Source organism: Culicoides brevitarsis, chromosome 1, assembly GCF_036172545.1.
Source record: "Culicoides brevitarsis isolate CSIRO-B50_1 chromosome 1, AGI_CSIRO_Cbre_v1, whole genome shotgun sequence".
Taxonomy (NCBI): domain Eukaryota; kingdom Metazoa; phylum Arthropoda; class Insecta; order Diptera; family Ceratopogonidae; genus Culicoides; species Culicoides brevitarsis.
The window spans coordinates 32,697,330-32,769,418 of record NC_087085.1 but is presented as its reverse complement, the minus strand read 5'-3'; the positions used below and the strand labels follow the sequence as shown (position 1 = coordinate 32,769,418).

At 28.2% G+C, this 72,089-nt stretch overlaps 3 protein-coding genes across 3 annotated transcripts in view; 1 reads left to right on the top strand and 2 right to left on the bottom strand.

The window, feature by feature from the left end:
- LOC134827013 (dipeptidase 1) overlaps positions 1–3,952 on the top strand; it is a 9,581-nt gene extending 5,629 nt beyond the window's left edge. The window contains exons 7-9 of the mRNA XM_063839537.1: positions 3,371–3,446; positions 3,643–3,781; positions 3,845–3,952. Coding sequence (XP_063695607.1) covers positions 3,371–3,446; positions 3,643–3,781; positions 3,845–3,952 — 323 coding nt within the window. The remainder of the gene's footprint in view (positions 1–3,370; positions 3,447–3,642; positions 3,782–3,844) is intronic.
- A 40,381-nt stretch (positions 3,953–44,333) lies between these two features.
- Positions 44,334–45,675, bottom strand: LOC134837659 (odorant receptor 22c-like). The gene is made up of 6 exons (XM_063853042.1): positions 45,486–45,675; positions 45,334–45,434; positions 45,199–45,281; positions 44,955–45,142; positions 44,440–44,894; positions 44,334–44,384 (listed from the first exon to the last, which is right to left on the bottom strand). The coding sequence occupies exons 1-6, from the start codon at positions 45,673–45,675 to the stop codon at positions 44,334–44,336; spliced, it is 1,068 nt and encodes a 355-aa protein (XP_063709112.1).
- A 320-nt stretch (positions 45,676–45,995) lies between these two features.
- LOC134837658 (odorant receptor 22c-like) lies at positions 45,996–47,437 on the bottom strand. The gene is made up of 5 exons (XM_063853041.1): positions 47,078–47,437; positions 46,862–46,938; positions 46,617–46,804; positions 46,105–46,562; positions 45,996–46,049 (listed from the first exon to the last, which is right to left on the bottom strand). Exons 1-5 carry the CDS (start codon positions 47,435–47,437, stop codon positions 45,996–45,998), a joined length of 1,137 nt encoding a protein of 378 aa, XP_063709111.1.
- Between the last annotated feature and the right edge of the window lie 24,652 nt (positions 47,438–72,089).

Here is a 72,089-nt window from a genome sequence, read left to right as displayed (position 1 = left end):
TTTATCTTCCCTTTGACATATTGTTAAGTTGTTCTAAAGCTTTCTCTCCGTATTTTCTTTGTATCTTTGCCCGACAAAGACGACAAAGTCGCACACAAAAATATGTAGAATAGACGAATGGATGGATGAAAAATCCTCTTGTTCACTTTTTTCCGTCTTTTTCGTGATGCATGAAAATTTATGTGTGTCGAAGGGATTTTCCGCCATGGAACGTTGAACGTTGTCTACCTCAATGACAACAATGATGATGATGAAAAAAAATGCCGATGAAAAGAATAGATAAATGCAAATCTCAAAAATCCTTCCAAATGATTACTTTTCGAGACTTTCAAATGACTTTTACAAACATTTTACTTTTTGTGGATGCCAAAGAGCATCAAATATTTGAATAGTTGTGCGGAAAATATTTGTGGTTTTTGACATTATTTTGCATTCAATGCATCTTGTTGTTGTTGTTGTTGTCATAAACTGAAATTTTCTGAACGATCCAGATTTGTGTCATATTTGCGGTTTCTCTTGAATTTTATTAATATTCCTTCTTTAAGAGCCTGCTTTATATAAAATTTTAGTATGTGAAATAAAATTCATTTTCTACTAAGAAGGAACAAAACTTACGCAAGCATAAAATTTGATTACATCATTTTATTTCGCATTTTGGCGTTCATTTAGTCGAAAAATTGCCCGAATTATTGATTAGCACTCAATCGCACTTCAACTCCTCTTCTCTCTCTTTCTCTTTTTCCCGTAAAGAAAGTCACGCATGTTGTTTTCTCATTAATAATTCACAAAATTTATCTTTATCTCGATTCTGAACTCAAGGCATGCTTTTCTCGCAAAACAGAGACGAGGGGTTTTCATTGACGAATTGCTTTGGGATCGATTCCATTCGATAAAAAAAAAGTACTAAAAGGAAACAACCAATAAAATAAAAAAGGGAAGAGGATTTGAGTGAAATTTTAATGTTATTACTTGTTAAATGAGGTTAACTCGAATCTGTTTTCATTTTGTATTTTTTTTTTCTTAAAATTTCAATTGAAATTGTGTCACGAGGAATCTCTCGTGTCATAAAAGCAAACGATCGACCCATACAGCCCATCAAGTGATTGTTTTTTGAGCCATTCAACCTTTTTGCCGAGCTTCAATAACAGAATTGCGAAGAAGAAAAAAATCCTCTTTTTTCATTTTCCATCGTAAAGGGGATCAAAATCGAACAACAATGGCAATCCGCTTAAAGATTTTATTTTACATTTCACCTGAAATTTGTCTCCGCATGCACTTGTTCTGTTCGTAAAAAATTGCTTTATCGGAAAATGTCACACGATCATTGAGTGACAAGTTTCGTCATAAAATCCTGATCCTATTTGAAAATTTGTTCCAACAAACGTGTAGAAGCTCAATGATTTTATCCAATTTGAGCTGAAAATAGCAAAAAACAAGAAATTTAGATTTAAAAAAAAATGTAAAGAAGCAATCGTCTACAAAACGACATACTATACCGTATTTCGATGTTGAAACATTTTTGTACTCCTCACTTTACAATTTAAGTACTCCTCATTTCACAATTTCGTACTCCTCATTTCAATTTTTCAAATTCCTCATAATCTGAAGACTTTTCCTATTCAAATGCAGATATTTCACAATTTTGTACTCCTCACTTCACATTTTCGTACTCCTCATGACCTTTTCACAATTTCATACACCTCAGAACCGAAAGGAGTACCCTCAGATCTTCAGGGTCCACAAAAAAACTAAGAATTTTGGAACACAACGTTACTGACACTCGACAAGTCGAGTTTAAAACCGCATTTTTTCTTCGAAATTGAAATGAGGAGTACGAAATTGTAAAGTGAGGAGACGATTGCTTCTTTACATTTTTTTAAATCTAAATTTGTTGTTTTTTCTTCGAAATGCAGTAAAAAAAATCAAGATTCTGCTGTTTAAATTAAAGTGCAGTTGAAAGCTGGTGAGAAAACGGATTTCTTGTATTCGACAAAAAAAAAATAAATGTAAAAATAAAAAAGTCGAATTCTTGAAAGATTTATTACTATTTCATATTTTTTTACCTTAATTTTTTTTATATGCTTTTTTATTGAAATTCCAATGGTGTCTGTCTGTAATTCTGTCATCGTGTCACGCTTTTAGTTCTCTACTGCCCTCAAGATGGCGCTGTTACTTTACAGTGCATTTAAGTAGCGTGCCCGTTGGTAATTCTGAGAGACCCAGAATGTGCATTGGGACAAGGTTTTAGAATGTGCATTGGGGCAAGGTTTTAGAATGTGCATTGGGGCAAGGTTTAAGAATGTGCATTGGGGCGAGGTTTTAGAATGTGCATTGGGGCGAGGTTTTAAAATGTGCATTGGGGCAAGGTTTTAGAATGTGCATTGGGACAAGGTTTTAGAATGTGCATTGGGGCCATAAGGTATTTAGAAGTAGCGGAAATTGGGGCGAGCTCTGTGTATTCAAGATTGCTTGCATTGGGACAATTTTTTTTAGAATGTGCAACTACATAAAAAGTTTTTATTCCTACTTTATATTGAAGTTTTAAAGCTTCATCGAATTTCGAGAAACAAAAATTTACTTTGAGAATGTTCTCAAAACTTCAAAATTGTTCTCGAAACTTCATTGTTCCAGAAACGACAGGTGATCTCGAAAAAAATGTTCTCGAAACTTCATAGAATGTTTCAAAACTTCAAAAACTGCGAGAAACTGTTTGTAGAAACCTTTTGTTCGAGAAACTTCATAGAATGTTCGAGAAACTTCATAGAACTTCGAGAAACTTCATAGAATATTCGAGAAACTTCATAGAAGCTTCAAGAAACTTTTTCAAGAAACTTAGAATTTTCGAGAAACTTCATGAATGTTCGACAAGTCATAGAAGCTTCGAAAACGCATAGCATTTTTCTTCGAAATGCAGTAAAAAAATCAAGATTCTGCTGTTTAAATTAAAGTGCAGTTGAAACATGGTGAGAAAACGGATTTCTTGTATTTTTCATGTTAACGTCTGTTTCTTGCACAAAAAAAAATAAATGTAAAAATAAAAAGAAAATTACGCGAATTCCAGCAACAACACACAATTCTTGAAAGATTTATTACTATTTCATATTTTTTTTACCTTAATTTTTTTTTATTCTTGCGTTCCGTCGTTCGCTGGTTCCGCACTTAGTCATCCTTTACCTACCTTTTTTTATGTATATATTTTATTTTTGATATATGGGTTGTTTATCGATATTTATGTTCGGTGTGCCCTTTAACATAACGCAAAGAATAAAAAAATAGCAAAGAAATCATGCGAAACCCTGCATTCATCATAATAATAATCACATCAAAAAAAATTGTTCTCTCTTTTATTACATCACCAACAACTTCGCAGTTCATATCAATCACATTCGTGATGTTGCCGGAATAGACCATGTGGGTATCGGAGCGGGGTATGACGGAGTAAATAGGTAAGTACGTGTGCACGCCTGGTTAATTTTTACGACAATAACAATAAAAATTTGTTTGATTTTTATCGTCGTCGTCCGGGAACGTCATAAAAATTTTCACTCTTTATTTTTATTTTCAAAAAAAACGGGTGAAAATTGACAGGCGATAAAAAATATTTTTTTTTACAATCGAATTTTTTGTCTTTTTTTGTGACAGAGTGCCACAAGGGCTGGAAGACGTCTCAAAATATCCATATCTATTTGCCGAGCTACTCGAATCCGATCGATGGAGTGAAGAAGATATTGCCAAATTAGCGGGTAAAAATTTAATCAGGGTATTTAAACAAGTAGAACAGGTAAGAATTTTTGATTTTTAGACAAAAAATATTTTAAAAAATTAAAAAAAATTAAAATTTCAGGTCAGAGACAAATTCGAGGCACAAGGAATGCTTCCACTCGACGAATCAATACCGCCGGAAGACATTCTCGGACGATCTTACTGTCGATATTCTGGACCAAAAACATAGTATTCACAAGCATTTCCATCATAATCATAGAAAAAATATCAATTATACGAAAAAAATGCAAAAAAAAACTGAAATCGACTGAAATATCAAGCAATCTTCCCACACAACAACAACAACAAAAATTGATGAAAATGACAAACTTTGTGCTCCGAGATGCGTGAAAAGGTGTCAATATGACAAAATTTTTGTGCTGCCATAATTTTTTTTTGTGAACAGATTCAATATTGACATCACAATGGGCGTGCGTTTAATTGAAAAAAAAAATAAATAAATCTCGAAATACGATTTAAAAAACTGGTTGAAAAAAATATTCAACCAGTATAAAAAAAATTATTCAAACAATAAAAGTAAGTTTAAAACCGATAATAATAAAAATATTCAATAATTCCGTATTTTTTGTATATCAAATATTTGTACAAAAATAATGTAAAATCGTAAAAAAAATATGTGTTTGTGTCATTCATATCGCCAATCCCCCACAAATAAAAAATTAAAGAAATCTCCCGAAAAAAAAATCTTTTTTATACTGAAAAATTAAATCAAAATAATAATAATAAAAAAATGAGAAGAGGAAGAGTGACGACGACGAGACGTTCATTGTCACTCAGTAGTTAAAAAATAAATAAAATTAAATTGTAAATAAGAAGTAGATTGAAAAGAAAAACGAATTTCCAAGAAAAGAAGAAGTAAATTTATAAGAAAATGAACAAACAAGAAAAAAGTAAATTAAATTAAAAATGACGAATTATAAAGACAAACAAATTTAACAAAAAGAAGTAAATTGATTGTATGTAAATAAGAAAATGTAGGTAATTGATAAAAATACAATGTAAAGAAAAAAAAATAAATAACTTTAAATGAAGAAAAGAGAGAGTTAGTTAAATTATTAAAAATAAAATACAAAAAAAAAAAATAAAAGAGAATAATTTTTTTCTTATTTTCATAAAAATGGTATCAAATGCAGTTGAAAGAAAATTCAAAGGAAGGTAAGTTCTTGATTTAAGTTTTTTTGTGATTAAATTTCGTTGCTCGAAACACAATTGTTGAAATTTAGCAAAGAAAAATGACTCAAAAATTTTTTGCTGTTCAATTGCAGCTTTAAAATTTTAGGCAAAAGGCAAGTATTTTACAGAGTTTAAATTTAGCGTTTACAAAAAAAAAATATAATTTTCAATAAAAATGTCTTATCTTTGTTCAAATTTTAATTTAATTTAAATTTGTTTAATTTAAACAATTAGTAATTTTTTATCGTTTTTTTTTATTTTTTTTTATTTAATTATAAAAAAATTAAATTAAAATTAAATTTTTAAACTATTTTTTAACTTTTAAAAAAAATATTTTTAAAAATATTTTAATTAATTAAAAAAAAATAAAATTTTTTTTATTTTTTAAAAAATTAAATTAATTTTTATTTTAAATTTTATTTTATTTAAAATAATTAATTTATTGTTAATTATTTAACAAAATTAAACTTTAATAAATTTCTAATTAAATCCTCTATTTTTCCGCTAGAAAAATTTCAATAGAGAAAAACTTGCTTTAAATCGTTTCTCGCAAACTTACAAACCTTTGATGCATTTGATTCAATTTTCTCATTTGTTAGCAAATATAATGAAGAAAAATGTTCCGACAATTTGTATTTGTAAGCTTTTTTTCCTCGACACAAAGATTGCACAAACGAGACGACATTTATTTCCAATCGCACACAGCACTACACGAGACATATTACGAAATTGATTACGCCTAGACTAAGTGTATCCTAAAGATCAATTTTTCATTGCATGACTACTCGCCTTGCAGCTTTCCTGAGTTTGTTGCAGTCCGTCCTGTGTGCATTCATCTGATAAATAAACAGAAAAAATATTCTTTCATTTGATTTTTTTTTCGTTCTACGGGGTGAAGAGAAAAAAGGGAAAAATTATGTCCTGAACGATAAACGACGATAACGAACAAAAGAGATTACATCACGAAATGGAGACGCCTTTGAATTTATAATTTATGACACTGACAAGGATTTTTCGCTTTAAAATAAATTTCTAATCAAACGACACCGAGCGACGGAAATAAATGGCAAATTGAGCAGAGCGAGTAATTTTGTCATAAATAATGGAAAAACACCAAAAATCATCAAAATAATAATCAAAAAATTTTCGTCATAAATAGGTATTATTTATAGAAAAGAGGATGGAAAATGATGATAAAATAAAATTATGGTGTTGTTGAAATTTTTGGGAGATAGTTGAAGGAAGGATGGGATTGATTACAAGTTGTTGTTAGCTTTAAAAAATGTTATAAAAAATGGGTTTCATTAATTTTAAAACGACGAACGATAAATTTACGATTAATTTGAGGAAAATAAATATTGTTTTTTAAGCTAAATAAAAAAGATTGAGACAATAAAAATTTATGAAAAAAAAAATTAAATACAATAATTTTGAAAATTTTTTCAATTTTAAATTTTAGACTAACATTAATTAATTTTTAAAAATATCGTTTTAATAAAAAATTTTTAAATTATATTTTAATATTGAAAAAAATTAAATTTTAAAATTAAAAAAGTAAACTTCTCTTTTTTAACAAATTTCTAAGAATTTAGTTAGTTAAAATTTTCATTAGATTTCTAAGTTTTTCTAAGCTACTTACAATTAAAATTAGAGCAAATACAATTTACCTTGCATTACATCATCATCTAACAAATGCACTTTGATGATAAATGAAATTTCATTAAAGTTTAAAAGAAAAATAATTTCTCCCGTGTTCTTCTTCTCTTTGCACTGATTTCTGTTTCTCCGTTTTTGTTCCACATTTCGCTCCAACTTAAATCCCAACCTTCTTTCAGCAAATTTTATATTACAATTAATAACGCAGCCTGCTTGTAAGAATTTCGCCAAGCGAAACGAGAGAGAAAGAGAGAAGTTCCTCCACCGCAGCATGTCATTTGATTTACTGGAAATACTAGCAGAATAATAATTTATAAACTTTTGCAATTAAAAGTTTCTTTGGGATAGAACGTTTAATAATAATTATTATTATTTACTAGAATGCTCCATACCTCAAGTTTGCTCGCCTTTTCTATGCAATACAAACTTGTAATTGGCATATTGTACAACTCAATTAATAAATCGCTGTGCACTTTCTGTGTTAATGAACGTTTATCGACAACTTAAAACTTTTAATTCTTATTTTTTTTTATCACAGGTACAAAATAGTTGTCATTTATCATGATTTGGGTTTGCGTGACCTCCCACGAAGCGAACTGAAAACGATGAAAAATGAACTTTATGACCGTTAAAGGAAACAAATTATTAAAAAGAGGGAAATTATCATAATTATTAGCGACCATTTTCGTGCCAGATTGTTTATTTTTTCCAGCAGAGAGGCAACAAAAAAAACTGTTTACTCAATTTAACTCACACAAAAGAAAAACGAAGAAAAACTTCTTATAGGTCAGTCACGATTCGAAAGTAAAAAAAAAGTTAAATATCAAGATTTGTTTAGTCTTTAGTGCCAAAAAAAAAAGTATCTTCAAATAAAGAGCAAAAAAGGGAGAAAAAATTAATTAATTCAATTACACGTTCCAGGCAATCTTGCAGTAAGCTAAGACGGGCGATAATTGTGATAATAAAGCAAAAAGTCAATATCCGGCGAAAAAAGGAACACTAAACAAACAAACATTCAAAGTTCTGAAAAAAAACATGGAGGGGGACATAAATTTTCATTGAAATCCCTTTTTATTATTATTATTGCATTTTACTTTGTTTCAGCGTGCGACAAAAACCCGACAATATATCGACACTGTTGTGGCAACAACACTTTTTATATCCACACGAAAAAAAGTAAACCGAGGGTAAGGGAAAAATCATCTTAATTTAAACGATATTTTATGAGACATTTATAAGATTTATGCGATACTTGAACCTCTCGAAAGGTACTTCGATGACAATTTTTTTCTTGTTCTTGTTGCAAAAAAAAAGTTATCACTTTTCGAACAAATGTACAACAATAAATATTTTGTCTTAGGTTGGAATTTTTCAGTATGAGACCAACAGGGTTGGAATTAATAGTGATCTGTCGATCTGGAAAAAAACAAAATGGCGGATAGTGATCAAGATCTGATTAGTTAGATCAAGAAAATATTTAAGATCTAATATGATCAGAGTATTGATTAAAACGTAAATTGAACGTTTTTAAACAAATAATAGACTTTTATTTTAATCAAAAGATCAGAGATTTTTTGAAAAGCGATCACTTGATCAGTAATGATCATCTGATCAAATACTTGTAATATTTTAAAATTTACTGATCAAAGATTTTAAGACAAAAAAGACCTCAAAAATTCCATTTCAGTCGATCTTAAAATCTTCATAGATCATTTCTAGCCGATCTTAAGATCTTTGTAGATCAGTATAGATCGCTTGTTACAAAATAAGCATGACATGATCTTTCCTCGTCAAATCTCAAGATCTTTTCCCAACATTCCAACCCTGCTTTTTAGCAATCATAAAATAATGTAGTACTCCCAATAGTGCCACTTGAGTGTGCATATCTGCACTTTTATGTGCGAAAAACGTAATTTACATACCTTGCTTTCTCGTTTTGCGAGAAAATAAATCCTTTTACCGTTATTTTCAAGTTTTTTTTCTTCTTCTGTTTTATGTCACTCCCTCAGCATTTTACACTATTTTTTCCAAAGAACACGCGTCAAATGTGTAAGAAGATGCATGTTTGTAAGTCATAAAAATGAAAAAAGAAATGGTTTAAATTGAATATGACACACACTACACACATAAAAAACATCACATCTGTGCGATAATGATGATGACGAGAAAAAATTGCTCGCTTTTTTGTTACGTTAATGCACTTCATGCTCTCTACTGTTCTTTTTTTTCGTAGAACAACTAAGTGAGTGAGTAATGTGTGATTTCAGGTGTCTTGAAAGTGTTTTTTCAAAAATTTGTGTCATGTCTCTTGTGTTGTTTGCGCTTTTTTTGTCGGTTGCGACTAACGAGATGTAAATTTTCAAGCATTTAACGTGATGAGGATTTTTGATTATTTGAAGGATGTTGAATTTTTTGCGCGTAATTTTTTTTTCTTGCATATAAAAGGCCTTTGGCAAAAATTATTCAATTTAAAATGAAAATAAATTGAATTGAATATCCAAAAATAAATATATAATGACCTTTTAAAAAAATAAATAAGTGAATTACATGTTTTTTTATATTTATTCAATTGGTTGTTTTTATTTTTTTAACATGCATGAAATGCTACTTTGCAAAAAAAAAGTTTCATTTTTTTGTCGCGTAAATTTTTAAACAAAAAATTACATTATATTAAAAAAAAAAAAAATTTTTTAAATTAAATAATAATTAATTATTTAAAATTTATTTTATTTAATTTTATTTATTTTAATTAATTTATTTTTTTTTATTTGTTTTTTTATTTTTATTTATTTATTTTTTTTCTTTTGAATTAAGGGAAACTTATGAAAAAAATTTTTTTTTAAATATTAAAAAAAAATACGCTTTTGATTAATAAAAAATTATTACATACCTATAACGAAGTTAAAAAAAATCTCATAATGCGTACAGTAATCTGCTTCAATTACGTCCTGATAAACGATAATGACGACAACAGCAACAAAAAAAGTTTTAAAAATAAATATGAAATCAGAAATGCGACGATTGAATTCAATTGATAACGAGAAAAATGTATTCATTTAATTTTTTCATGGAAAAAAGGCAGAAAATGCATTTTTTTTTTGTACATCGACAATACCCAGATTATTATTTTTAATAAAAATAAATCCATTCAACCAAATGAGATTGGAAAAATTAAGATTGTCCAACAAAATTTTACTCAAAAAAAAAACAAATTCTGAGAGAAGCAAAATCTTCTCTAAATACACATTGCTGAACATTACTCTCAAAAAAACGTCATGACCCATGGGAAATTAAAAAAGTTCCTGCTAAAACCAGTTTGAGTTTCGACAACAACAGAAAAAAAAGTAGTTTGAAATTTTTTATTCATTCATTCCTTGAATGACGAGAGACGTTCGTCTACCTCACAAGTTATCTCTGTATGTTTGGCAAAAATTGAGTTAAATAAAGAATGTAATATGATTTTGGTTGAATAGATTTTTTTTTGCTCTTCTCAGAAAAAAAGACTAGACGACAGATTTTTTTTATGTCATGTCAACGAAACCCCATTTTGTGGAGACGTCTGGTTGTTTTTTTAAGAATTTAATTTTTGTCCAATTTACAAAATTGTCGCAGCATGAATCTAATTCACAGATCATTAATTTCTGCGTTAAATATTACATTTTTAATTATTAAATTATTGTTTGTGTACTAAATTAATGCCATATTAACTGAACAAATATGCGGTAAATAAACGCACAGCGCGAATCCAAATTGAATTGTGTTAGAAAATTAAATTTTATTAATTATCATGTTGGGTTTTGCGCGTTTATTTCGGCTTTTACGGGAGGTTTGTAGATTGCAACCACAACAAAACAACCAAAAATAACTCCTAATGTTGTATTTTAGGGAATTTGCATGTTTTATGCAAAAATAATAGCGCTTAACTCTTTTGTTTAGTATTTAATTTAGTATTATTATCCTTTTTGTTTGGAGCGTGGATATTTTACATCTGGCATTTTTAAACGTAGGTATTACAAACAAAGATTAAACGATAAAAAAAATTTAAAAAGTAATTAAAATAAAAAAATTAATTAAAATAATTATTAAAAAATTTTAAAACTGAAAATAAAATAATTTTTATAAATTTAAATTAAATTTTGGGTTTTTGTGATTTTTTTTTTTTAGTTTGTAGCAAAATTTAAAAAAAACTTAAGACTTCGTAAAAAATAAAATCATAGAAATTATAAACTTTATATTTAAAGACAAAAATATTATTTTAAAAATTAATTAAAAATTTAAATTTATTTTTCTCTTTTTTATTTTAATTTAATTTCGTAATTATTCTTTTTAAAATTAACGAATTTTCAAACAATTTTTTAACTTTTTCTGAGAAAAATTTTAAATTAATTATTAAATTTAATTTTTTTTTAATGAAGTCAAAAAATATTTTTTAAAACAAATTAAAACTTTTTTTTTATTAAAAAAAAATAATTATTAAAATATCTTAAATTTAATTCTCAATGAAGTCAAAAAATATTTAAAAAAATTAAATTTTTTTTTAAACCAAATTAAAATTAAAAAAAAATTAAATAATTATTAAAATATTTTAAATTAAATTTTATTTGAAAAAAACATTATTTTTAAATCGTTTTGTATTTTAATTTATTTTTAATTAAAATTAGTTTTCCTATACATTTTGCATTTTTAAAATTTCAATTTTATTTTCAAATGCAAAAAAACTGCCGCTGCAATAATGTCAATTTTTGAAATATTTCCATTTCGAGCTAAATTTTTCATGTTTGATTCTGTGAATTGACTTTTATGAAAAATCTGGCTTTTATTTGAAAATATTTCTTTGTAAAAAAAATTGAATTGAATTTTCAATTGAAACGCAACTTCATGTCAGTTGAGATAATTGAATGTTAATATTTTTTTGAATGTGATTTGTAACGTTTTGTTTTTATTGAATTGTTACTTCATAGCTGTCCGGAACACGTAACACCCTCACGAATTGGGTCGTAAAATGATTTAGATCACATATGATGGCCATCGCACGCTACTCGTGACACTTTTCTAATTTCATGCCAACTCTCCTGTCAACTACTATTCATTCTGTTCACTACTCACAATTTTACAGAACGAATTCCGGTAACAATTGAAAAATAAATTCAAAACACATTTCACGCACACACATAAATTTAATTATTTCTGATTTATCATGCAATGTGTATGTTCACTAATTTTCGTTACATTATTCAAGAGTTTTTCACTTTTTGCATATATTTATTTGTATTTTGCGTTGTAAACAGCTTACATTTCAAAATTATTTTGTAGCACAAAATAAAATGAGAAAATTGTGCTAATGACAGTGAAATGTTGTCTGCGTTTTGTATTTTAATAATAAAACTGTCAATTTTTGTTATAAATATTGAATGCAGTGGTCAATAAAATTAATTGGAGAACTTTTCGTTGCAAATTCATCAAATTTTGAGTATTTTTTGTTTATGGGAAGAAAGCCAACCTGATGCATCGGCAGTAAAAGTTTTTTTCCTTTGTTTCCTTTAATCCAAATCCAAACTAATTCAAACTTTTCCCCATTTTAAAATATTTTCAAACAATTCATTTGTGGAGCACAGGAGTTTCTCTCTCTCTCTCATTTCATGACGAAAGAAACGAACAAAATTATTATTTTTCTTTGTTTTGTTGTTTTTTTCCATTTCATTTTATTCCACAAATAAAATAAATAACTTTACATCATCAAAACAACAACAACAATGAAAAAAACGCAGAGAACAATAAACTTTTTTTGTATTTTATTTTTTTACTGACATCATAATAATTTTTGTTCACTTTTTTATTATGATTATTATTATTAAGTTGTTTGCACAAGAAGACAATGAAAAAAAAAAGTTTTCTTTGTGGGTTGAGAATTTTGCAGAAAAAAAAATAAAATGATTGTTTAATCATTAAAAATTTGACTGCTTTTGAAATCAAACAACATTTTTTGACTTTTAGTAGATAAGAATAATTTTTCGCATGATTGTACATTTTTATGTAAAATAACAAAGAAAAAGATGAATGTTCCCTCATTTTAATGTCGTTTTAAATTTATATTGTTTTGAGATTAAAAAGTTCAGAAACAATGGACATTGTCCAACCATAAAAAAAAACAAAGATTTAGTTGAATAAACATTTAAACGAGTGTTAATGAAGTTTAGTCTGGTTTGTTTTGAATTAAATGGAAAATTATGAAAAAGGGGAAAATTCTATTAAAGCACATTTTTGTATTTTTGTTTCAAAAAAATTAAAGTCTCGATGAATTGTATCAAATTTGTTTCAAAAAAATTAAAGTCTCGATGAATTGTATCAAATATTTAAAAAAAAATTAAAATTAAAATTAAAATTAAAATTAAAATTAAAATTAAAATTAAAATTAAAATTAAAATTAAAATTAAAATTAAAATTAAAATTAAAATTAAAATTAAAATTAAAATTAAAATTAAAATTAAAATTAAAATTAAAATTAAAATTAAAATTAAAATTAAAATTAAAATTAAAATTAAAATTAAAATTAAAATTAAAATTAAAATTAAAATTAAAATTAAAATTAAAATTAAAATTAAAATTAAAATTAAAATTAAAATTAAAATTAAAATTAAAATTAAAATTAAAATTAAAATTAAAATTAAAATTAAAATTAAAATTAAAATTAAAATTAAAATTAAAATTAAAATTAAAATTAAAATTAAAATTAAAATTAAAATTAAAATTAAAATTAAAATTAAAATTAAAATTAAAATTAAAATTAAAATTAAAATTAAAATTAAAATTAAATTAAAATTAAAATTAAAATTAAAATTAAAATTAAAATTAAAATTAAAATTAAAATTAAAATTAAAATTAAAATTAAAATTAAAATTAAAATTAAAATTAAAATTAAAATTAAAATTAAAATTAAAATTAAAATTAAAATTAAAATTAAAATTAAAATTAAAATTAAAATTAAAATTAAAATTAAAATTAAAATTAAAATTAAAATTAAAATTAAAATTAAAATTAAAATTAAAATTAAAATTAAAATTAAAATTAAAATTAAAATTAAAATTAAAATTAAAATTAAAATTAAAATTAAAATTAAAATTAAAATTAAAATTAAAATTAAAATTAAAATTAAAATTAAAATTAAAATTAAAATTAAAATTAAAATTAAAATTAAAATTAAAATTAAAATTAAAATTAAAATTAAAATTAAAATTAAAATTAAAATTAAAATTAAAATTAAAATTAAAATTAAAATTAAAATTAAAATTAAAATTAAAATTAAAAATTAAAATTAAAATTAAAATTAAAATTAAAATTAAAATTAAAATTAAAATTAAAATTAAAATTAAAATTAAAATTAAAGACCAAAAAATCCCTTTATCGCCTTTTTTCCATGAATTTTCCTTCTGTGAAACGCATTAAAATTGAAACCGACCAGCTTTGATGCGATAAACATCATTTGTCTTTGTCAATTCAGATAACCATTAATGTGTTAGATCCATCCATCTATATATCCTTTCATTCCCGCTCTCACAGACATTTTCTAACAATACTTTTCCGTCCGTTTTTTTTGTCGTAACTCTCCGTAACAGACATTCGTTCAACCGTTGTCTGAATCAGAAATGAAAGCTGCTCGCAGAAGAAAAGTTCAAAGGAAATAAAAGTTCAATTTTAAAATTAAAATTGATTGTTTTTCTTTGAAGATTTTCTCGTAGAATTTCTCCGTGACAATGATTTAATATTAATTCCGTCTTTTTATTATTTATCACTTGCTCCGTTTTTCTCCTCGCTTCGCCGCTGTCGTTGATTCCGATCTCATGATGAATTTTCCATCCACTCGAGGAACATCAATTTTAATGAAATTACGACAATTTGAGTAATCGTTTCTTTTTCATTTCATTGCCATAACCTCCGTAATAGATTTTGTCGTCGTTGTGCGACGCAAAGCAAAGCGAATTTCGGCTAAAACGAAAAAGTTTTTCTTCCCCAAATTTCCCTTGCAACCGAAAATTTACATGGAACACATACGGAAAACTTCAAAACAAATTTACTTTATTTTCATGGGAAAATGATTACTCTGCCACGGAAAAACACATGCGCTACCGGTATTTTCTTATTATATTCCAGAAATAATTTGTCAAAGATTGTTGTCATTTTTTCCGAGCACGTGAGCGAACTTTCTCTGTGGTTGTGCCTCTAATAAAATAAAATAATCAAGAGAACATAAAAAGGGTAAAAAAGTGGCGTATGTGTGAAAGATGAGTGTGCGAGATAAGAAAAAATCACCTGTAGCTTTTGTCTCCTCTTTCGGGTATTTTTTGCTTTGATGAATGATTTCACTCCCAAGATACGCATCTCCCGACAAAACCGACAAATGATGGTAGATACATATTGACAAATGGCAGTAATGAACATGAAAAACTCATAAAAGTGTCAGATAACGGTAAAAAAGTGAGCTTTAGGTCAATATATATGGCGGAGTGGCATGACATTGTTACCTCGAATGAATGATTTTGCTGGAAAATGTGAATGACATGAGGTGCTTTGTTGCGATATTCGATCCAAAATTGATGTTACCTATTGTTAAATAATTTTTTATATTGAAAAATAATTTTGAAAAAAGAGCTTTTTTGAAAACAAAAAAAAATAGATAAATTTAATTTAAAAAATAATTTGAATTTTATTATTTTTTTTAAATAAATATTTTTTACAAAAAATATTTTTAAAAATTAAAAAAAAATAATAAGTTAAAACGTTAAATTGGATTTTATTTATATTTTTTTTTAATTTGCCTAAATAATAAAATTTCAATAAAATTTTTAAGATTAAAACAGATTATTAAACATATTCATAAAACTAAATTTAAAATAAATATTTTAAAAAATAATCAAAAAATAAATTTTATTTTAAATTTTTTTAAATTTAATTAAATTTTATTTTATTTTTTTTATTTCAAATTTAATTAAATCAAATTTTTAAATATTTTTTTAACCAAAAAAAAAAATAAATGATTTTAAAAGCAATCAAGTCTACTCATATTTTGTACAATAAGAGACTTTTGTTCTGCAATCCATTAAATCACGAACTTACCGAGAATGCACAACATTTTCCAAAGCCAAAATTCCCCCACTTCATAACTTCTGAACAGAATATTCTCTCATTCCTGACCATCCTTACTGCAAAATATCTCAATTTCAATTCATTTTCATCATCTTCTTGATTCCTGAAAATTTTGCGCTATCCTGCTGCGAATAAGTTACTCAAATATTTAAAGGGGGATTTATGTGAAAAATTTCTCCCATTACTTAGAATTTTCTGCTTTCAATGTACATTACACCGAGCCAAACATAATAAAATCTCCCAAAGTTTTTGCGACGTTAAATATGCAAAAAATTATCCATATTCCGAGCATGGATAGTCTGGTCCAGTGACATCGACGTAAAATTAAAACTAGGCGGTAAACGAGAAAAAATGATTTAAATTTTCACACACAAAAATTTTATTTTATTTTTACTTCGGACAACGCAGACAGAATTACACAGAAAATAACATGCTGAACACACATTTAATAAAATAATAATAATAATAACATAAAAATAAAAAAAAATAATAAAACTAGAAAAAAAAAGTTTATTTTATACGAAATTTATCGTTATTGTTTTAAAGGGTTTAATTCAACAACGCCCTTTTATGGAAAAAGATGATGCTGACCAAAAAAGAGAGAGAGAGGATTACAACACTCGTAGAAAAATGACAAGGCTCCCGAACAACGACCGCTTTTCGAATAATGATGCTTTTATATGAACTCCGCCACACAAACTATTTATTAACTTTAGGTGAAAAAAGGGAAAAACAACAAAAGTGTCGAGATTAAAACTTTATATGCTATCAAAATTAAACACATATTTTCGTGAGCATTTTTTTTTTTTTTTTTTTTGAAAAAAGGGCTGGCAACGATAAAATTTTATTGTGCTTTTTGAGGCGTTGTGATGCATTGTCAGTAGTTTCACAGAAGAGGCGTTTAATTGGACATGAAATTTATTTACGGGACTGAACAGTTGTTAAAATAGATTTTTTAGGAAAAAAAAGGATTTGGGAAAAAAGGGAGAAAATTGACAAAAAGTTTGTTTGTAGTTAATTTATGCGATGTAGAATGGTAAGTACATTATGACAGATGTAATAAATTTTGTGTTTTTTTTAGTGTTAAGTTAATTTGTTTTTACAGTAAATGTAGTTTCGGGGGTTTTTTAAGGGACGAAGCCTAAAAATTTTTTTAACAATTTTTTTAGCCTTTATTGGCTATTAGATTTTATTAGATCTTTAAAAAAATCGATCTCACCCAAGCTTTTTGGTTAAAAATTTGAATCAACTGATCATGAGGAGTATGAAAATGTGAAATATTCATATTTGACATCCCTAATGAGAATCTCAAGATCTACAAGATCAAATAATTAAATTTAATTTTAAATCTTTAAAAGCTCGTATTTTTTTCAAATTTTAAAGGAATAAATTTGTTAAATAAAAATAAAGTAAAAAATTCAGAATAACGTTAAACAATAATTTAATGATCTTCATGATCTTTTATGATCTAAAATCGATCTACTAGATCTATGAGATCATTCATTTTTTAAATTGTAAAAAAAACTCCTAACAGCTCTTTGAATCCATTCATCGTCACAAAAAAAACTATTGTTTCAACAATGCTTCTCGCCCCTGTCATTGTTTCAAACATTGAACAAATCCATACAATCCGTTTTCGGTAGACAAATGAAAAACTTTTACCTCTCCATTATTTATTACAATGTTGGATTTAAATGCATGCGAAATGTTGCCCAACTTTGATTAATATTTTCCATTAAAAAGGTTTTTATTACAACTTTTTTTTTATTTTATTTTTTCAACTCTCATTGGCTTTTGTTTCGAGTTTGTTCGCAGTACCTAAAGGTAAGTTGTAGTAATAATTATTATAAATGTTACCTTTATCCTCTTTTGTCTCACGCTTGCACTTAAAGAGCGAACCAAATTAAATTATACAAGGATGATGACGACGGTAAACCAACCGAGATTTGTATGTAATAAAAAATTTAATTCGATGTGATTTTGGCTGCGAGCCATTTATTTACATTTATAACCGAATTTGCCCAAATTTATAAATAAATAGATTAATCAATGACGGCCGTCAATAAATATTTAATGAGACCAAATTTCGCCATTGGCGCTTATTTTATATTTTGTCTGCCTTTGTCATTGGAATTTTGTCCAAAATTTACATTTAAAATTAAATAAAAATCAAATTAAATATGTTTGCGTTGTTGAATGATGTGCAAGGGTAAACATCCCAAATAATTAGGACGTCATCAATTTTTAATCACTATTTGTTTGATTTTCCTTGTTCAATATTTTGTCAATCTAATGCTTTAATTAACTCCCTTTCACGATGAACTTCTCGTGCATCATCAACTCTTTTCACAGTACATTGCCTTGACTCGTGTCAATATTAATAAATGTCACACGAGTGATTTTGTAATCATCTCTTCTCCCATTTTCCATTGTTGCACAAGAAAAACTCATCGAATGTTTTCAATTTTTACGAAATTGTATTAAAAAAAAAGTTGTCTATAAATCTCGTTTGTTTGCTCGCTATTGTTGCTCATTTTGTGCGCCTGTCTGCACTGTGCGATGGTGCAATATCAGAAATGACTTGCTTGTTTATGATAAATGAAGAATATCTACAGAAGGCAGAGGAAATGCATTTTCAGCATTCTTTTTTTTTGCAGTTTTGTTGAAATGTGCATCAGGTGTAAAAATGTCTTGAACATTTTTAATCATACTAAGTTCATTGAGAGGTTATTCCTTTCTTCAGTGATTTTTCTTGTACTTATTATTTATATTTCTTGGAAATCAGCATGGAATGAAATTGTTGCACTGCCTTTGTTAAAAAGTTGACAATGATAGAGTTGGTGCTGATAAATTAAATAATATTTTATGTTACAATATTAAATAAAAAAAAATGTTTAATATAAAAAGGGCAAAAAATTAATAAAATTTGCTTAGGAAAAATTAATAACTATAATTTAAAAATTTTAAAAAATTAATTTTGAATTTTAAGATTTATTTTTAAAATTTCTTATTTTTAAAATTTTTTTAATTTTTAAAATTTAAATTTTTTTTTTAATTTTTTAATATTTTTTTTTATTTTTGAAAAGATTTATAAATTTTTAAAAAAATCAATTAATTAAATAAAAAAAATTAGAAAAACCTCAAAATAAATAGCAGCATCAATACTCGTTAATTTTTTTTATAATTGTTTAACTTTTAATAATTTTTTTACTTTTAAAATTTTTTCCTTAATTTATATTTTTTTATATTAATTTTTGAGACTCCATGAAAGAATAAAAAATTTTTAGAAAAAAAATTATACGTTCAGCATTCAAACAAAAAAAAATATTGAGTTTCAGTTTTATGTAATTTCTACAACATACAATAAAATTTTAAACAGAAAAAAATATAAATTTAATAAAGAATTTAAAACAATTAAAATTTAATTATTTTTTAATTTAATTAATTATTCAATTTAATTTTAGGAAAAAAAATTCCATTTTTGATTAAATAAAGAAATATTTCATACAAGTTAACTTTTTTTTCTACATCCAAGTTATGCAACAATTTTATAATTTTTTCCATTATTTTTAAAATGAAATTCTTAGTAACTATAATATTTTAATAAACTCATATTAAACTTTGTATTTTATTAATTTTGACAATTACTTTACCATTTCATAAAATTCTGTTGTAATTTTTTTTTACCAGAAACGATCCACAAACGATGAAAAAATATTTTTTAAATTAAACGACTTTTTTGTTAAGTGTGTGTGTGTGTTTGTTACGTCGACGTCATATTAATATTTTCTCGCAACTCAAATATTATCACGTACAAAGCATAAATCAAATTGTCATTTAAATGTAAATTTTTTTGTGCAGGAAAATTTTTCAGTAACAAATGAAATTTCAGGTGCACACATTGTCGCAAAAATCGCACGCATACACGCACGTAACGCGACACGACAGGAAATCGATTGCACATTGTCTCATTATATGATAATTTATGTTACATCATCACTTCCATGATAAAATTATAAAGTGTGTCCTCTGAGAACAAAAAAAAAAGAGTACAAAATAAAATAATTTAAAACAGTTGGAGACATTAGTTAAACCTGTGCAAAAGTACATAACTCACCTCGAGCAATTTTAACACTTTAACTTAAAATTTATTTGAAAAACTTTTATGAATTTCTTTATTTTTAAACTTTTTCTCTTTCTTTTTTTGCAAGATTTTTTTTTTCTTCATGTTCACACAACGAGAAAAGTGTGAATTTGCGGTATTTCCATTAAATACAATTTCAAAAGGGAAAAAAAGCTAGAAAATGCCAACGACAAACATTTTCATGTTGGAGTAGTTAAGAAACAGATTCGAGCGCATTCATTATTTTTACACACACCGCCACTCTATTTTTTATTGCCTCTCGTTGTACAACTTAAAGTAGATCCCTGGGCATACTTTGAAGCAAAAAAAAAAGCGAGTAGCATCCCGATACCACACAAAACAAGTGTTCGGTTTGTGCAATCGTAGGAAATGTACATGGAAGAGTGAATAATAAATGTAGCGACAAAACTCACCAACTGCAATAATAATAAGAAAAACTTTTTTTTTAATGTTCTTGTGTTTCGTGCATTACAACGAAAGCGGTGCGAAAGACGGAAATGTTGTACAAGTGGTTGCTGGAATGTTTGTACAACTTGTCGACGACAAAAGACGACATGAAAGCGTCTTGTAAATCGTTCTTTGTTGCTTTGTCACTCACACATTACGATCCGAGGAAAAGGTGATTAGAAATGTTTCATGTTTCTATACAAGAAAACGATTTTAAGAGCAAACTCATTACAAATGAGAAATTTTTTCTTGCAAAAAAAAGATTAAAATTCACAGTTCAAAAAAAATTGTTTGCAGAAAAGCAAGAAAAAAACAAAAATTGTCATAAATTTTCTCATAAACTTTTTCTTTATTTTCATTCCACGATTTAAATGAGTTTGTGGTTGGAAATTAAATTTTACTGTTCCTGCGTCATATTCTGCTCATACAACTCGTAGGAAAGAAGCAGCGTTTTTCGTATGTAACACAGTTGTCATCAAGATGCACAAAATTTTTGAGTGCACTGAATAAATAAAATTAATAATTTTTTATTAAATTTATGATTTGAGCGCATTTTTAGTAAATCCGTGTTGCCAATTTCAGTTAAAAATACTTATTTTTTTTTAAATGGTGAAAATTTCTTCAAATTGTCAAAAAAAGTTATATCAGGGTTGCCAAATTTTAAATGGAAGTAGATCAATATCCAAGAAAATTAGGTAGATTTGGTATACAGGGTTGCCAATTTCGGATCATTTTTAATTTTTTATTGATTGAAGAACTTTTTGAAAAAAATACTAAAGGTTTTATATGAATACAGGGTTGCCAATTTTAGATAAAAATTGTTATTTTTCTTAAAAATGATTAAATCTTTCAAAAAATTTTTTTAGGGTTGCCAAATTTAAAATAAAAATAAAATGACAAACAGGGTTGCCAATTTTGGCAGATTTATAATTTTTTAGAAAAATTCTTTATATCTCATTTTCCATTAAAACTTTATCAAGGTTGCCAAATTATAATTTTAAAGTTATTTTAACTATCCAGGGCTGCCAAATATTTATATTTTTAAGAAAATTTTTATACTTAAAAAAAAACAAATTTTAATAAAATCTTTCAAAAAATAATTCTTTTTATAAATTTGTTCTATAAGCAAAATATAATGAAATTTTCTCTCAAACAGACTTCAGCAGTTAAACCACAATAATTTTCCAAGATGCGCTTCCCACAAAAATTGCGATAAAAATTAAAACAAAAGCAGAAAGGAACAACTATTTGCATTAAAACAGTTGAAAGTATGTTACAAAACTAATGGTTTTAATTTTGTGTACCTTTTCAATTTTATGCAAAAATTTTGATTGCATAATTTAAATGTCTTTAGGTAGGTATTTCCTTCGTTCGCATTGTAACGACTTGTATATTTTTTAAACATTCAAAACAAAAGTTTTTTTCTACGCTGTGACCCGAAAAAAAATGCAAGTTAGTTTTGCATTTTACTTCGCAACAACTTTTGCCTTTGAGCCAAACAGGAAAAAAATTGTTCAAGGCCTTTTTTTAACATATCAAAAAAAAATATTAACAAGTCCGAGAAAAAAAAAATAAGAGAAAAGAAGACGACGTTGATGATGGTAAACAACGTAATCATTATTAATGTACTTTTTGGTGTACTTGCCTCGATGACACAATTTTTTTTTCCAGAGGTATTTCAGTGCAACATTTATCATCATAATAAATTGCATTTCTTAATGATGAAGTTTTTCGAGTGTTTTCTCTCATTTTCACATTTTTTTTTCTCGGAATCTCTCGTTTTGTATTGCGTTCGTCAACAAAGTTGTGATAAGCGTAATTTCTCGAGGTAATAATAATAATAACAACACGAAGAACGAAAGTAAACAAAATAGCAGTTTGGCGACGTGAAATGTAAAGCGAACAAAGGAAAACGTCTTGTTTTTTATCTGCGACAAAATTATTATTATTATCATTTCACACGTTACAACGCTCTACACACAATCACACATCATTTCACTCAAAAAAGTTTTTTGAAAGTTTTTCAACTAATAGCTCTTGATGTGAGAGAATGTGTGTGTGTGTGTTTAATTTTCTAACCGAACACAAATAGGAGGAATAGTTATGAGAGGGTGTGTGATGAAAAACCCCATCGCATTTTGTATCAATGTCACACCCTAATGTAATTTTGTGGTATATCATTAGTCGTTTGTCGCTGGCGCGCACTATTATTAGTTATGTTTCTTTGTCGTGATTGCTACATTTAACTAATGTTTATTTTGGCAGAGAATAATGCGAAAGGATGTGGAATTATTTTGCTTTTTGCCGGCACAGATACGCTCACATGACGGATGGCGATGATAAAAAGGAAGAAGGATTTTGAAAAGGGACGCCAATTTAATCAAGGAGAGGTATTTTAATGGTAACTGAAATCACGGAAAGTGTTTTAAAATTTGTTAAGCGTGCTCCTTAAATATTTTTTTCTGTTTTCAATTATTTTTTCATTTTTAACAGATACCTGATCCTCTTTTCATGCATTTAAATTTGAAAGAATTAATTTTTTGTCAATATGGACCATGATTTATCGAGTTTTTCAAGTCAATTTTCAAAGATTTAAACAATTTTAAGCCTAAAAAATATTTCATTGCCATTAATTTTCAATGAGTTTCATTTTTCATTTTAAAATAAAGGTTTAAGCTTAAAACCGAATTCAACATGGGTCTTATTGAAATTATTTTATTTTTTTCGAATTTAAATGGAAAGAGGTTCAAGTTCATGATCATTTGTGATAATATTTTATCGATTTTTGATGATATAATTTTTTAAAATTTTTTAACCAAAAAAATGAAATAACCTTTAATTTTTTAAGTTTCATTTTTCATTTTAAAATAAAGGCCCTTTAAGTTTTAAAAAAAATTCAACATTTTGGGTTTTTTTGGAAAAAAAATTATTTTCATTTTCTTCGAAAAAAATAAAAAGAGGAAATTTCTCATGTAAAAGTTTGATCATTTTTGTTAACATTTAATCGATTCTCGATGATATAAAATTTAAGAAATTTTGTCAACAGAATACCTGACCCTCTTTTCATGTATTTAAACTCGAAGGAAAAATTTTTTCTCAATAAGACCCATGTTGAGTTAAATTTTAAGCTTAAAACCTTTATTTTAAAAATAAAAATGAAACTCATTGAAAATAAATGGCAATTTTTGACCATTCATCTTCCAAAAATCTCCTTATCATAAAATTAAAAAGCTCGCCATTACTTGTCTTAATTTTTTGAATATTAATAAAATACAAAAAAAAAATATTTTCTAAAGATTCAAGCCATTTAACACACAAAAGAGCGCAATTTGTATCGTAGACAAATAGCAGCAGCAATTTTTCTCCGGATTAAATTAAGTACCGTGCCACACATTCACCGCAACTCTCTGAATGAAAAAGAACGAAGAAACACAATGGAACTTAATACGCTTCAAATATTACTTAATTCAATACAGCACCGCAACAAAATTCATTTACTTTACATTGAGCTGTTTTCCTTTCAGTTCTTTACTTTACCACAGACGAAAAAAAAACGGAGTGCGAGTTACTTAATGATAATCACTCAGAAAAAATAAGATTAACGCAAATTATGGTAATGTTTTTCCTTTTTCTTTTCGTCTCGCGTTTTATTCACAAACAAAAAAAAAGGGAAAATATTTCCTGAACATTTTTTTGTTGCTGCTGTTGTGTTGATGTTGTTAATGAAAACCAACAAAAATGTGTGTGTGCACTTCCTCTTGGTTTAAAAAAAAAATTCATGAGATCCTAACAGATGCCAAACATTCTCCATTTCTAAACATCTACGTTATTTACATTATGATGAGACTACCTGCAAGTAATGTTTATTTAAACGACGCACGACCACAAGGGTGGAAAATGTGAGTAAATACTAGAATAAACTCACTTACCGTCTCATCACTCCGAACGCAAACGAGGAAAAAGTAAACAAAAAGTTGAGCGGAAGTGGATAAATGGTTGTCGTTTTTTTTTGTTTTTACTCAAAATTTGTACCTTTCATGTGCCGACAGATTTTTTAATTAGGTTACTTCAAAAATCGTCTGTGGGTGTGTTGAGATGTCAAGAAAAACATCATTCATAATTAATTTTTTTGTCAACGTCGTTTTTGATTAATTCTCGTTGTTTTTGTCTGCCTACCTACATATTTTGGTATGCGAATCACGTGAATTTTAAGCAGGAGTTAATCAACGTCGATTTCATTTCAATCAACAAAAAAAGTTCAATAAAATAATTTTTAATGAGATGCCTTCACATAAGGGTCGTTTCCGATGCGGAACATGCATGCATTTTGATTAAAGCTCATCGTCACTCAAGCAAATATAATCATCGCGTGTCACATAACACCTCCACTTATGTCGGCAACAACAACGACGTCTGACATGTCACATTTAATTACTTTTGGATGGTGTGAGCGGCAAATTTTTCATCATAATAGTAATGTTGAAACAATTCACGACGGGATTGTGTCTGCAAAGTTGATGATCCGCCAATATATGCATAAATAATGAAATTGACGACGACGCGACTTGGGAATATGTTGCAAAAAAAATTTGTAGTGTGAAAATTAATTGTTTTATGTTCGGTTTAATAAACATATAGTCGATATATGATACCGAAAGGTGTAAAAAATGATTAATTTGCCATCCGTTTATGAAGTCAATGTGAATGTCATACACAATTAAGTCGCAAATTTTACATAATTGCAATTAATTTATTATCCATTTTATGTTTCCCAGGTGACTTGTAACTAACCGTGTTGATAATAATAATGGAAAAGGGTTCAAATTTAAACTTTCTCCAAAATTTATCGCATGGAAAGATAGGAGGAAAAACAAATCGAAATCAATCAAGGATGATCTCTCTTTAAGTTGACACACAAGTCAAACGTCTTCAAATTGATTTTCCTCTGTTTTTCCTCATCCACATTTATTTACATGAATAATTTATACGGAGGCAAAAAATATATTGATGGAAAAGTTATGACTGTCAAACATTCGCTCAAATATTTTTCTTCCGTTATTTGGTTTGAGTTGTCGCTCGTTACCTTGCATGTGACATCATCACGAGAATATATAGAATGCGGTACAAGGGTAGCTCATGAATTTATCTTGTTACGTATCTACAATTTTTAAGAAATAAAACCTTTTGGAGGAAGTGGGTACAGTTTTGAAAATCAGTCAATGATAATTCAGAAAGAAGGTCTTCTCAGTCTATAGCTGCTAATTCAGGCTTCCATAATTAAAGTTGATCAGGATATTCAGGGATATTGCTCATGATGGTTTTAGGTATGATGTTGATGATTTGTGGACCAGATGAGTTGTTGTTGTTGATGTCAGATCCATCTTGCGATGATTTTGGTAAGGAATACTATTAAACATTCACATTTATTGCACTTTTAACATAATTCAAACGTTTCTTTTAAATTCTTCAACACTATCACAGTCGGTTTTATATTGCTTTGATATTTCATTTTTTTAAAGATTGTTTTTATTAATACTCCTATAATATTGTGCGTGGAGCACACGTATTCTTTCAAGGTACATCGATTTTGTTTCAAAATCCACATTAATCTAAACAATATAACATTTTCGCCAAATTTCGCGAAGTGATTCATATCTGTCGTATTTATGGTTTCTTGATTTATTAATTTTCTAACAACATTTCGGTCTTCTGTTGCAAGGGAGTTTAATTGGCGATCCGTCCTTTTTGTTGCCCTTTTTGTATTTGAGCCCAATATCCAAGGATAAAAATAATTTTTCATTTTCTTTGATTTTATGGAAATGACAACTCCATCAACAGTAACGAATCGGGGATTTAGGCAACATGGATTTCTTTTGTACCTTATGTTTTCGACTGCTCTTGTGAAAGCATCATGTAAAGATCCGAAGTACGGCATTAATTTAACACTTTCTTTATACCAAGTTTCGCCATTTTTCGCAAAACATTTACACAAGACATCACATACTTCTACTTAATTCAAAATCTTAAAAAGATTATTCATAGAAAACATCTCTCTCTTCAAAAATGCTTTGCTGCGACTCTCTTTTAAAAACATCCCAAGAGCCAGTGTTTCTGAATACATCATTCAATGCGTTGAATTCGACAGATGCTTTCGTGATGGGAGCCATGCTTTCATTCTCGACAAATAGACAAGAATTGGCGTGCAGGTCATTCCATGAAAGTGGTAAGCAGCTTTGAAATCATGATGGAGTTTCGTTTCATTTAGCAACATTTTCTTGACATTCGTCCATTCATTGAAAATTCTCACAACGAAAAAAGAGAACTTACATGGGAGAGATCGTAAAGCCCTGGTTGCACTGCTGCTCTTTCTTCATGGATTCTACTAATATAAATCTGCTAAATAAATAAAGTTTAAATTTCTTACCTGTTTTATCCTAAATTCAAAATCGTTCATCGTGAGCTACCCCTGAACATCGAAGAAAAGTTACATATTTCCATAAAATAATAATAATGATGAAAACGATGACATATATTTCACGTTTTTTTCGTTGTTTTGCGAACAAGAAACAAAATCGAGTAAAATAAATATTGAGAATCATAAAAAATGATGAATTAGAGTAGAAAATTATTATAGGGAAAAGATGTTTGTTTGTTTATTGATCAATTTCCGCGATAAAGTAACTTTTGGATTTTGATTGAATGATTGAATTTTTATAACTTTATGTAACTATATTTCGATTTTCAAGTAACAAAATTTCAATTTTAAATTTGAACAAACGACATTATGTAACAATATTTTTTTTAATAAAAAAAAAATGTTTCATTGTCAATAAAAAAAATATTATTACAACTTTTTGACAATTAAAAGCACAATATATTAAAAAATAAATAAAACGAAATTAACGGAATATTTCAGATGAAATAATTATAGTACATGCTCCCTTTTTTCGAATCATATGCAAATGATTATAATTATGTTAAATTTAAACAAGCATAATAAAAAAAATAATAGTACGAGTGTAATAGTTAAAACGTAATTTGTTTCACGAACATGCTTTTAGTAAAGTTGTTAAATAAAACAAAACATGCAATTGGCGGCTGCTGCCTGTTTTGCTCTCGCCAAAACTTAGTACAAATAAGTTTTAAAAAAATATTAGTTTTTCCCATCGTTACATTTAAAATTTATTTATGGAGTTTAATGAAATTTTTTTATGTTTTAAGAGACATATTTCTCTATTATATTTGTGAAAAGTGCCAAAAAATATAAAATATGAAAATCTCATCATATCAAACCTCAATCAAACATTTATGAGCATTTCGTTACATTTCCGCCCGTGTTTTGTTTTAGAAAGTAATCACAAGAGTTTTGTTAAAACTTTTCTCCAATAAAAGTGCTTTTTATCAAAAAATTCTCTGACATGACAAATCACGATTTTCATTTTTGGGAAATTTTTTGATGCTCTTCACTTCATAAAACTAAATAAACATCAAAAAATTCAATTTTAATGCATGTCAGAAATAAATGGCACATATCCTCATTCAATTTCACTTTTCCGTTTCAATTTCATCGGAAAATTTCATCTCCATTGTTTCGGTTTCGTCTTTTGGGAAAAACAACGTGTGTGTTTTTGGCAAACTGGCATCTTAGAAATTTTTTAAAAAGACGAATCGGGCGAACACGAGCACCCCATTTATGATGATTTCATAAATAAATGTTTCGAGTTTTCAATTCATGGCAATTCCTTTGGGAAAATAAGTGAGTGAGTGTGTGCTTTATCACAACACATAATCTTTGCTCACATTTGTCTGTGTGTGTGTGTGTGTCCGGAAATGTATCGTTCTCTGTCTTAGGAGGTTAAATGCTACAAATGTTTGAAATTGGTTGAATGAATATCATTTTTCGCATGAATTTCTGAATGTGAAGGCTATAGGCAAAAGCGAGAAACAATGTTGTTATCAAATGAATGAATTTAGGGAAAACTATTTTCTTTCAGAAACACACAAAGTATTAGGAAGCGTTTATGAAGAGTATGGGGCATGTCTGTCTATAAAACTTAAAAGAGTTCACATGCCAAAGTTTTGTGTGGTTTTTAACATAATTTAAAACTTAAATACATCGAAACATGGGAAGGAACTTTCCTGAGATTCAGAAATGGACTCTGGAGAGTAAAAAATAAATCTATAAAATAGCTTCGAAAGTTCAAAAAATGTCACGAATCAAATTTCAGATTTTAGACAAATTCTTGTGAACCCGTAAACTTCGTTCTACCAAGTGTTAAAAAAAATAAAAATTATTTAAAAAAATAAAAAATGTTACTTAATTAAAATTAATTATTTAATTAAAATTAATTATTTAATTAAAATTAATTATTTAAATAAAATTAATTATTTAATTAAAATAAATAATTTTTTCACAGAAATTTTTTTTACTCCTGGTATGAAATGAACGGAAATGAACCTTACAATATATTTTTTAATTTTCCACGAAATTTTCCATATTTTTCACATTTTTAGTTCACAGAAACCTATTTTTGACTAAATTTATTAAATTAGAAAATACTTCATAGCAATTAATGAAGCAAAATTTGAGTTATTGCGTTACAAACCTAAATGAATTTTGAAAGATTTTTAATCAAAATTTTGTATGTAATTCCATTTTCTATAAATTTTGTCATTTAAGATCGAAATTTGGAAATTCCATACAAAATTGTTTAATTAAAAATCATTGAATAAAATTTTAACAAAAAAAAATTAAGGCTTACCACATTTCCTCTTTATTTTTGTCTCACCATGCAAAAAAAATTGTTCATATCCATCCCAATGAAAATTTTCAAGGGAGTTGTTGCTTTTGTGTCATCACCATATCATATTCATCAGTTGAATTACGCAAATTAATGTGCCAATTCGAACAAAAATTCGCTTCAGTGCATTACGAATGAAGCGACAAAAATCTGTTTTGCTTTTAAATTCAAGGAGATTGTAATTAATCAAAAACCCCTTTGATACATGAGACTTTAATTACAAAAATTCCTTTTGATCCTGATGCAAATGTACATCATCAGCATCATTAACATCCTCATCGTCGTCGTCAGTTTCGTCGTTGTACATAAATTTCAATTCATTAGAGCTTTCACCTGTCATCTGCTGCCATTCAATGGAAATTTACGTGCCTGAAAGCAAAAAAAGAGCGTAATATAATGACATTGTCACACAATAACCATAAATAAAGTCGAAACAACGACGTAAAGTCTCGTAAGTTAAATGCAACTTGACAAAATATTCATTTGCATGATAATGTGCGAAAAAGTGCAAAAAGCTCTTTAAAAATAATTCACGTCATTTTATTGTTGTCGTTGCTTTTCTGTAAAATTTACATCGTCACCGATATCAAAGCCCCATCATCTACAACCAAACAGCTGTTGTTTAATGTGCCCAACGTTAAATGAAGCATTTTGTTTAATGTCTGCTATTAATTTATCTTTGAAAAACTGCAACTTTTGTAGAACAACTTTTTTTGATTCGCCCTTTGTAAATAGGCGAAAAAGCAATTTATGAAGTAACCCCAGTTATGATTTGGCCCCACTTCCCCCTAAATGAAGCATTTTGTTTAATGTCTGCTATTAATTTATCTTTTTATTTGGTGTGAGAGCGCGCGCACAGCTCCAAGCCCGTTCGCGTTATTTATTATGCACGAGAAAGGCTTCGTTTCGTGTCGTGTGTGGAGTGCTTGTTGTTTTGCATGCTCGATTAACGAAGAGCGAAGTAGTTCGCTTGGAGTGTATTGTAACATCATTAGCCTAAAATTGCAAAGTGCCTTTTAGATGTGTGTTCATTAATTTACAAAATTACTGAAAATTAAACTGTATCAGCGTGTGTTCATTTCGTCGTCTTATTTAAAAAAAGCAGCGAAAAAAATACCTTTTTTCATTGTAGGAAGCAAAAAAACAGCGACTGGCGATAAATCACTCCCCCAAATAGACTGTTTACAAAACAAAAACATGAATGAAACATCGATAAGACCTTTTTCCGCACACACAAAGTCAAAACACAAAAGCTGAAATGAAGAAAAAAAACGTAATGAGAATAAATCATTAGACCATTACTTGAACGTTGAACCTGAAATTAAGACATTCCAAGTGCCTTGTTCGGAAAAGTGTTACAAAGAGCGTTGTTGAGGTAAGGTTAGGTCACGACAAAGCAGGTATACGAAGCGAAGGTGAAGAAATGCGAAACAAAGTTGTGAAAATAGAGACGACAAGAGAAAATAGTTACGGTACGATAATTATTAACTAGACCGCATAGAAAAGTAGATGATACTAATTGATATCGATCGCACGTGCTGCCGTGTGAGAGATTTAACCTTCATCAATCTTTTCTTTTGTTTTAGTTTTCTTTCCTTCTGGGCCGAAAGTGGCAAAAGGGGGTAAATGAGAATTTAATGGGAAAGTCGTTCAAATTGTTTTTTTTTCTTCATTATTATTTTATTACTGAAAGTACGTTGGAGGGCATTAAGAAAAAAATTTATCAAAAGAGATTTTCTGTTTTACTTTTTATTTAATTAATTTTATTTTTTTATATTTTTAATTTTTCTTAATTTATTTTTTATTTATTTATTTTATTTTATTTTTTTTTAATTTTATTAATTTTTTTTCCTTTTTTTTCTTAAAATTTTATTTTTTTTTTTTATTTTAATTTTTTTTATTTTATTTTATTTTTTTTATTTTATTTTATTTTAAATTTTTTAAAATATAAAAATTTTAATATTTTAAGAAAACATTTGCATTTAACTAAAATTAGGTTATTTAATAAAATAGAGAGAAATTGAAAAAAAAATTAAGGTCGAAAAAAAATTAACCCAAGCTCGAAAGATAAAATATGAAGAATTTCGAATAGTTTTACTTTAAAAGCTTTTGAATTAATACTAATTTAAAAAAAAAGTCAAAAGTTTTTGATAAAAAAAAAATTAAATTAAAAAAAGATTAAAAATTAATTTTTTAAAATAAAATTAAAGTAATTCAAAATTAATTTTTTTTAATAATAATTAATTTTATTTTAAAAATTAATTTTAATTTTTTATTCAAATTTTAAAAAAATCTGAAAAATTTTTTAAATTAATTTTTTTCTTTTGAATTTTTTTTAATCTATTTATTAGAGTTGCTAAAAATGTTTTTTTTCTCCTCAAACCAAAAAAATGTAAAAAAAAATAAATTTTATGAATAACTCAAAAATCTAACCACGTCATAAAGTTAAACTGTTTACATTCACAAAAAATTTCAATAATTCGTTTATTTAATGTTAAAATAAAAAAGAAACAGGAAAAAACTCTTACTTGATTCGTTTGTTTTTTTCACCGACAGATCCTCGAAAACTGTTAAGCTGACATTCAAATAACTCCGCGTGAAATAATCAGCATTTGTTTACTCATTTTTTTCCATCGACGACACAAAAACGTGACCTGTTTTCCCAAACAATCCACACATCACAATAATGCCGCGCCTGAATCATCACCAAGGGAAGCAAACAAAAAAAACCTGAAGAAGAGGATAAAGCAAAATTTCTTTTCAATTGAAATCGCATGAAAAATAGCGCGCAAAAAAAAAATAAAATTGTGCGCGCGGTAAATCCGGCATCAAACAGCAACGACGTGAAGATTAACAACAATTTCACGTATTATCCGTTAAAAAATAACCGTTTTCAAGTAAGCTCATCGTTCTTCAATTTACGCAGCGAACGGAGATAAACAAACTGTTTGTTTTGAATAATAATAAAATTATAGGTAATCAAACTTTTTGATCGTTTCGTGTCACCTTGTGTCGAGTTTCGTCTCATGAATGCCAAATTTGCGGGTAATTTTGTTTATTTCACACACACACACGTCGAAAGGTGAGCCATTTATTCGTTGTTTTTCTTGTTTGTTTATCGAACGTTGTCTCATCAATGCCTCAATTGTGCGAAAAAAAAAACAAAATAGAAAAAAACTTTGGTTCAGCAATAAAAGTCGCTCGTAAAAAAAAGTTTGAGACGACAAAATTAATTCTGATGGACGACTAATGATGATGAAAGATGCGCCCGACGCTCGTAATTGGCATATAAAGAGGTCATTTTCATAGCCAGACATGAGTTTTTACACCAAAACCTCGTAAAATTCGGATTTTTTGTTACATGTTTCCGTTTCAACTCTTTTTTTTAATATCAAGCGAAACTTTTTCAATTAAACATGTCCTCGAACATTTATTGGATTTTTTTTTGTTTGTTGGTTTCCAACTAAATTCTGATTGAAGTTCATCACGAAACGTGAAATGCGACACAATAACAATAAAAATAGTGATCAAAGGCTAAGTAACTAGACCAACGCGATATTTTCTCTTCTTCTTTATTTTTTTCTTTCTTTTTTGCGGTTTTCCGTTGAGAACGACAGAAATCCTTAAAGAAGATTAATTTCACAAACAGCAACACAAAAGACTTTTTCTTCTCTATTTTATTTATTTTTTTTTTACATCAAGTTACTTGCTCGATATGACGCTGCGTCTTCTGACATTTTTTCGCTTAACAATGTTATTAAAGGCGGTATTGTTGTCCATATTTGTCTTATCATCTTAGTGCTGCATTGTGCCCTTAAGAAGCAAATATTTTTCTCACGGAATAGTAGAATGAGTCGAAAAGAGGCTTAAATGTGAGGAAATTTCATATTTTTTCGACATTTTCGAAAATAATAACAAGAAAAGTCCAATCAACAAAAAAAAATGTTCGAAAATTATTTCGGAATCAAGACACGTGTGAAATAAATAAAAAAATGTTCCAAAAATAAATTTACATCCTTTTTCGTATTTTATGGTAATGTCAGCGGTTGATGATATATTGACGCAAAATGCAATTTTTATGCTTTTATTGAGATTAAAAGCCGTTAAAAGTGTAACAAAATATTTTGTGGCTCATTTGTTGTCATCACGCATCATTTTATTGCCAATAAATGTTTGGATTCATAATTCATATCGTTGTTGAACTTTTGTTCTGTTCTTAAGCAGGGATGTGTTTAAAAAAATTTAATTGTAAAAAATTCTTGCATGAAAAAAATATTAATAAAAATATAAAAAATAAAAATTTAAGCTAGAAACATTTTAAATTTTATTTTATTTTTTATTTTAAAACTTAGAATAAAAAATTTAATTTTAAAAAATTTTTAAATTTAAAAAATAAAATTATTTTAAATTTTTTAATAAAATTCTTTTAAATTTAATTAAAATAATTTAAATAAAACTTTTAAATTAAAAATAATAATTTTAGGTTGTTTTTAAATTTAATAAAAAATTGTCAATTAAAAAAAAATAAATTAGATTAAAAAAATCAATGCATATAAAAGTTTAAAAAATGTTTTATCTAAAAATTTTATTTTTAATTTTAAAAAAAAAAAAATATAATAAAAATTTAAAAATTTTTTTTTAAAAAAATTTAATTGTTAATTAAAAAAATAAAAATAAAATTGAAAAAAAAAAATTAAAAAAAAAAGATTAAAAAAATCAAATTAAAATAAAAAATGTTTAATCTAAAAATTTTATTTTTTTTTTTAATTTTAAAAACATTTTTAAAAATATGTTTAAGTAAAAATTATTAAAAAATTTTAAAACAAAATTATTTTAAAATGAATAAAAAACTTCAAAAATTATTGCTTTTTAAAAAAAATTAATTTACAAGATTTCCATAAAAAATATTTTAAAAAAATAATAAAAATCTTATTTGTAGGAAAAATATAATTTTTAATCTTAAATTTAAAGAACATTAAAAAAACAGATAATAATTTTTTTAAATTAAAAATGTGAAAAAATGTGAAAAAATAAATTTTAGAAGAATTTAAGACTTAAAAAATATTTTTGTAAATTAAAAAAAAAATCATATAAATTTTATTAAAAAAATTACTTTTGATCTTTTTTTTCGGAAAAGCAAAACTCCATCACCACATTTATCAGTCATGTCAACTCATGTAAGCGCCTGCACTTTAATCGCGTTATAAAGATAAAAAAAAAACACTCATGTTTGCCCGACAAAAATATTATGCACGCCATGTTCTCTCCATTCATGCGACACGAAAAATGGATTTTTAATGTGTAATGGCAGGAAAGAGTAATCTCTTAACAATGAGGCTCCGTGTCGTGTCGTCGTTCTAAAATTTCAATTCAATAAAAGCAATACCATAAACGTTTTAACATCTTTATCAATTTTATTATTTGCTATATGTGTTCAATCGTCTTGTTCCATATGTACGGCACAATTTAAGGTCCATTACCACAAAAACTCTCCGTGTTTCCGCATCTTCTGCTCTTCTAGTATAAGTTCGAGCGAAACTTGATTCGACGAACATAAAAATCTATAAAACTGTAGTAATAATAAAATAAATGTTATGCGTGTATATTGGAAGTACATTATCGCAAATGGCTCACACTTGAACTAACTTGAACGATTTTTTTTCGTGATTTCTCAAGACTTCCATAGGAGCTCCAAAAAAAAAATTTTTTTTTTTCGATTAACAGCCACAATACTAAAAATCGACGTTCCGAAGATGATGCGATTTATTTATCTTGAAATGACAAATTTTTTTCTCTTCTTATTTACTTTTCACACTATTTTATAACACAAGCGAAAAAAAATCAGGAAAAAAAGTTTTGCTCAAGTTAAGCATTAAGGGATGCACTCTCAAGCCATAATTTTAAATCTCAATTGAATTGAGAAAGTTTCCGCATTAAATTCTTACAATTTTTTTGTAATGTTTTCCTCGTAAGCAAGCAGAAGATGGTTTGATGTATAAAATGCAGTAAATCTATCTTTCCTCCGTTCCTTTTTTTCGTTCTTGCTCTGTTGGGTGTATTAACATCTATTTTATTTTTATTTTTTTTTTCGAGCTAACATTCTGTTTCTTCTGCATTGTCGCCTGTGGTTCGATGAAAATTTCATTTCTTTCTTGTAAAATATGTTTAGTTTAGTTTTTTTTTTTCTTACATTTAGTTAAAAACTTTTTTTTTCATGTTTCACATTTTTTTTTTCATAAAACTTTAAGTTTCGTTAAATTTTTTGTCAAAAAAAATGGAGCAATCACGTGACGTGACACTCGCTGGCAATCATAATTTTTCTCGTTTTTTCCCGAATTGATTCAATCAAAAACTCAATTTTTTCTTGTTTTTTTTTTTTCATTTTGTTCGTTGCGTTCTGTTTCTGATGATGATTCGCCGCAGCAGCGGCAAAACAGCTAACTTAATTCAAAAATTTTTCTCACGATTGAGCAATAACCATCGACAAATGTATTGACATTAAATCACTTCACTTCACTACGAAAGTCGTCGAACACACAATTTTTTTTTTGTTTGCTTTAGTCACTCTTTAAAACATTTCAATTGCCTTCTGTCTTGTTGTTGTTTTTTCTTTATGATTGCCATATTGAAGATTTTTTCACTTTTTGCCGTTTTATTCTTTTGCTAGCTGGAAAATGAACGGAACAGAACCAAGGGAAAAATCGATGCAAATTTAATGTCACTTTATGTTTTCTGACGTCTGTAAAAGTCTGTTTGATAAGAAAAAAAACATTTATATTCAATTCGCATGAAAAAAGTGCAAAAAATCAAAGAAAAGCTGTAAAAAATTATTTTTTGATCTCAAAGTGGCACGTTTTTTGTGAAGAGTTTGCTCATTTTTTCTAATTGATTATTAAAAAAAAACAAAACACTTGAAACGTCAAAAAAAAATTTATAAATTTATTATTTTTTCGTATTAAATCTGAAAATCAAATAAATATTTAATAAAATTTTTCCTTTCTATTATACGCAAAAAATTATGATTTAGGAAAGCAATAAATGTCGCGCCTAATTAATAGCAATGTACTCCAATTACTGTTTATTCGGGGAATAAGTATGTGCTGCCAAATGATGAATTACCGAGAATTGTGTGTTTGCCTGAGTGTGGAGCTGCTTAGATAAACCATGCAGCAGGAGGAAAATTTATTTTTAGCAATATTTGGATGTTTTATGGGTGTTTCAAAATTATTTATGTACTCGTGTTTGGAACGAAAAATTCTGCGTGATAACAATTTTGCAAGCATTTTTATGTTACGACACGGAAAATTTTTTGAAATGGAATTTTCTTGATTTTTTTTTTTTTTTTTTTTTTGAAAAATAATTAAAACTAAAAAAAAACCGTAAAAATTTTCATAAAAAATCAAATTTTTTTCTTATGACTGTCAATTTAAAAATTTGTAAAAATTTTATTTTTTATAAAATTAATTTTCTTCATATAATTCATTTTTAAATTAAATAAATTTTTAATAAAAAAAAAGTAAGATGATAAAATTTAAATAATTTTTTTCATATTTTTTTAAAAATAAAATTAAATAATTTTCAGTTCTCTAAAATAAATAATAAATCAAAAAAAAAAAAAAATTTTTTATTCAAAAAATTGAATTTTAATTTTTTAATTATATCTTTAATATTTTTTTTAAGAAAATTAAAAAAAATCATATTATTTTTTTTTTAATTTTACAATTTTAATGTTATGTTTATGTACAAAATTTTAAAACAAAATTATTAAAGAAATTGTTTGAAATTTTTTAAAAATAAATAAACAAATAATAAAAGAATAATAAATAAATAGAATAAATTTCAAATAATTTTTAAAACATTTTTTTTCTTTTTAAAAAAACCTCTAAATTAAATTTCTTTTATTTTATTTATTAAATATTTATTTCATTTTCACGAAAAAATAATAAAAAAAATTTTTGAATAATATTTTATTAAAATAAAAATATTTGAATAAAAATTTGAAAAATTGTCAAACGATTCTTCAATATTTTTTTAAAATTTTGAACAAAATATAACAAATTAAAATAATTCGATTTTTTTTAAATTTTAATTAGGAAGGAAAATTAAAGATAAATTTTCTCCGTGCACTTCTACACAAATTTTTAATGTTCATTTTTATCTCTTCTACCAACCGCCTAGAAAACTATAATAATAATTTAAGTACCAAACAACAACAAAAAAAAACAAATGTAAAATTATAAATTAGCACATTATTTCGTGAGAAATGAAGTAAATATTTTTAAACACTACGCGAGCTGTAAAATATGTTTATTACGGAATTCAATTCAGCTTCTCCTATTTTGTACTTTTCACCCAGCTTCACTTCGTTAATGCCTTGTATGTCGGTACACTTCTTCTGTTTAGTTATAACAAGGCGTTTTATGTAAATAGTAAATGAAAATTTTCTCTCTCACTTCCCCCTTTTTCTCTTCTCTTGTGTTAAAGTGTGGAAAATGGTATGAAAAAAAAATAAATTTTCATCTAGAAACTCACTTTTGCACAGAGACGAGTAGAAAGAGTCTAAGAGAGCGGAAGTAAAATAATCATAATTTAACAGACAAAAGTGTTTGTTCAAGATAAAGTACATTACCTGCAATTTCACACTGATGTTATTTTTCAACGAAAATCTCTCTTTCTCTTTCTGGCTTTAAATTTGTGAGTTAAGAGTTTTTTTTTTCTTTACACAAACTTTTTGCCAACTCGATCACTTAACTGATGATGTAACTATGCCTCAGTCAAAACTTTTTAAATTGTCTCTATTTAAAGTTGGGACTTAAAAAGTTCTGTGGCAAGTGCATTTATGATGCTTGCTTATTAAAATAAATATTTATTGTGTTTCAACACATTTTGCCCCGAAGAAAAGTTGTCGAGCACACAAATTTCCTAAAATTCTCTAACTCGTTGGTATAGTTAATGTTCCCGAGATTTTTTTTTTATTTCAAACAATTTTCAAATTTTAATAACAATGAGCGGCACGGCAGTAAAAGAATGTCAAAAAATTCCTCATTTTCATGCATTTTTCAAACATACACACAAAACTTTAATGAAAAATGTATGTCCAACGATATTGTCACGAACATATTTGTGCAATAATAATAATGAAAAGCATTTGTGTGCCTGTGCCACATACACATATCGCAGTAAAGCATGAAAAAGCACAACTTTTAATTTTATTGGACACATATTTACCGTGTTTCACAAGTTATGTATTTTTTTTCGTCGCTCCTACGGTACCTTTGTACGTTGAAAAATTGTTAAAATACTAAAATTGGAGCTGCTGCTAGCTTTTTCTCCCCGTTTCTCGTACATGCGAGAGTGGCATGTTTGCTTTAAAAGTATGTTTGCCTTTTTTCTGTTCCAAATATTAAAAAAAAAAATGAACGGAGACTAAAGCAAAACGCTCATCGTCGACTCACACAATGTTAAACAATGCACACTTTTCCACCAAATGCATATTAAAATAAAATAATAATGAGCAAAAAAACAAGGTATTTGACAAAAGTTTAGCATGTAGACCAAATCTCGTTTAGTTAAAAGTGAAATATAAAACGGGAGAAACATCCAGGAGAGAGATGTGAAGGAACAACTTTTTAACCCCACTAAAAAAAGATAAATTTTGAATGAGAGTGAAATAAAATGCGTTTTACATCTGTTTCGGCTGCCATATAACGTGTTGTAGCTGATGGCAATTAAAGGCAGTTTTATGTAACCGATGTTCTCGCACGTTTTTCAAAGAGTCGAGGTTGAACACATAAATCAAAGAGAGCACTTTTCACATCAAACGGAACGCAGGAAAACACTCTCGAAGCCGTCTTCGATGAAGAAGTAAATATGCTTATCAAGGTTTTGTGTGTGTGTGAGAAGTTAAGTAAATATTTTTTCATTCAGGGATGTAACAAAAAAATTAAAATTTAAACGTAGAGGACATGAGTTTTTATTATTTTAAAAATTTAAATATATTTTTTGTTTTATTTTGATTAAATTTTAAATTATATTTTATTAAAACATAATTCAGAACTTTTAATAAAAATAATTAAAATTTTCTTTTAAAAATTTTTTTGATTTAAATTTAAAAAAAAGATATTTTAGAATTAATTATTCAAAATTTTTCAATGAATCGAATTTTTTCTTTCTTATAAATAATTTTATATTTTTATTTATTTTGTATTTTGATGATTTCATTTTTTATATTTTTCATATTTTTTTTTAATTATTTTATTTTTTTCAAGAAATTTATTCCTTTAAAATCTTCCTTTAAAAATTTTAAATTTTTATTTTTTATTCAAAAATTTTTTTAATTAAAAAAAAAAATATTTTTATTTTTAGAATTAATTTTAAATTTTTATTTTTGATAAATTTTTTTTTCTTTTAATTTTTAATTAAAATTGTTTTTGAAAAAAATTTAACTTCATGAAATTTAAGACATAAATTATTTTTTTTTATACTTTTTAAATTATTTATTGCTTTATTAACATTTTTAATTCATTTATTGAATTTCTTTATTTAAATATTTTTAAAAAATTAGAATTAATTAATTAATTTTTATTCCTTTAATTTGATTTTTATTTTCAATTTATTTATTTTATTTTATTATTTTTATTTATTTTTTTATTTTTTTTTTTTGAATATATATTGCTTAATTTTTTGACTAAGTCAATTAATTTTTTTTATTATTTTTCAAAATTCTGTGTTATTTATTTTTAATTTCTTTTAAATCAATATTTTCAATTTTTTTTTTTTTGATAAATATTTTTTTTTATTTTTTGAAAATAAAACCTAAAAAATTTTTTGAATATCTTTAAAAAAATATTTCATAAATTTATATATTTTTTGAAAAAATAAAAATTCTTCACCACTGCGTTTTTCGTCACTTCACAGAAATTTCCCCTCTTTGATGTCTTTTTTATCATATTTTTACATTTATTTTCCTTTTTTTATTTCTTCGCTTATCTGCATCAACAGCGACAAACATAGCAACAACCAGAAAAAAATGTTAAAATTAAAATACTTTTCCAAACAACGTCTTGTTTATCGACGAAGCAAAAATTATCCTTGAACAAAATCTGCAATAATATCCATTCAAAAATATTATTTTGAAGCTACAATATGTCACTTTTTTCCACGCCAACCTCGAAACGCAGAGCAAAAAATGCTCAACAATGCTTTATTTATTCAAACAAATGCTCCTCCGACAGACAAAACTGCTTCTCACATCAATTTTCGCATAACAAGGAGAGTGGCGAGATACGATACAACGATAACAAAAGACGAGAAAGACGAAGTCTTGTGATACGGCAAGAATTTATTGTTTTATGAAAAATTCAAGCATAGATAATAATAACAATAACAAAGCAATATAAACATTATTGATATTTTGTCTTATTTTTCAGTTGCTTGTCTTTCGCAGAAGAAGAATGTAGACTTTATTAATATTATTTTGTGTGTTCTTTTGTTTCGGATCCATATAAATTTGAATTTTTCCTTGCTTATCATTCTGTTCCGCATTCGTTTGCATATTTTTTTTTCGAGCTTTCATTGAAGTTTTTTTTTTTCGAGATAGAAGATACAAAGGAACTGATTCATGAATGTTGTGTTTTGTTTGCTCATGTACTTTTTTCGCTTTTATCTTTTCATTTTATGCTCTATCACATTCAATGACGAGATTTTTTGTGATGATTTTTCAAATAAAAAGGGTTTTTGTCTTGTAAAAAGGTGTGAATTACGATTTTTTTTTTCTTGAAGGTTCATTCATGGACACCCTGAAAAACGTGATTTAACTTGAATCTGAAGGTAAATATCGCTCGGTGACAGTTGAAATAAGAGCACAAAGCTAGCGAAATAATTTACGTTCCATCTTTTGTAATTTATTTAATTTCTCTTTGCACTGCAACTTTAATTGTCGCCATTCATTGCGCGCGCTGCGAACAAAATAAATATAATTTATCATTTTGCTTCTGTTTCTTCTTCATATCAGTTCTCCTAAATTACAACATTTGCTCGAAATTACCATAAAATTTTTCATTTTCAAACGATAAATTTGACTTTTTTTTCGTCATCTGTCTTTTTGTCGCATTTCCAGCCATGGACTTGGTCATTTTACGACAACGACGACAACTGGCAAGAAATGCCATAATTGCCCTGTGTGTGAGAGTTAAATTTAATATCCCTGCCGCAGAAATTAGTCTCATAAATTTTGTTGGCGGCGCATCACAGATTGACTCAAAAATCAAACGACATCAAGTGAATTTCGTGAATCTCCAACCTGTTTGGTTTACTCGCATGGTTAACGAACTTGTCACTCGAAGCACAAAATTCACACACATAAACTTTTGACAAGGCGACCATGTTCGTTGTTACACGATTATTACAATGGCTTGATATCAAATCGCACCCCCACTTTGCGACGAAAATTTCCAAATGTCACACACACATTGAACAATAGTGACACTAATTTATGGCGGAGTGCATTTGTTGGGCACGACTCTCGCACACAATGGCATGCCAAATATAATCAGATTTGTCAACCGTTATCAAAATCCTTGTTATGTTATGCATAATTGTTCGAGTGCGTACTTGTCGGTGCAAAGTGCAAATAATTGTTGGAACTGCACGGAAATCTCTCGTTTTCGAAGAAAGTTTCAAGTGATTGTGATGTTTGTGTGTGTCGGTTAATTATTACCATTATTACACTAATCTGATTTGCGAGGAGATGTATCACGTGGGAAGTGGAGTGTGAAAAGTATGTAGGAGGAAATGTTACATGATTTTTTTTTTTAGATTTTATCAACGCGATTTGCGAAATGCGTCAAACTTTATTTTAAAAAATAATGATATTTTTTTTGTTTAATTTTTTTATATAATTATTTAATTTTTTTATTTAGTTAATTAATTTTTTTATTTAATTAATTAATTTTTTTTATTTTATTTTTTTTTTTATTTTATTTTATTTTTTTTTTTTTTTTCTGTTTAAAAATATAAAATATTTTTTGTGAAAAATTAAATAGAGTTAAAAGAAATGAGACAGTTTTAAAAAATAATTAAAATTTTTCTCATGATTTTTGTTCCATAACGAAAGAATTTTTTAAAGTTAAAAACTATAAAAAATTTAAAAAAAATGTTAAAAAAATTCAAAAATTATTTTTTCTTTGAAACTGAATAGATTAAAATTCTAGTTAGAAAAAAAGATAAAGTATTTCGACTAAAAAATATTTTTAAAAAACTTTAAAAATTGTAAAATTATTCGATAGGGATATGAATGAAAAATATTTTAAAATTTTATTTAAAAAAATAGTATAAAGTTCTTATTTTTTTAAATTTTTTATTACAAATTATTTTAATTTAAATTTATAAAATTATTTTTATTAAAATTAGTTTTAAATTTAAAATTATAATATAATAAATAAATAAAAAAAAAAAAAAAGTAAATAAATAATTCCTTCAAAAAGATATTTAAAAAAATAAAAAAAAAATACTAGGTAAACAACCCTTTTAAAATTTTCATTTTTTTTATTAAATACTTGCTAAAAAATTAGAATTTTAATTAATAAAAATATTATTATTTGAAAAAAAAAAATTTAGAAGCATGATTTTGAATAAAAAAAAATGAACAAAAAAATCTGAAATATTTTTATAACAAGAAAACAATAAGTTTTTATCACAATGGATGTTTACAACTCTGACCTACGCACTCTTAGGATATCAAATAAAAAACAAAATACTTAAGAGACAAATCACAAAAATAAATACCTTTTAACAAGACACGTGTCCAAACAAATAAAAAATACTCACTTTTTGACAAAACCTTTCAAAGGAATATTTTTGCCAAACAAGACATCGCACAAAAAAAAACCATAATCTATTGCCTTGTTGTTGTTTCACTCGCTGCCCCCGTATAAATCATCAGGAATGCTTTTATAATGTTCTGCCATGTTTCGCAAAATCCTGACAAACCACTCTCTTACTCTGCATCGATGTTATTTTTCTCGGATATTTTTCTTATTATCAATTTTTTATCTGTATCGTTCTCGTTTTTTCTCTCTCTCGTCGAAGATACAGCAGCAGCAGCAGCCGATATCGACATCAGTAATAAATAGATTAGCAACAGATTGCCTTATATTGAATGCCATTTTTTATCTTTCCATAATTTGTAGGAAACCAGAAGCTCGGAGCAAAAGACACAACACCACGAAGTTGATTTAATAAATGTAAAATAGATTGAATGGTCATCAATCAAAGTTTTTATCGGCATCGTTTGTTGTCTGTAGGATTATCATTATTAACTTCGTTCGACGGGACATCGACGAATGACATCGCCGCAAATCTGCGTGATTTGTCCCCATTTATTATTTTTCATTTGAACAAATATTGTAAGACAGCATAATGATAAGCCGCTTTAAATGTAATCCGTGTATTTAATGAAATAATCAAAAACCGAAAATTTCAATAGAATGTCATGTTGCTCTCCATTCAGCGAGAATTGTCTGTTTTTGTCGTCGCCAACGGAGGATTTAGATTTTTGGCTTTTGATAAATGAACATGGCGATATTTTGGTAAATCTTGAACAAAGGAACGATTAAAAAACCAATGATGATGATTTTGTGACAAACCAATGATCCTGGCATCAAAAGGTAAATTTTTGAATGAAAGGTTTACGTTAATGACCGTTTTTACGTGATTTGAAGCAATTAAAAAAGATTTAAATTTTTTAAACTTTTTTAATTATCAAGAGTTTTGAAAATGTTTCTTTTTTTTTTTAAAAAAATATTTTTTATAAATCTAAAAAATTTATTTGCTTATTGAATTATTTAAATTAAAAAATTATTCAAATATTATTTTAAAAAATTATAAAAAAATATATTTGAAAATTGTTCAAATACTTATTGAACAAATGATTCGAAAATTTTTAATCTCTAAAGAGTTTTTTAAAAAAAATTTAAAAATAAAATAAAACAAAATAAAATAAATAAAATTATTTAAAAATTCTTGACGATGAAAAAATAAATAAAATATGTAAAATTAAATAATTAATTGTTAAAAATTTAATTTAATAAAAAAAATAATTTTTTGAAAAATTTTTATATTTAATTTTGTTCATTTTGACATTCATGCCTTGAAAAAAATTTCCTCAAAAATTAAAAATTTAATTTTTTTTAGATAAATGTATACAGCAAAGTAACATACGATCGAGCAGCTTGAACAATCTACAATAAAACAAAAATCCAGTAAAAAAAACTTATTTTTTTCAAAACATCTCACCGCTTCAAAGGTTGCCAACGAAGCTGTCACAAAAGGAGCCTTTATCTGAACCGTTCTTTGTGATCGCATCAAGAGTTTCATCAACAATTTCTTGTTCCGTGAATCCATTCGATACCACGAAATCCCATAAGTAGCTACTTCAATGTTATTACACGCTTCTTCAAGTTGCCCTCCAGCATAAGAATAGATGAAAACTTGCGTTGTTGCGGCAATAATATAGCTAATGTACGTGATTTTAATGAGACCAGGCGCCAATAAGAGATCCATCAAACTCATGCAGAGAATGAAACTGGATGAGACGAAATGAACTAAAATTATTTCAGAAAAGAAAGTTTCAACACGTTTGCAGAATTCCAAGTAAAATTGATGTTTTTTGACTAATCTTTTAATTTCATGATAGAATTTAGTGTTTTGTTCCTTTGTGAATTTCGAGACGGAATCAAGTTTGTAATTGACTAAAAATTAAAAAAATTATTAGAAAAAAAAATTTTTTGTTATAAATTTAAAATTTTTACTCAAAAATCGTTTTTCCATGGATTTTAGGTCTTCAGCGAGAATATTCATCAAAGCAGCAACATGCAAGTAAATATCCATAAACAAGTTGTCGATGCCTGAAATGCCGAATTGTGTAACAAACAGCAAGTAAGTCATATAAAGATAGATAATTTCCATATAAGGAGTAACCATATGATTAAATGGCCAACTAAAAAGAAAATTTTAAATTAATTTTTGAAAAAAAGTCACGAAAAATTTTCTTACACGCTCTTGAACATCGTTTCAGGTACAAAATCGACGCCTTTTATGCTGGATTGAATGTTGAAAATAATCGGAAAAGCAAAAAACTTAAAAAAAAAATTTTTTAAAATTCGATCAAAATTAATTTTGAAAACTTACGGAAAGTGCAACAGTTCCTGTAGTAGACATCAAAAATATTGTTGAGTAAAATCCTTTTAATGGAATCCATTTTCTCACAGAAACTCCTTTTTCAGCCACTTCTGTAAAAAAAAATATTTCATGAAAAAAATTATTTTAAGAAAAAATCTCACCTCTCTTGAACGCATCCTTAATCGTATCAAAAATCCCGTTCAACTCCTTAGTTTTCCACACCAACATGAAAATTTTAAATGCCGTAACACCCATTGTCGTTGCAGGACACATGCAATCAAGCACCAAGATCAAGTTATCACGATGCTTTATCGCAAACGTATATTGCGCCAACACACAAATGCTGTTCATCGTAGCATTGAAATAACCTCGAAGATATGTCATCCAAGCATAAGACGAAGATTCTTTCGTCCAACAACCGAGAAAAGTCAAAAGTGCTTTTTGCGCCTTAAAAATCTCATTTTCTGATTTAATGAATTGACTCATTTTGAACAATTTTTCTTGAAATTTAAATCAAAATTGGGACGAAATTAAAGAAAATTTTTCTTTTATAATTTTTTTTTGTCGTGATTCGAAACAATTAACACAGATTTAATTTTATTAAACTTTTTTTTTCATTAAAAATAGACTTAAAAAAAGTCGCTGTCTGAGACAAAAGTTTCGAAAAACTTTTAATGAATAAATGTTTGTAGCAAAGTCACGTAAGATCCAGCTGCTTGCATAATCTAAAAATAAAAAAAAATTGAAAAACTAAAAAAATCGGTCAAAAAAGTCATTCACCGATGTAAACGAAGGTAACGAAGCTGTCACAATGAGCGCTTCAATTTTCTTCGGTTTCTGTCCTCGAATAATCAGCATTTGGACCAAAGCACGTGTCTTGCCATCCATTCGGTTCCATGGCATGAAAAAGGCACTTTCGCCCACAGACAAGCATTTTTCCTCCAAATGACTTCCAGCGACGGCGTAAACGAAAACTTGCATTACCGCTGCCGAAATATAGTTGATGTAGATCATTTTTTTGACGCCTGGCGACAATATCAAGTCCATTAAACTCATGCAGATGATGAGACTTGCCGATGCGATATGCAAAAAAATTATCTCGCGAAAGAATTTTAGGACACGATCACATAAATCGAAGATAAATTGATGTTTTTGCATTATTTGGGAGAGTTTCTTGTAAATCGCACGATTTTGTTCAGGCGTAAATTTTTGAAGTGAAGAAAAATCTTCGTCATCAACTAAAAATGAAACAAAAAAATTAGTAAAAAATCGGAAATAATGAGATATTTTACCGAAAATTCCATGACAAACGGTTTCCAAGTCGTAACAAAGTAAGTCGAAAAGTGTGCCGATATGCAAATAAATGTCCAGAAAGAGTCCATCACACGCGGGAATCATAATTTGCGTAACAACTCCACTGTAAAACGAATAAACGAACATTATTTCATACATCGGGCTTTGTTTGTAGTTGAAGGGCCACCTAAAAGACACAAACTTGAATTATTTTTGAAAAAAAAGTTAAAATTTTTCGACTTACCAACTTTTAAAAGGGAGTTGTACCTCAAAATATTCTCCGTAATGTTGAAAATTGTAAATTAATTGCATGATAGTGTACTGAAAAAATAATTTTTGGAATAAAATTGCACTAAAAAGTCATAAAAATTTAAAAATTTACCGATGTTCCTGTAAAAAACGTCAACATAGTTAAAATAAGCGTCGCCCGAAACCCAATAGTTGGTATCCTCTTCCTTACCCATGTCCCTTTCTCGTCAATTTCTCGTTTCAAGGCTTCTTTAATTGTCTCAAAAATGTTATTTAGCTCATCTTTTCGCCACCACAAGATCCACGTTTTGAACGAAGTAACTCCCATTGTCGTGGCGGGACAACAGCAATCCAACAAAACTACCAAATCCTTTCGAATTATGTACGCATAGCTATATTGAGCCAGAACGCTGATGGTATTGATGAAAAAATTGATCATCATTCGGATGTTTGCCGCAAATTTGCTAGAACCAGGATAAAACCATGCACCAATGTAATAAAGTTCAAACTTGGTAAACTTGAAAATTTCATCTTCAGTTGTTGGTACTTGAAATAATTTAGGGAGCTTCATTGTTGAGAATTTTTTCCTAAAATGATGAATTTTGAAGACGAATGTTGCTTTTAAATGTTTTTGTTTGAGAAAAACTTTCATTCAACAAAACGCCCAATTTTTTTTAATAATTACGGGTTTTAGGTTTAAATGTTGGAAATTTACGACTTTTTATTGATTTTCATTGAATTTAGTTTTAAAAATGATTTTTGAGAAATAAACAATTAATTATTTGTCACCGAGAAAATATTATTTAAAAAAAATTAAAATATGTAATAATGGAAAAAACGCTTTTGAAAAGCAAAAGTTAATGGAACGAAATTCGTTCAACGAATTTGTAAGTTTTGAATCAAATTTTGCTCAAATTAATGATTAATTTTATTCTTTTTTACAGGTTTTGCCGCTCTTATTGATGCCATTCATCCTCAATTTTTTAAAAGATTTCTTAAAATTGATTTTCGAAAAAGTCCTTGGAGTGACCTTCAAATTTCTTACTTTTTAAATTTTTAGCATTAAAAATTATCCAAAAGTCGAAGAAAATGTTAATTTTGAAAGTTTAACATTTTTTGTCGAAATTAAACAAATTAAGAAATTTTTTCTTAGAAATGCGGTAAAAATTAAGTTTGAATTACAAAACGCCCAAATATTGCAGCTGAAGCAATTTCTTCGATCTACATTCAATTTTTACTTCTGACAGAAAATTTTAAATTTAAAAAAAAATCCACATTTGACTACAAAAAAATTTCAAATTAAATTTTTTTCTGTTATAATAATTTACTTACCTGTAATGTTATGATGTACTTGCCTGTTCGTCATTCTAAGAAATTTTTTAAACTCACTCAAAAAACGATACAAGCCAAAAACTCCCTTGACACAAGATACGAGACGAAATTCTGCCGAACTTGAAGCTAAGTTCATTATTGGCTTCCTTCACTTCCCACGAAACATCATTGATGCATGATTTATTCGAATTTCACACCGACACACATCATGTCGTGTCGTCGAAAGCAATTTAAACCGAAAGCACAGTCAGTCTTTTCACAAACAAAACGAGGAACAAATGAACCTAACTTTGTTTTATTTCACTTGTATTGATGCTTTTATTTTTTGTGAACTTTTCTTCTCTATTTAAAAGCAACACACATCAGAAACACTCGACATTTGTCGGGTTTTAACAATTTTAATTGAATTTCCTCTGAGTATTGCTCTCGCTGTGTGCGTTGTAATTTTGTACCACACAAAACAGACAATAACCAATTATCATCATTGAGCTAGGCTTTTGTGAATGGCTCGGTGTAATGTAATGCAATGACAGATAAATGTTCGTCAACGCACTTCAATTTCGGGAGAGATGCCATAGATCACGAATATTATGTGCTTCTTTGTGTAAACGAGTTTGTGGATGATAAAAGGACCAGCATTGAAAAGCGAGGAGTTCCCAGCAGATACATTTTGTCCATTTTATTGACTGGAAAATTGAATGTGAATTGCCGCTTGGTTTGTTGTTGTTGTTGTTGTTGTTGTTGTTGTTTTGAAATTAAACTTGGCAATTTGGAACTTTGTAAATGGGGAATTATTTGTGCGAACATCAATTCTTGTGACATTTAATTAAACTTTGATGCTCGCAATTGACCATTTCTGTGGAGGACCATTTTGAGGTTTAATCAGCACAAAACACTTAACTTTCCACAAAATAAATCATCATTCAAGTGCACTCGGACGTGTTTTTGTTTATATTCCTTCAGCGTTTCTGATGAGTTGGCCTGGATTAATTCCCAAATCGCCAAAGGATAGCAATTTTAAACTTTGTTTTTGATGCTAGCTGGATCGCACTTTTTTTAATAAGAACGTGTAAATTTTATCGTTTCGTCCCTTTTCAAACAGCAAAAATAACAACAACAAATGTCAAATATTTTTTTTCCTTATCAGAAAAGGCGAGTTGTTGTGCGAAGATTAAATTAGCATGTTGTTTGAATTCATTAAAAAAGTTTCGCTGAAAAGGAGGCGTTTCGCAATGGATGTCCCTTGAGTCAATATCGGGCAAGGCGGTGAGTAACAGATATTAAAATTATCATTTTTCTTACAAAATTTTTCGTTTCAAAGTATTAGAATTAAAAAGAAATCAACAAAAAAGCGCTTTTGTTAGAGAAAACCTGCGATAAAAACACTTTTTTGTTGATTTCAAGTTGATTCACAGATAAAGATAGAAAGAAAATTGGTTCACTGGAGCAGACTTATTTAACTTACCCAAGGACATAATTTGCATATTGTGAAGATGATACGGTTTCGATTTAACATTAAATTAAATTTTGTTTTCTATTTATTTTGAATAACTTTCGTGGGCATCTTTTTAAAGGCAAAAAACATCTTTTTAAATTTTTCAACAAAAAAAAATGTAAAAATTGATCAATACCGACACGAATAACCATAAAAAACCGTAATTTTTCTGGCAGAATCATGTGTCACATATGTCTTTTACGACTTTCCAATTTCTTCGCCGCCACACCAAAAAAAAAAAAGGTAAAAAAATGTCATAAAACTTAAACTTGATTATATCATGAAGATAATTTTCGGTAGATTACAATATTTTACCAGAAGAAATGATGAGGCGGATAATAAAAAGAAAATTTACGACATTTTAATATAAATAAACACCTGATGTGCAGCAACGGTTGGCGTTTAATTCGCCATTTTCATCTGATCCCCTCGTTGCTGACGACGACGACGAAAAAAAAACATGATGTCGATGAGCGTGTTACCTGCACAAACAAACTTATCTTTTACATGATGTGTCGTAAATAATTCGAAATTCGATGAAATGGCAGCGAATGTTGCCTTGCCACAAAACATATAAAAAATATGGCATCACGAAAATTTTACAATAACATTCATGAATTATTACTTCACATGTGCGATGTCTTTTCGATGCCAAACTGCTCGGAGTAACACTTAATAAATTTTCAATTTTGTTTTCAATATTAAATCAAAATAAAAGTTCTATGGGGACGCAATTCATCATGAGAAATTGGTTTCATTCAATTTTTTTGTTACTTTATATCTATGAGAGCAAGTACATGGAATAAGAAAAATTTACAAACAATAACGTTGACATTATCGTTTTCTTCTTCTTGAGAAACTTTGAAACGAAAGAGGAATGTCATATTGATTGTCTATCGCAATATATTTTTTATACTCCATAAATTTATTTTAGATAAATATTGATTTTCAATTCGTTTCTTCTTCTTCTTCTTGTTCTACTTCTTTAGCTCGCAGTTTTCTTGCAAGCAATTCAAACAAAGAAAGAGAGATAATCTCATATTTTTCTTCACTTTTTTTCTTTTCAGGAGTTATGTGCATCATAAATGTAGAAAAAGAACAAAAAATATCGATATGAAGAACAAAGGATAGTAACAAATGTGTGTTGGGAAACATTTTCATTGCCACGTGATAAAAGACACCTGTGAAGTTTCCCTTTTTTCAGATATTTATTAAGTGGAACGATAGAAAAATATAAAAAAATATTAAGTGTTGAATGAATTGGCGCCCTATTATCTTCTTCTAACATGAAATTTTACAGTTAGGAAAATAAAAGCACGAACGTGTTTTTCTTTCATTAAATGATCCGTGGAAAAAAAGCGATACAAGAAAAAAAATTTGGTAAGTTTTATTTAACAATAATTATATGGACTTAGAATGTTTTTAAAAAGTTTTTTTTACATAATTTAACAAGGGCACGAAAAAAAATATAAAGTGCGTTTCTTTTAGAAAAATGAGAGATATTGAGGATTGTCTGTCCGTTCAAGCTAATATATCTGAAGACATCAAATTTTGAACGTGTATTAAAATTGAAATATCATATTAAAAAAGAAAATTTCTTTAACTACAGGATGAAACAAAACACATTGCCTCAACGAAAAAAATGACTTGCCAAGAAACTTGCCGAATGGTTCGAAGCTCATCAAAAAAATATCATGCTATTTAAGAGGGATCCATAGGCAGGAAACACGGAACGCAATATCGGCAGCTACATTGACTTACAACATCAAAGATACAATAGTGTCTTAATTGCAGCGTTTAAAAATGTCAAAAGAACTGAAGACGCCAAAGGAACTGAGGGCACTCATGAATTGTTGTGGTTTTCCACAATTTCATATAATAACTGACTTACCAAACACCATATGAGTTGTACTCCCAGTAGGCTATAGCAGAGTTTTAAATCAATCAACTCAATCTTCTTACTCAAAAATAATGAAAGAAGTCACTTTGAGTTTCTTTGAATGAAATGATGATATAAATATCGAACGTATCAAAAGTTGTTTGTCTTTGAAAAAAGAAGTACTCTGCCAAGAAAATATTTATACAATATGAACATCAGTTTACCATTCAATGACCACAAACATATTTTGCTTCTATGTTACATATTTATGTAAATTTTTTATCAATTTTGAAATTCCAAAAATAATTTTTATTTATATGAAAGAATTTCTTACAAAAAGCGATCAAGTGAAAAAAAATATTTACGAAAAAAGGCTTTAAATATTTTTTAGTATTTCTTTGTTGTCTCATTCTAAAAAAAAATGTTTAATTATTTTCTTGCACGCGCTGTGGAATATTCTCGTGCAACAAATATAAAACTCATAATTGGTCACCACAAATCGCGAACAGATAATTGTGTCGCATAATATATCATCATTATTGTCACCATCAATTAATATCATTTATTATCAGCTTATACGAGGCTTTACAAACCGACATGTAATAATAGCCAATATTTTTCCTTCATATATAACAAAATACATATTTATTTAACAATTTTCTCTCTCCACATTTTTCGCAGCTGATCATTTAATTGCCTGTCTCGGATTACGCTTGGTCATTCCGCTGCTCTCAACATCTTTGTCATTTATTTTTTTTTATCGATAATATTTAACGATTCATTATCCAGCTATTTGATTTAATAATAAAATGATAATAATAATCATAACGAAACAATAACTATTTTATAATACGTATTTACTTTAGAAGCCGCAGAAAAACATTAAATAATGTGTTTCATTAGAGCTTGTTGGAAATGTGATAAATGATTTTTAGACGTTTCCATGACGATCAAAGACACAATCTGGCAACCCCTATTGAATTTTCTATTTATCTGGCGAAACAAAAAGCATTTTAATATATTTGCATTCCAATTATTTCTCTGTGTTTAGAGCAGACAAACAATAACAAACAACGATAACAATCATTTTGCGCGGCGAACATTTTGCTGCGAAAAATCGTGGAGACGCCAGCGCCTCAAATTTATTATTTATTCATGCACTTTGTGTGTGTACATTATTTATTTGTATTTATTATTATAAACATAAGTAGCACAAAGTATACGCAAATCGGCTTAAAACATTATTATTATGAGCAGAAAACGCCATTTATGCTCTTCTATGTACAACATATGTGGAATTTATTATTATTATTATGATGTGGAAGTAAAATTAGCAGCAGATGTAATTTATATGATAACACAAAGTGCTTTAATTGCTTACTTAACTTTTCTGATTGTGATATTTGAGGAGTTATTAGCGGGAAATACGCGTCTTTAGATAAGATATAATTGGCAATTTGTTACATTTTAAAGGGTAAGAGGTGAATTGTTACAAGTTTTGTATTTCTGTTTCTAATGGAGTGCGAAATTAAATCTTTAAAAGAAATATTTTAATGAAACTTGAAACAATGCTCGCGAAAGAATGAGAGATGGCAAGAAATGAAGAAAAAATGCAACGAGGAAACAAAACACATTAATTCAATCAAGCAGAATAAAAGAACTGAAAGCACTCTCAATATTTTTTTTTCTTCTACAATTTATTGCAGTGAGTGTTGAAACCATTATTTGTATCAAACTCGTCAGCTACAATTTTATTCAAACATTCATTAAAGTCGCCCTAATTTACGGTTCTGCATTGATTGAACATTAAACTTTTCTTTCCTCGTTTTTTTTTGTCGTTATTTTTGCTCCGTACTTGAGATATAACTTCCAAAAGTACATGAAAAATAATGTTTTTATAGACAGAGAAACAAATAATGGGAAAAAAGAAAAATAATTGCACACAAGTACCTTCGCTGCAACACTCATCTTACAATTTTTTTTTCCTCAATCTTACAATAATTTCATCCATGTTCGCCTCGAATTCAAGGATGATGATGTGAAAAAATGTGAAATCTTGTTATGTTTGGCTCACATAGCTAAAGAAGTTGTTTCAATGATTTTTTACTCGTTTCACAGAAAAAAAAATTGGTTCGCAAAAACATGAAAATAGGACTTGTACAAATATCGATTGATTTTTTTTCTTTTTTTGAGATGTAGGAAATTAAAAATTGTAACTCCCGTTCTTTGAAGTAGGGTTTTTGTTTGAAGTTGACATGAACACGTCTTCGGCGAAACAAACGAGACAAGCTGTAATAACATTTTGTGTCACATGTTCGAAAGTGAAGCGTAAAAGGTTAGCAAAGCATGGCTTGCACTTTAATTAAATTTTCCCTATCATAAATCTTGTCTCCCAAGTCTCTGTACCTTCACTGCGAGTGGATGAGGTCTTTTTTGCCAATATTTCGATATCATATATCTTAATAATAATAATATTCTAGTTGCATCTTGCTACGCTGCCTCGCTTGTTTGTTACTTGGCTGGAGGTAATCTCAAAGACATGTGTGCTGAAACTAATCTTTATTCGATCAAGGCACGTACTGTCGGAGCAAAAATAAACTGAATCTATTACGATGGATGTTGTAGCACTTCTTAATGTACAAAAAGAAAAGATGAAAAAAAAACGACGCTAAGCTGATTGATGATGTTTTATTGTGTTTTCATTGGTTATGGGTGACAAAACAGATGGAGGTGTCGTCTGTGAATTCGGAGAAGGATAATCCTTTTTCGCACTCTCGGAACATACAAAATAGTAAATTGACGTCGTCAGGAATGTACGAACTTATTTTTATACTTTTAAAGTGTCAATTAGATGGCCCAACATTGATTGAATTGATTCCTATTTTGATGTTTTCCACGAAAAATAAACAAGGGAAATAAAAAGTTTTGCGAGCACGAAAAATGGAATGAGGGCAAATACAAAAAGTTCGTTGAAAGTAATTCTACGAAAAGGTAAGTAATGTTAAAGAAATTTTAAATGAATTGGACACTTTAATCAAAAATTTATTTCAAAAGGATACTTAAAACGATACTGTATCAAAAGCAAAAAAAAATTAAAATTTTTTGTCAATTCAATTTGATTAAACATTTAATCAAAAATGTTTCATATTGATTTTTTTTTAAATTTATTTCAGAAAATCTAATGATTTAGAAAAAGTCCAAAACAAAAGTTGTTTCTAATGCCAAAACCTTCAATTTGAGCTGGAGAACCGTGGTATAGCTCAATTTTGAAAAATCGGTATGTGAGCTTTCATAATAAGAGGATTTTGACTTAAATTTTTTTTCATCAATTTTTTTGCTAACATCTTTAAATGGCTCCTGTACATCGAAAACGCAAAATTTAGAAAAAGTCCAAAACAAAAGTTGTTTCTTACATCAAAACCTTCATTTTGAGCTGGAGAACCGTGATCTACAAAAGTTGAAAAAATTTTGAAAAATCGGTATGTGAGCCCTCATAATAAGAGGATTTTGACTTAAATTTTTTTTCATCAATTTTTTTTGCTAACATCTTTAAATGGCTCCTGTACATCGAAAACGCAAAATTTTGAAAAAGTCCAAAACAAAAGTTGTTTCTAACATCAAAACCTTCATTTTGAGCTGGAGAACCGTGATCTACAAAAGTTGAAAAAATTTTGAAAAATCGGTATGTGAGCCCTCATAATAAGAGGATTTTGACCTAAATTTTTTTTCATCAATTTTTTTGCTAACATCTTTAAATGGCTCCTGTACATCGAAAACGCAAAATTTTGAAAAAGTCCAAAACAAAAGTTGTTTCTAACATCAAAACCTTCATTTTGAGACGGAGAACCGTGATCTACAAAAGTTGAAAAAATTTTGAAAAATCGGTATGTGAGCCCTCATAATAAGAGGATTTTGACTTAAATTTTTTTTCATCAATTTTTTTGCTAACATCTTTAAATGGCTCCTGTACATCGAAAACGCAAAATTTTGAAAAAGTCCAAAACAAAAGTTGTTTCTAACATCAAAACCTTCATTTTGAGCTGGAGAACCGTGATCTACAAAAGTTGAAAAAATTTTGAAAAATCGGTATGTGAGCCCTCATAATAAGAGGATTTTGACTTAAATTTTTTTTCATCAATTTTTTTGCTAACATCTTTAAATGGCTCCTGTACATCGAAAACGCAAAATTTTGAAAAAGTCCAAAACAAAAGTTGTTTCTAACATCAAAACCTTCATTTTGAGCTGGAGAACCGTGATCTACAAAAGTTTAAAAAATTTTGAAAAATCGGTATGTGAGCCCTCATAATAAGAGGATTTTGACTTAAATTTTTTTTCATCAATTTTTTTGCTAACATCTTTAAATGGCTCCTGTACATCGAAAACGCAAAATTTTGAAAAAGTCCAAAACAAAAGTTGTTTCTAACATCAAAACCTTCATTTTGAGCTGGAGAACCGTGATCTAGCTTAATTTTGAAAAATCGGTATGTGAGCCCTCATAATAAGAGGATTTTGACTTAAATTTTTTTTCATCAATTTTTTTGCTAACATCTTTAAATGGCTCCTGTACATCGAAAACGCAAAATTTTGAAAAAGTCCAAAACAAAAGTTGTTTCTAACATCAAAACCTTCATTTTGAGACGGAGAACCGTGATCTAGCTTGAAAAAATTTTGAAAAATCGGTATGTGAGCCCTCATAATAAGAGGATTTTGACTTAAATTTTTTTTCATCAATTTTTTTGCTAACATCTTTAAATGGCTCCTGTACATCGAAAACGCAAAATTTTGAAAAAGTCCAAAACAAAAGTTGTTTCTAACATCAAAACCTTCATTTTGAGACGGAGAACCGTGATCTAGCTTAATTTTGAAAAATCGGTATGTGAGCCCTCATAATAAGAGGATTTTGACTTAAATTTTTTTTCATCAATTTTTTTGCTAACATCTTTAAATGGCTCCTGTACATCGAAAACGCAAAATTTTGAAAAAGTCCAAAACAAAAGTTGTTTCTAACATCAAAACCTTCATTTTGAGACGGAGAACCGTGATCTAGCTTAATTTTGAAAAATCGGTATGTGAGCCCTCATAATAAGAGGATTTTGACTTAAATTTTTTTTCATCAATTTTTTTGCTAACATCTTTAAATGGCTCCTGTACATCGAAAACGCAAAATTTTGAAAAAGTCCAAAACAAAAGTTGTTTCTAACATCAAAACCTTCATTTTGAGACGGAGAACCGTGATCTAGCTTAATTTTGAAAAATCGGTATGTGAGCCCTCATAATAAGAGGATTTTGACTTAAATTTTTTTTCATCAATTTTTTTGCTAACATCTTTAAATGGCTCCTGTACATCGAAAACGCAAAATTTTGAAAAAGTCCAAAACAAAAGTTGTTTCTAACATCAAAACCTTCATTTTGAGACGGAGAACCGTGATCTAGCTTAATTTTGAAAAATCGGTATGTGAGCCCTCATAATAAGAGGATTTTGACTTAAATTTTTTTTCATCAATTTTTTTGCTAACATCTTTAAATGGCTCCTGTACATCGAAAACGCAAAATTTTGAAAAAGTCCAAAACAAAAGTTGTTTCTAACATCAAAACCTTCATTTTGAGACGGAGAACCGTGATCTAGCTTAATTTTGAAAAATCGGTATGTGAGCCCTCATAATAAGAGGATTTTGACTTAAATTTTTTTTCATCAATTTTTTTGCTAACATCTTTAAATGGCTCCTGTACATCGAAAACGCAAAATTTTGAAAAAGTCCAAAACAAAAGTTGTTTCTAACATCAAAACCTTCATTTTGAGACGGAGAACCGTGATCTAGCTTAATTTTGAAAAATCGGTATGTGAGCCCTCATAATAAGAGGATTTTGACTTAAATTTTTTTTCATCAATTTTTTTGCTAACATCTTTAAATGGCTCCTGTACATCGAAAACGCAAAATTTTGAAAAAGTCCAAAACAAAAGTTGTTTCTAACATCAAAACCTTCATTTTGAGACGGAGAACCGTGATCTAGCTTAATTTTGAAAAATCGGTATGTGAGCCCTCATAATAAGAGGATTTTGACTTAAATTTTTTTTCATCAATTTTTTTGCTAACATCTTTAAATGGCTCCTGTACATCGAAAACGCAAAATTTTGAAAAAGTCCAAAACAAAAGTTGTTTCTAACATCAAAACCTTCATTTTGAGACGGAGAACCGTGATCTACAAAAGTTGAAAAAATTTTGAAAAATCGGTATGTGAGCCCTCATAATAAGAGGATTTTGACTTAAATTTTTTTTCATCAATTTTTTTGCTAACATCTTTAAATGGCTCCTGTACATCGAAAACGCAAAATTTTGAAAAAGTCCAAAACAAAAGTTGTTTCTAACATCAAAACCTTCATTTTGAGACGGAGAACCGTGATCTACAAAAGTTGAAAAAATTTTGAAAAATCGGTATGTGAGCCCTCATAATAAGAGGATTTTGACTTACATTTTTTTTCATCAATTTTTTTGCTAACATCTTTAAATGGCTCCTGTACATCGAAAACGCAAAATTTTGAAAAAGTCCAAAACAAAAGTTGTTTCTAACATCAAAACCTTCATTTTGAGCTGGAGAACCGTGATCTACAAAAGTTGAAAAAATTTTGAAAAATCGGTATGTGAGCCCTCATAATAAGAGGATTTTGACTTAAATTTTTTTTCATCAATTTTTTTGCTAACATCTTTAAATGGCTCCTGTACATCGAAAACGCAAAATTTTGAAAAAGTCCAAAACAAAAGTTGTTTCTAACATCAAAACCTTCATTTTGAGACGGAGAACCGTGATCTACAAAAGTTGAAAAAATTTTGAAAAATCGGTATGTGAGCCCTCATAATAAGAGGATTTTGACTTAAATTTTTTTTCATCAATTTTTTTGCTAACATCTTTAAATGGCTCCTGTACATCGAAAACGCAAAATTTTGAAAAAGTCCAAAACAAAAGTTGTTTCTAACATCAAAACCTTCATTTTGAGACGGAGAACCGTGATCTACAAAAGTTGAAAAAATTTTGAAAAATCGGTATGTGAGCCCTCATAATAAGAGGATTTTGACTTAAATTTTTTTTCATCAATTTTTTTGCTAACATCTTTAAATGGCTCCTGTACATCGAAAACGCAAAATTTTGAAAAAGTCCAAAACAAAAGTTGTTTCTAACATCAAAACCTTCATTTTGAGACGGAGAACCGTGATCTAGCTTAATTTTGAAAAATCGGTATGTGAGCCCTCATAATAAGAGGATTTTGACTTAAATTTTTTTTCATCAATTTTTTTGCTAACATCTTTAAATGGCTCCTGTACATCGAAAACGCAAAATTTTGAAAAAGTCCAAAACAAAAGTTGTTTCTAACATCAAAACCTTCATTTTGAGACGGAGAACCGTGATCTAGCTTAATTTTGAAAAATCGGTATGTGAGCCCTCATAATAAGAGGATTTTGACTTAAATTTTTTTTCATCAATTTTTTTGCTAACATCTTTAAATGGCTCCTGTACATCGAAAACGCAAAATTTTGAAAAAGTCCAAAACAAAAGTTGTTTCTAACATCAAAACCTTCATTTTGAGCTGGAGAACCGTGATCTACAAAAGTTGAAAAAATTTTGAAAAATCGGTATGTGAGCCCTCATAATAAGAGGATTTTGACTTAAATTTTTTTTCATCAATTTTTTTGCTAACATCTTTAAATGGCTCCTGTACATCGAAAACGCAAAATTTTGAAAAAGTCCAAAACAAAAGTTGTTTCTAACATCAAAACCTTCATTTTGAGACGGAGAACCGTGATCTAGCTTAATTTTGAAAAATCGGTATGTGAGCCCTCATAATAAGAGGATTTTGACTTAAATTTTTTTTCATCAATTTTTTTGCTAACATCTTTAAATGGCTCCTGTACATCGAAAACGCAAAATTTTGAAAAAGTCCAAAACAAAAGTTGTTTCTAACATCAAAACCTTCATTTTGAGACGGAGAACCGTGATCTAGCTTAATTTTGAAAAATCGGTATGTGAGCCCTCATAATAAGAGGATTTTGACTTAAATTTTTTTTCATCAATTTTTTTGCTAACATCTTTAAATGGCTCCTGTACATCGAAAACGCAAAATTTTGAAAAAGTCCAAAACAAAAGTTGTTTCTAACATCAAAACCTTCATTTTGAGACGGAGAACCGTGATCTAGCTTAATTTTGAAAAATCGGTATGTGAGCCCTCATAATAAGAGGATTTTGACTTAAATTTTTTTTCATCAATTTTTTTGCTAACATCTTTAAATGGCTCCTGTACATCGAAAACGCAAAATTTTGAAAAAGTCCAAAACAAAAGTTGTTTCTAACATCAAAACCTTCATTTTGAGACGGAGAACCGTGATCTAGCTTAATTTTGAAAAATCGGTATGTGAGCCCTCATAATAAGAGGATTTTGACTTAAATTTTTTTTCATCAATTTTTTTGCTAACATCTTTAAATGACTCCTGTACATCGAAAACGCAAAATTTTGAAAAAGTCCAAAACAAAAGTTGTTTCTAACATCAAAACCTTCATTTTGAGACGGAGAACCGTGATCTAGCTTAATTTTGAAAAATCGGTATGTGAGCCCTCATAATAAGAGGATTTTGACTTAAATTTTTTTTCATCAATTTTTTTGCTAACATCTTTAAATGGCTCCTGTACATCGAAAACGCAAAATTTTGAAAAAGTCCAAAACAAAAGTTGTTTCTAACATCAAAACCTTCATTTTGAGACGGAGAACCGTGATCTAGCTTAATTTTGAAAAATCGGTATGTGAGCCCTCATAATAAGAGGATTTTGACTTAAATTTTTTTTCATCAATTTTTTTGCTAACATCTTTAAATGGCTCCTGTACATCGAAAACGCAAAATTTTGAAATAGTCCAAAACAAAAGTTGTTTCTAACATCAAAACCTTCATTTTGAGACGGAGAACCGTGATCTAGCTTAATTTTGAAAAATCGGTATGTGAGCCCTCATAATAAGAGGATTTTGACTTAAATTTTTTTTCATCAATTTTTTTGCTAACATCTTTAAATGGCTCCTGTACATCGAAAACGCAAAATTTTGAAAAAGTCCAAAACAAAAGTTGTTTCTAACATCAAAACCTTCATTTTGAGACGGAGAACCGTGATCTACAAAAGTTGAAAAAATTTTGAAAAATCGGTATGTGAGCCCTCATAATAAGAGGATTTTGACTTAAATTTTTTTTCATCAATTTTTTTGCTAACATCTTTAAATGGCTCCTGTACATCGAAAACGCAAAATTTTGAAAAAGTCCAAAACAAAAGTTGTTTCTAACATCAAAACCTTCATTTTGAGACGGAGAACCGTGATCTAGCTTAATTTTGAAAAATCGGTATGTGAGCCCTCATAATAAGAGGATTTTGACTTAAATTTTTTTTCATCAATTTTTTTGCTAACATCTTTAAATGGCTCCTGTACATCGAAAACGCAAAATTTTGAAAAAGTCCAAAACAAAAGTTGTTTCTAACATCAAAACCTTCATTTTGAGACGGAGAACCGTGATCTAGCTTAATTTTGAAAAATCGGTATGTGAGCCCTCATAATAAGAGGATTTTGACTTAAATTTTTTTTCATCAATTTTTTTGCTAACATCTTTAAATGGCTCCTGTACATCGAAAACGCAAAATTTTGAAAAAGTCCAAAACAAAAGTTGTTTCTAACATCAAAACCTTCATTTTGAGACGGAGAACCGTGATCTAGCTTAATTTTGAAAAATCGGTATGTGAGCCCTCATAATAAGAGGATTTTGACTTAAATTTTTTTTCATCAATTTTTTTGCTAACATCTTTAAATGGCTCCTGTACATCGAAAACGCAAAATTTTGAAAAAGTCCAAAACAAAAGTTGTTTCTAACATCAAAACCTTCATTTTGAGACGGAGAACCGTGATCTACAAAAGTTGAAAAAATTTTGAAAAATCGGTATGTGAGCCCTCATAATAAGAGGATTTTGGCTGAAATTTTTTTTCATCAATTTTTTTGCTAACATCTTTAAATGGCTCCTGTACATCGAAAACGCAAAATTTTGAAAAAGTCCAAAACAAAAGTTGTTTCTAACATCAAAACCTTCATTTTGAGACGGAGAACCGTGATCTAGCTTAATTTTGAAAAATCGGTATGTGAGCCCTCATAATAAGAGGATTTTGACTTAAATTTTTTTTCATCAATTTTTTTGCTAACATCTTTAAATGGCTCCTGTACATCGAAAACGCAAAATTTTGAAAAAGTCCAAAACAAAAGTTGTTTCTAACATCAAAACCTTCATTTTGAGACGGAGAACCGTGATCTACAAAAGTTGAAAAAATTTTGAAAAATCGGTATGTGAGCCCTCATAATAAGAGGATTTTGACTTAAATTTTTTTTCATCAATTTTTTTGCTAACATCTTTAAATGGCTCCTGTACATCGAAAACGCAAAATTTTGAAAAAGTCCAAAACAAAAGTTGTTTCTAACATCAAAACCTTCATTTTGAGACGGAGAACCGTGATCTACAAAAGTTGAAAAAATTTTGAAAAATCGGTATGTGAGCCCTCATAATAAGAGGATTTTGACTTAAATTTTTTTTCATCAATTTTTTTGCTAACATCTTTAAATGGCTCCTGTACATCGAAAACGCAAAATTTTGAAAAAGTCCAAAACAAAAGTTGTTTCTAACATCAAAACCTTCATTTTGAGACGGAGAACCGTGATCTAGCTTAATTTTGAAAAATCGGTATGTGAGCCCTCATAATAAGAGGATTTTGACTTAAATTTTTTTTCATCAATTTTTTTGCTAACATCTTTAAATGGCTCCTGTACATCGAAAACGCAAAATTTTGAAAAAGTCCAAAACAAAAGTTGTTTCTAATGCCAAAACCTTCAATTTGAGCTGGAGAACGGTAATCTACCATAGTTGAAAAAATTTTGAAAAATCGGTATGTGAGCCATAATAATAAGAGGATTTTGACTTAAATTTTTTTTCATCAATTTTTTTGCTAACATCTTTAAATGGCTCCTGTACATCGAAAACGCAAAATTTTGAAAAAGTCCAAAACAAAAGTTGTTTCTAACATCAAAACCTTCATTTTGAGACGGAGAACCGTGATCTAGCTTAATTTTGAAAAATCGGTATGTGAGCCCTCATAATAAGAGGATTTTGACTTAAATTTTTTTTCATCAATTTTTTTGCTAACATCTTTAAATGGCTCCTGTACATCGAAAACGCAAAATTTTGAAAAAGTCCAAAACAAAAGTTGTTTCTAACATCAAAACCTTCATTTTGAGACGGAGAACCGTGATCTAGCTTAATTTTGAAAAATCGGTATGTGAGCCCTCATAATAAGAGGATTTTGACTTAAATTTTTTTTCATCAATTTTTTTGCTAACATCTTTAAATGGCTCCTGTACATCGAAAACGCAAAATTTTGAAAAAGTCCAAAACAAAAGTTGTTTCTAACATCAAAACCTTCATTTTGAGACGGAGAACCGTGATCTAGCTTAATTTTGAAAAATCGGTATGTGAGCCCTCATAATAAGAGGATTTTGACTTAAATTTTTTTTCATCAATTTTTTTGCTAACATCTTTAAATGGCTCCTGTACATCGAAAACGCAAAATTTTGAAAAAGTCCAAAACAAAAGTTGTTTCTAACATCAAAACCTTCATTTTGAGACGGAGAACCGTGATCTAGCTTAATTTTGAAAAATCGGTATGTGAGCCCTCATAATAAGAGGATTTTGACTTAAATTTTTTTTCATCAATTTTTTTGCTAACATCTTTAAATGGCTCCTGTACATCGAAAACGCAAAATTTTGAAAAAGTCCAAAACAAAAGTTGTTTCTAACATCAAAACCTTCATTTTGAGACGGAGAACCGTGATCTAGCTTAATTTTGAAAAATCGGTATGTGAGCCCTCATAATAAGAGGATTTTGACTTAAATTTTTTTTCATCAATTTTTTTGCTAACATCTTTAAATGGCTCCTGTACATCGAAAACGCAAAATTTTGAAAAAGTCCAAAACAAAAGTTGTTTCTAACATCAAAACCTTCATTTTGAGACGGAGAACCGTGATCTAGCTTAATTTTGAAAAATCGGTATGTGAGCCCTCATAATAAGAGGATTTTGACTTAAATTTTTTTTCATCAATTTTTTTGCTAACATCTTTAAATGGCTCCTGTACATCGAAAACGCAAAATTTTGAAAAAGTCCAAAACAAAAGTTGTTTCTAACATCAAAACCTTCATTTTGAGACGGAGAACCGTGATCTACAAAAGTTGAAAAAATTTTGAAAAATCGGTATGTGAGCCCTCATAATAAGAGGATTTTGACTTAAATTTTTTTTCATCAATTTTTTTGCTAACATCTTTAAATGGCTCCTGTACATCGAAAACGCAAAATTTTGAAAAAGTCCAAAACAAAAGTTGTTTCTAACATCAAAACCTTCATTTTGAGACGGAGAACCGTGATCTACAAAAGTTGAAAAAATTTTGAAAAATCGGTATGTGAGCCCTCATAATAAGAGGATTTTGACTTAAATTTTTTTTCATCAATTTTTTTGCTAACATCTTTAAATGGCTCCTGTACATCGAAAACGCAAAATTTTGAAAAAGTCCAAAACAAAAGTTGTTTCTAACATCAAAACCTTCATTTTGAGACGGAGAACCGTGATCTAAGTTGAAAAAATTTTGAAAAATCGGTATGTGAGCCCTCATAATAAGAGGATTTGACTTAAATTTTTTTTCATCAATTTTTTTGCTAACATCTTTAAATGGCTCCTGTACATCGAAAACGCAAAATTTTGAAATAGTCCAAAACAAAAGTTGTTTCTACCATCAAAACCTTCATTTTGAGACGGAGAACCGTGATCTAGCTTGAAAAAATTTTGAAAAATCGGTATGTGAGCCCTCATAATAATAGGATTTGACTTAAATTTTTTTTCATCAATTTTTTTGCTAACATCTTTAAATGGCTCCTGTACATCGAAAACGCAAAATTTTGAAAAAGTCCAAAACAAAAGTTGTTTCTAACATCAAAACCTTCATTTTGAGACGGAGAACCGTGATCTACAAAAGTTGAAAAAATTTTGAAAAATCGGTATGTGAGCCCTCATAATAAGAGGATTTTGACTTAAATTTTTTTTCATCAATTTTTTTGCTAACATCTTTAAATGGCTCCTGTACATCGAAAACGCAAAATTTTGAAAAAGTCCAAAACAAAAGTTGTTTCTAACATCAAAACCTTCATTTTGAGACGGAGAACCGTGATCTAGCTTAATTTTGAAAAATCGGTATGTGAGCCCTCATAATAAGAGGATTTTGACTTAAATTTTTTTTCATCAATTTTTTTGCTAACATCTTTAAATGGCTCCTGTACATCGAAAACGCAAAATTTTGAAAAAGTCCAAAACAAAAGTTGTTTCTAACATCAAAACCTTCATTTTGAGACGGAGAACCGTGATCTAGCTTAATTTTGAAAAATCGGTATGTGAGCCCTCATAATAAGAGGATTTTGACTTAAATTTTTTTTCATCAATTTTTTTGCTAACATCTTTAAATGGCTCCTGTACATCGAAAACGCAAAATTTTGAAAAAGTCCAAAACAAAAGTTGTTTCTAACATCAAAACCTTCATTTTGAGACGGAGAACCGTGATCTAGCTTAATTTTGAAAAATCGGTATGTGAGCCCTCATAATAAGAGGATTTTGACTTAAATTTTTTTTCATCAATTTTTTTGCTAACATCTTTAAATGGCTCCTGTACATCGAAAACGCAAAATTTTGAAAAAGTCCAAAACAAAAGTTGTTTCTAACATCAAAACCTTCATTTTGAGACGGAGAACCGTGATCTAGCTTAATTTTGAAAAATCGGTATGTGAGCCCTCATAATAAGAGGATTTTGACTTAAATTTTTTTTCATCAATTTTTTTGCTAACATCTTTAAATGGCTCCTGTACATCGAAAACGCAAAATTTTGAAAAAGTCCAAAACAAAAGTTGTTTCTAACATCAAAACCTTCATTTTGAGACGGAGAACCGTGATCTAGCTTAATTTTGAAAAATCGGTATGTGAGCCCTCATAATAAGAGGATTTTGACTTAAATTTTTTTTCATCAATTTTTTTGCTAACATCTTTAAATGGCTCCTGTACATCGAAAACGCAAAATTTTGAAAAAGTCCAAAACAAAAGTTGTTTCTAACATCAAAACCTTCATTTTGAGACGGAGAACCGTGATCTACAAAAGTTGAAAAAATTTTGAAAAATCGGTATGTGAGCCCTCATAATAAGAGGATTTTGACTTAAATTTTTTTTCATCAATTTTTTTGCTAACATCTTTAAATGGCTCCTGTACATCGAAAACGCAAAATTTTGAAAAAGTCCAAAACAAAAGTTGTTTCTAACATCAAAACCTTCATTTTGAGACGGAGAACCGTGATCTAGCTTGAAAAAATTTTGAAAAATCGGTATGTGAACCCTCATAATAAGAGGATTTTGACTTAAATTTTTTTTCATCAATTTTTTTGCTAACATCTTTAAGTGGCTCCTGTACATCGAAAACGCAAAATTTTGAAAAAGTCCAAAACAAAAGTTGTTTCTAACATCAAAACCTTCATTTTGAGACGGAGAACCGTGATCTAGCTTGAAAAAATTTTGAAAAATCGGTATGTGAGCCCTCATAATAAGAGGTTTTTGACTTAAATTTTTTTTCATCAATTTTTTTGCTAACATCTTTAAATGGCTCCTGTACATCGAAAACGCAAAATTTTGAAAAAGTCCAAAACAAAAGTTGTTTCTAACATCAAAACCTTCATTTTGAGACGGAGAACCGTGATCTAGCTTAATTTTGAAAAATCGGTATGTGAGCCCTCATAATAAGAGGATTTTGACTTAAATTTTTTTTCATCAATTTTTTTGCTAACATCTTTAAATGGCTCCTGTACATCGAAAACGCAAAATTTTGAAAAAGTCCAAAACAAAAGTTGTTTCTAACATCAAAACCTTCATTTTGAGACGGAGAACCGTGATCTAGCTTAATTTTGAAAAATCGGTATGTGAGCCCTCATAATAAGAGGATTTTGACTTAAATTTTTTTTCATCAATTTTTTTGCTAACATCTTTAAATGGCTCCTGTACATCGAAAACGCAAAATTTTGAAAAAGTCCAAAACAAAAGTTGTTTCTAACATCAAAACCTTCATTTTGAGACGGAGAACCGTGATCTAGCTTAATTTTGAAAAATCGGTATGTGAGCCCTCATAATAAGAGGATTTTGACTTAAATTTTTTTTCATCAATTTTTTTGCTAACATCTTTAAATGGCTCCTGTACATCGAAAACGCAAAATTTTGAAAAAGTCCAAAACAAAAGTTGTTTCTAACATCAAAACCTTCATTTTGAGACGGAGAACCGTGATCTACAAAAGTTGAAAAAATTTTGAAAAATCGGTATGTGAGCCCTCATAATAAGAGGATTTTGACTTAAATTTTTTTTCATCAATTTTTTTGCTAACATCTTTAAATGGCTCCTGTACATCGAAAACGCAAAATTTTGAAAAAGTCCAAAACAAAAGTTGTTTCTAACATCAAAACCTTCATTTTGAGACGGAGAACCGTGATCTAGCTTAATTTTGAAAAATCGGTATGTGAGCCCTCATAATAAGAGGATTTTGACTTAAATTTTTTTTCATCAATTTTTTTGCTAACATCTTTAAATGGCTCCTGTACATCGAAAACGCAAAATTTTGAAAAAGTCCAAAACAAAAGTTGTTTCTAACATCAAAACCTTCATTTTGAGACGGAGAACCGTGATCTAGCTTAATTTTGAAAAATCGGTATGTGAGCCCTCATAATAAGAGGATTTTGACTTAAATTTTTTTTCATCAATTTTTTTGCTAACATCTTTAAATGGCTCCTGTACATCGAAAACGCAAAATTTTGAAAAAGTCCAAAACAAAAGTTGTTTCTAACATCAAAACCTTCATTTTGAGACGGAGAACCGTGATCTAGCTTAATTTTGAAAAATCGGTATGTGAGCCCTCATAATAAGAGGATTTTGACTTAAATTTTTTTTCATCAATTTTTTTGCTAACATCTTTAAATGGCTCCTGTACATCGAAAACGCAAAATTTTGAAAAAGTCCAAAACAAAAGTTGTTTCTAACATCAAAACCTTCATTTTGAGACGGAGAACCGTGATCTAGCTTAATTTTGAAAAATCGGTATGTGAGCCCTCATAATAAGAGGATTTTGACTTAAATTTTTTTTCATCAATTTTTTTGCTAACATCTTTAAATGGCTCCTGTACATCGAAAACGCAAAATTTTGAAAAAGTCCAAAACAAAAGTTGTTTCTAACATCAAAACCTTCATTTTGAGACGGAGAACCGTGATCTAGCTTAATTTTGAAAAATCGGTATGTGAGCCCTCATAATAAGAGGATTTTGACTTAAATTTTTTTTCATCAATTTTTTTGCTAACATCTTTAAATGGCTCCTGTACATCGAAAACGCAAAATTTTGAAAAAGTCCAAAACAAAAGTTGTTTCTAACATCAAAACCTTCATTTTGAGACGGAGAACCGTGATCTAGCTTAATTTTGAAAAATCGGTATGTGAGCCCTCATAATAAGAGGATTTTGACTTAAATTTTTTTTCATCAATTTTTTTGCTAACATCTTTAAATGGCTCCTGTACATCGAAAACGCAAAATTTTGAAAAAGTCCAAAACAAAAGTTGTTTCTAACATCAAAACCTTCATTTTGAGACGGAGAACCGTGATCTAGCTTAATTTTGAAAAATCGGTATGTGAGCCCTCATAATAAGAGGATTTTGACTTAAATTTTTTTTCATCAATTTTTTTGCTAACATCTTTAAATGGCTCCTGTACATCGAAAACGCAAAATTTTGAAAAAGTCCAAAACAAAAGTTGTTTCTAACATCAAAACCTTCATTTTGAGACGGAGAACCGTGATCTAGCTTAATTTTGAAAAATCGGTATGTGAGCCCTCATAATAAGAGGATTTTGACTTAAATTTTTTTTCATCAATTTTTTTGCTAACATCTTTAAATGGCTCCTGTACATCGAAAACGCAAAATTTTGAAAAAGTCCAAAACAAAAGTTGTTTCTAACATCAAAACCTTCATTTTGAGACGGAGAACCGTGATCTAGCTTAATTTTGAAAAATCGGTATGTGAGCCCTCATAATAAGAGGATTTTGACTTAAATTTTTTTTCATCAATTTTTTCGCTTACATCTTTAAATGGCTCCTGTACATCGAAAACGCAAAATTTTGAAAAAGTCCAAAACAAAAGTTGTTTCTAACATCAAAACCTTCATTTTGAGACGGAGAACCGTGATCTAGCTTAATTTTGAAAAATCGGTATGTGAGCCCTCATAATAAGAGGATTTTGACTTAAATTTTTTTTCATCAATTTTTTTGCTAACATCTTTAAATGGCTCCTGTACATCGAAAACGCAAAATTTTGAAAAAGTCCAAAACAAAAGTTGTTTCTAACATCAAAACCTTCATTTTGAGACGGAGAACCGTGATCTAGCTTAATTTTGAAAAATCGGTATGTGAGCCCTCATAATAAGAGGATTTTGACTTAAATTTTTTTTCATCAATTTTTTTGCTAACATCTTTAAATGGCTCCTGTACATCGAAAACGCAAAATTTTGAAAAAGTCCAAAACAAAAGTTGTTTCTAACATCAAAACCTTCATTTTGAGACGGAGAACCGTGATCTAGCTTAATTTTGAAAAATCGGTATGTGAGCCCTCATAATAAGAGGATTTTGACTTAAATTTTTTTTCATCAATTTTTTTGCTAACATCTTTAAATGGCTCCTGTACATCGAAAACGCAAAATTTTGAAAAAGTCCAAAACAAAAGTTGTTTCTAACATCAAAACCTTCATTTTGAGACGGAGAACCGTGATCTAGCTTAATTTTGAAAAATCGGTATGTGAGCCCTCATAATAAGAGGATTTTGACTTAAATTTTTTTTCATCAATTTTTTTGCTAACATCTTTAAATGGCTCCTGTACATCGAAAACGCAAAATTTTGAAAAAGTCCAAAACAAAAGTTGTTTCTAACATCAAAACCTTCATTTTGAGACGGAGAACCGTGATCTAGCTTAATTTTGAAAAATCGGTATGTGAGCCCTCATAATAAGAGGATTTTGACTTAAATTTTTTTTCATCAATTTTTTTGCTAACATCTTTAAATGGCTCCTGTACATCGAAAACGCAAAATTTTGAAAAAGTCCAAAACAAAAGTTGTTTCTAACATCAAAACCTTCATTTTGAGACGGAGAACCGTGATCTAGCTTAATTTTGAAAAATCGGTATGTGAGCCCTCATAATAAGAGGATTTTGACTTAAATTTTTTTTCATCAATTTTTTTGCTAACATCTTTAAATGGCTCCTGTACATCGAAAACGCAAAATTTTGAAAAAGTCCAAAACAAAAGTTGTTTCTAACATCAAAACCTTCATTTTGAGACGGAGAACCGTGATCTAGCTTAATTTTGAAAAATCGGTATGTGAGCCCTCATAATAAGAGGATTTTGACTTAAATTTTTTTTCATCAATTTTTTTGCTAACATCTTTAAATGGCTCCTGTACATCGAAAACGCAAAATTTTGAAAAAGTCCAAAACAAAAGTTGTTTCTAACATCAAAACCTTCATTTTGAGACGGAGAACCGTGATCTAGCTTAATTTTGAAAAATCGGTATGTGAGCCCTCATAATAAGAGGATTTTGACTTAAATTTTTTTTCATCAATTTTTTTGCTAACATCTTTAAATGGCTCCTGTACATCGAAAACGCAAAATTTTGAAAAAGTCCAAAACAAAAGTTGTTTCTAACATCAAAACCTTCATTTTGAGACGGAGAACCGTGATCTACAAAAGTTGAAAAAATTTTGAAAAATCGGTATGTGAGCCCTCATAATAAGAGGATTTTGACTTAAATTTTTTTTCATCAATTTTTTTGCTAACATCTTTAAATGGCTCCTGTACATCGAAAACGCAAAATTTTGAAAAAGTCCAAAACAAAAGTTGTTTCTAACATCAAAACCTTCATTTTGAGACGGAGAACCGTGATCTAGCTTAATTTTGAAAAATCGGTATGTGAGCCCTCATAATAAGAGGATTTTGACTTAAATTTTTTTTCATCAATTTTTTTGCTAACATCTTTAAATGGCTCCTGTACATCGAAAACGCAAAATTTTGAAAAAGTCCAAAACAAAAGTTGTTTCTAACATCAAAACCTTCATTTTGAGACGGAGAACCGTGATCTAGCTTAATTTTGAAAAATCGGTATGTGAGCCCTCATAATAAGAGGATTTTGACTTAAATTTTTTTTCATCAATTTTTTTGCTAACATCTTTAAATGGCTCCTGTACATCGAAAACGCAAAATTTTGAAAAAGTCCAAAACAAAAGTTGTTTCTAACATCAAAACCTTCATTTTGAGACGGAGAACCGTGATCTAGCTTAATTTTGAAAAATCGGTATGTGAGCCCTCATAATAAGAGGATTTTGACTTAAATTTTTTTTCATCAATTTTTTTGCTAACATCTTTAAATGGCTCCTGTACATCGAAAACGCAAAATTTTGAAAAAGTCCAAAACAAAAGTTGTTTCTAACATCAAAACCTTCATTTTGAGACGGAGAACCGTGATCTAGCTTAATTTTGAAAAATCGGTATGTGAGCCCTCATAATAAGAGGATTTTGACTTAAATTTTTTTTCATCAATTTTTTTGCTAACATCTTTAAATGGCTCCTGTACATCGAAAACGAAAAATTTTGAAAAAGTCCAAAACAAAAGTTGTTTCTAACATCAAAACCTTCATTTTGAGACGGAGAACCGTGATCTAGCTTAATTTTGAAAAATCGGTATGTGAGCCCTCATAATAAGAGGATTTTGACTTAAATTTTTTTTCATCAATTTTTTTGCTAACATCTTTAAATGGCTCCTGTACATCGAAAACGCAAAATTTTGAAAAAGTCCAAAACAAAAGTTGTTTCTAACATCAAAACCTTCATTTTGAGACGGAGAACCGTGATCTAGCTTAATTTTGAAAAATCGGTATGTGAGCCCTCATAATAAGAGGATTTTGACTTAAATTTTTTTTCATCAATTTTTTTGCTAACATCTTTAAATGGCTCCTGTACATCGAAAACGCAAAATTTTGAAAAAGTCCAAAACAAAAGTTGTTTCTAACATCAAAACCTTCATTTTGAGACGGAGAACCGTGATCTAGCTTAATTTTGAAAAATCGGTATGTGAGCCCTCATAATAAGAGGATTTTGACTTAAATTTTTTTTCATCAATTTTTTTGCTAACATCTTTAAATGGCTCCTGTACATCGAAAACGCAAAATTTTGAAAAAGTCCAAAACAAAAGTTGTTTCTAACATCAAAACCTTCATTTTGAGACGGAGAACCGTGATCTAGCTTAATTTTGAAAAATCGGTATGTGAGCCCTCATAATAAGAGGATTTTGACT

Excerpts from the sequence above, each read along its gene's own strand:
- LOC134837659 (XM_063853042.1), bottom strand. The coding sequence starts at position 45,675 with ATGAACAGCATTTGTGTGTTGGCGCAATATACGTTTGCGATAAAGCAT. Across the intron at positions 45,282-45,333 it reads CAGGAACTGTTGCACTTTCC|TTTTTTGCTTTTCCGATTAT; the intron begins GTAAGTTTTCAA and ends TTTTTTTTTAAG. Across the intron at positions 44,385-44,439 it reads CGTTGGCAACCTTTGAAGCG|ATTGTTCAAGCTGCTCGATC; the intron begins GTGAGATGTTTT and ends GTTTTATTGTAG.
- LOC134837658 (XM_063853041.1), bottom strand. The coding sequence starts at position 47,437 with ATGAAGCTCCCTAAATTATTTCAAGTACCAACAACTGAAGATGAAATT. Across the intron at positions 46,805-46,861 it reads CAACTCCCTTTTAAAAGTTG|GTGGCCCTTCAACTACAAAC; the intron begins GTAAGTCGAAAA and ends TGTGTCTTTTAG. Across the intron at positions 46,050-46,104 it reads CGTTACCTTCGTTTACATCG|ATTATGCAAGCAGCTGGATC; the intron begins GTGAATGACTTT and ends TTTTATTTTTAG.